General features: G+C 37.3%; 1 protein-coding gene across 1 annotated transcript; it reads right to left on the bottom strand.

The window, feature by feature from the left end:
- Window positions 1-15,558: 15,558 nt before the first annotated feature.
- LOC134056906 (MEF2 transcription factor homolog) lies at window positions 15,559-29,614 on the bottom strand. The gene is made up of 3 exons (XM_062513863.1): window positions 29,561-29,614; window positions 17,104-17,307; window positions 15,559-15,612 (listed from the first exon to the last, which is right to left on the bottom strand). The coding sequence occupies exons 1-3, from the start codon at window positions 29,612-29,614 to the stop codon at window positions 15,559-15,561; spliced, it is 312 nt and encodes a 103-aa protein (XP_062369847.1).
- Window positions 29,615-72,089: the final 42,475 nt, after the last annotated feature.

The following is a 72,089-nucleotide window of genomic DNA, read 5'->3' as shown; positions in this document are numbered from 1 at the left end:
AGACTTGAGGAAGACTCACTCTTCTCTCTTAAGAAAATTTTCCTGTTTCTTAATTTCCTGATTTTTTTTTCTATATAAGAGTTAGTGGTTAGAAACACGCTCTCTGGGAACACAAGTTCTTTTTCTTCTTTGATTTGAATGGGTTCAAACCAATTGCTCCCCATATTCCCAGAAGAGATAGGATTTACTCAGCTTCTTATGCTCTAGACAGTTCTATATAGTTATACATATGTATAACTTGCCATAATATTTTTCCTTTGAGCATTAACAAATGCAAAATTTGTTAAGTCAGAGAAACAGAACTTGACAGGAGACAGAGTTATTTGACTTGGAACTGCATTTTTCTTTGAGGAAAACCTTTTGAAATTTTTTGGGTCTTAAACTGGGACTAGGAAAGACAGTCAACTTGACCCACATTGGGTCAATACTTACTAAGCACAGTACAGGCCCCTAGTAATCTTCAAGGTCAAATAACAGATCATTCATAATGTTCATGCGGCTCTAGATGAGGTTTTTGGACAAATGATTGTTGGTATATTTTAAGGCAAGTTTAGACACTTCTGCAAAACAGTTTCAGATATAGGATGCAAAGTACTGAGCATAATTATGAGCTTTTTTATTCATGATTTAAACAATATCTGTGGGTCATGAAAATTTATGGTGGCAAGGGTGTATCTAGGGTGGCAAGCTTCTTTTCAGACAGGTAACAGAAATGTAGCTCAGATGCTAAGGCACATTCTGGTACTTGTTGGAAGGAATCCATAAAGCTTCCATTTTACTGATACATGATTAAACATGTTAGAAGCATGTAATAACCAATCCTTTGATTATAAAAATGAAAGGGAAATTCTTATGTTTTCCTGCTTTACATGTTACAGCCCTGGTTACATTGTATAAAGCTAAATATATTTTAAATGAGACATTCCATTAGGTACTTTTTCTTTGTCATGATTTTGATCCATTTTGAACTGGTCTCTAGCAGCTGTGTGTTGTTTGAAGCACTTTTATTGACTATTCCATAATTTGCTTTCTTTGAACAGCCTGTTTACTGTAACACTTGATAAAAACCCAAAACTTTTACTTGAACAACCCGAAGTGAAGTGCATGATAATTTATATAATTCTGCACTGTAATTGTCTATAGATTACACAGGGTTATATAAATAAATGAGTTTGAGACTTTTTAAAATTCAAGCATATCCAAAGTATCAGAGATTTTACTCTTTACATCCCACCAATCACACCAATAATAAACTAATTATTTAGAACATGCATGATATAACTCCTTTTAATAGTTTTTACTTCTCCATTAATGGTAACCATATATAGAAATATTCATGGCAAAACTAAGTAAGGAAAACACAACTACCTAATATTTTGGATTTAGAGATTGCTGTATAGAGAAAATGTTGATTGAAGCTGTTTTAATGGCACTTTTCCAACAGAATGAAAAATGGTTATTTAAGATTTAACAGAAACAACATTTAACAGCTCTGGATTATGGACATTGATTCAGAACTGAATATAGACTTGTGATTATTAAAAATGCAGAACAACAAAGCATACGTATCTGAGTTCTTATAGCACTTCAAATTTGGTAACTTACATTAATTTCATTTGTCTTATACAAAAAGACACATAGAGGCATACCTGAATTCAAGGCAAAGGGGGTCTAATCAGTATGAGGTACATAATACATAGAGGATGGATACCAATTTTATAGTACACAAATAAATAATTAATTAATGCCTTCATACTGTAACAAGGAAGAAGAGCCAGCATATTTTGAAATTTGACAGAACTTCTGCAAGAGCTATGAAAGCTGTGGTAAGGCATCTTACAAAGATAGTGTTATCTGTGTGCAGTCTAGGGAAGGACAGGTAAGAAGGTATTTTCCTTCATGGAAATCAAATGGGTATTCCAGCCTGAGCAGAACTTTTAAGATGTTGGCTCCCTAGCAGAAGAGTAAAGTAGGCAAAAAGCCAGGATTAGACTGACTTTTCATCCTCTTTGGTGATGAAGTTCCTCTTGCAGAGTGCCTTTGTTTCTCAGGGAATTCACAACTCTTTGGCAGGGAGTTTTACTTCTGAGTACAGATACATAATTGCTACTCATGGAATGATTTATTGAGGTCCCAGCTCTGTGACCCTTACTGACACTGGGACTGCTTCAGAAAAGAGCCATGATTCTGCAGAGATTTGCAGGAACATTCACTTTTCTTCCTGTGGGAAGTTTCCAGGGTCTGAAAGGAGACCTCTATAAATTTTCCATAAATAGGTCTCATTTTCAGAAATAAGACCTATTCTAGTATTGCTTAATACAAAAGGAGACAGAATCTGTAGGATGGTTCGTCTGTGTTAGAAACTGTAACAAGGCAGATGTGAATTTAATCAGAATGCTCCCACTGACATCTCTAGACTTTAATTAGGGACCTGATAAAACCTAAGTAGCGGGCTATGCATAGCAGAATTGTTTTGGCTTTTGATACCATTGAGTTGTTTTAACCTGATGAGTGGTAGCTTAGGGCCCCACATCTGGAAACATTTGTATATCAAAAAACCCCTTGCTCTTATGTAAGCATATGCATCATTGTCATAGAAATTCAGCATTGCATAATCTTCAATGCTGATTTAACAAAGAACAGTCCAGAGCTTATGGGAACCCTATGAAGCAAAAAATCTTGGTGGGGAAAGAGGGCAAGGTCAGTAATTTACATTAAAGATAGTTATGAGGTAAGAGAATACATAATATTTTTACACTTGCCATTATCATTAGTGCATATGAATCCGGGTGAATATTTCCTTTCCAGGTAAATAACATTTTGTATTTGCCTTACAAAGCAGGGATATTTTAATGATGAAAATTAAAAATGGGTTTGCTTACAAAAGCCTTTGTGTCTGAAACCCAGCTATAAGTAGCTAACTATCTAGGTTGAAAATGGTAATGCAAGGTAGTGTGTCCTATTTTTCTGTGCTTGAAGTGAAGATACAATAGTAGAATTCAGCCTTGGTAGTTACTAATACACCACACAGACACAGTAACAGCCTGTGTACTGCATAAAGGAATCACTTGTGGCCTGCCTCCACTACAAAGAGCAGAAGGGGCCAACATGCAAGAAGACAAAATGCTTTACAAGGGGGAAGGAGACCAGAAGAGTTGATGTCCCCAAATACAAGGACCTTGATTCTTTTTGGAGTGATTTTAGTGCCTTTCCATCAATTATCATCCTTTGTTTCCAGAATTTTATCACAAGCAGCATTACAGGAACTGAACAAAACAACACTCAGGCTCAAATAACCCTGTGAACTGCACTGACTATTCCACACCCTGTTGCTGTGTTTGAACAGGTTATTCAGGCTAAAAAAACAGCCAAAAACCAAAATGCAAAAAACTTTGTACAGAACAACACTCATTCTTGTTTTAAATAATATGCTCAACCCTTCCTGGTGTTTATTCTGCTCTGTAGTACTGATATTTCACTCAGCAACACTACAATGGATATGAAAAAGTGCAGTACAGAAGAAAATTTACTTTCTCTAATTTAACAGCTATTCAAATGAAAAGTTCCTGCTTTGCAGGGTTCTCAATGGGTTAATTTTTGAGTAAATTAGATCCTGCCCTTTTCTATTTCAATCTTCTTCACTCTCTTGGTAAAATTTCAGTTTCAGAACAATACAGATTAAAAAATTTATATATCTGCAGAAATGCTCTGCAGCTAAGATTTGATTTTTCAGTGAAATAAATAATGTCTACCAATTCATTTTTACTGCTCTAAATCAGAGTAATAAATTTTTCTTTCTTAACTGATACGTGAAGTTTTGAAGACACATGAAATCATTGAAAAGCATCTTTTTCTTTTTGTTTTGTTTTCATTCATTCACGCTAGATATATGACATTTCATGGTAATTCTTGACAGAACACTGCAGTCATTGCCTATCTTAAAATAAATTCAAAAACATGTGGAAAGTATAAAAAATGGACCTTAGGAAAGTCAGCTATTTGTGGCATTAAGTTAGTTTCTGTGAAACAAAGCCTTGTCTTTCAGAAAGTGTTTATGATCATGAGGAAAAAATAGTATATCCTTGGGCTAAAATGTTTATTGGAACCTAGGAGTCTGAAAAGAACAAGTCAGGGCTGTGGTTTTGAGGGCACTTTATCATTGCCTGCATTCTCAAAGGGACCAGTGAATGAATAGAGCTGGATTACTCAGCCTTCTGTTCCACGCTTATTCCTCTCCATTTTCCTTGGCAAGACTTAGTGCCAAGCTATTTTTAGTGAGACAGTGTTCTATTTTTAGGCAAATATTAGTTAAGAGACATTGCTAGGAAAACAATTTAAAAATAAAAACACAAAGAGGAAGGAACAAGGTTTCCCATCTCATATGGTGAAGTAAGCCCTTCAACTTTAGGCATTTCAGCTGTTTCCAATCTTGAAAAAATAAAGAAAATTCGGAGTTCAGGGACTTAAAAAAAAACCTACCCTCTGGCAAAAAGACCAAAGTACAACAAGCTGTTACTATGTGAAACAGTGATTACAAAGCAAAGAACGTTCCCCAGTGACTAGACTGAGATAAAACTTTGGAGCTGTTAAGGTCTGAGAATGTTACACTGCCATGCAAGATATTTCCAGCTCCTTAGCCAGATATATCATATTTTGGAGAAAAAAAAAAAAAAAAAGAGTGATCTGTGAAAGAGACCTTGCTCTAAGAAATCCAGCTTTAAGATTCCAGTTTGACAAAAAAAAAGGAAGAACAAAAAATTTGAAACATTTATATTCTGCACATGCTTTTCGCTTTCATAACTTCAGCATTTTTGCAAAAATATTTCAGAAAATCTACTAAGTTATTAAAATATTTTTCAAACTCTTACAAAACAATGAAACAAAAAATGAAAAAATAAAATTATTCTAAAAAAAAGATTAAAACAGGACGTCCAGATCACCCTACAAATACACTCCAAAGAGGCTTCTGATGTACCATATGCTTCAGAATAATTAACTTTGGATCAATTTTTCTTTTTTTCTGTCCCTTCTCTCTTCTTCCACATATGGAAAAGTAGCTTTTAGGTGACTGGCTTTACTTTCACTTGAGATACATTAGGATTACAAGCTATGTTTCATGTTAACCAAATCCTTGCCAAAATAAATCATCTTGGAAAACGTCTTTTTTTTTTGAGATGAAGCAAAATTAAAAAATTCATTGTGCAACTTTCCCCTTGCTGCAGTTTTCCTACTGAATTAATTTGAAATATAAGAAAACGTCTACTTTTCTTCTTCTGGATTGCATAGCAGCTAAAGTCTCTGACTTATTAAATGCAGCGTAGAGATGCAGAAGGAGATGCAGAATTATCAAGGAGAGCCAGAAAACAGCCTAGGAAGATAGAGTCAAAAATCTCATGACTATAAGTGGGAGGAAGGTAATAAATTACTACCTAACGAGTGCAGTAGAAGGATTACTTTGGACACTCTAACTGACTGGAACAGCAGGTCCACTGAGGGACTACTTTGGATGGAATAGAACTGCCATACACACTTTTTCCAGCTTTGAAATTTTCCTTGAGATCTTGTAATAGCTACTATTTACATGAATCCCAAACTGATTGAAGAATAAGATTAGGTAAGAATTTCAGCGTTTTTTTAGAAGAAATGTTTTTCTAAAGCAATTTTAAAAATGAAATCAAGAATGATAAAATGGACAGACTTGTAGAACTTTTGAAACCAAGAAATTTTTCCCTCTTGAGATTTTTTTAAACCAGTCATGGTTAGAAAAAAACTCACATGAGGACATTAATTTACAAACACCTTTTTCAAAGGCTGAGTAGCAAGTTGGCAAACCAAGACCAAAGGAAAAATGCTGAAGATCTTGAATTCAGTCCTATGGTTTGGCAATGATGATTTGGTTTGCATTTTCTAAAAATTAAAAAAGACAAAGGCATTTAAAAAGTGTAAATAAGTCATCCTGAGGAAATTTTTTGGCCAGTTGACTCTTTCCAAATAACTGTCCTGTGAAACTGGTAACACTAGCTGTTTTTTGAGCAACTGGTCTTCAACCAATTCACAAAGGAAATCAGTAACGGTATCCCCATTTCACAGATAGTGAAACCGAAGCACTAAGAGGAAATGTGACCTACCAAGGTCACAAAACAGTATTTGGCAAAGCTATTAATAAAACCCAAGTCTCATGAGTCCTATTCCAGGGTCATATCCAATACACTGTACTGTCTTTAGATCACCCTGAATAACCTTTCTTATATACAGGCTTACTCTCCCTACTGTCCCACATCTTCAGCCCATGGTAGCTGAAAGAAATCCCCCGATTTCAGCAGATCAAGGGCTGACTTGATGTGTAGTTCACACCTTGTTTATATGCAATATTATAAGGACAAGAGAAGAAAATACACTTATTGCATTAAACAAGATACCACAGTTGCCTTAGTTTTCCTGAAAAGAGAACGTACAGAAAGTTGTATGGGCTTACGTACTATAAATATACAGATAAGAGTCTTAATTGATATGAAGAGGCTTTCAGAATCTAATTAACCTCCTAGCTAGTCATTAGCTCTGTGACCTTTAGAAATAATTGACAGAAGATTTCTCTTAATCTCATTCAGAACTTCCACATCAAGTGACTAATCCTAATGTGCTATAAGGACCCACAGCACATCTGTAAGGATTGATGGGATAGTGTGCAGTAAGTCCATGAGCAAAACAGGACTGTGGCATTCCTCTCTGGCACAAATACTGCCCATGGCCACTTGAGTGCCATTCTCATCAACTCCAATCTTCTACTGTGCTAAAACTGTACTACGTTTTATCTCTCATGTCCCTCAACGAGATTTAAAGTATGCCAATAAACACATTGTGGTTGGCATTACTAAAAGCAACTGGATATTCAGTTCAAACAAGCTTTTCTACAAATCATGGAAGAATAAACTGCTATCACTAATTTCATGTTGTCATAGACACATTTTTTTCGGAGTAACAATGCTTTTTTAACCAGCAAAAAAGCACACAATAAAAAAAAAAAAAAACCTGAATTCCACCACTCTATAGGGCTTGGTATTACTTTGTTCCTTGCTATCTTAACGTTAAGGTCTGTGAAGGCTTCTCCATTGTTGTAGAACATAAGGTAAAAAGTTTACAACAGTGTTGTAAAACATAAAGGATGAGCTATCTGCAGGGAGATTTTCTCACGTTCAGAACCTCACTTCTTAGGGGAAAATGCAACTGCAAATGGAACACATTCATTTTCCTGCGTTCAGACCCTTGTCCCTCACCAAGTACACAAGTCCACTGGAAAAGGGAAAATACTCTATAAAAGGTCAACTCATCTGCGTTTGCTAGAGAATGAACATATGTGACCCTATGCAAAACAAATTAAAAGGACAATCCTAGATCTCATTTTCCATGAAAAAGAATCTATAATGTATACTATAATATATTTTAAAATGTGACATACTATTGCAAATTAGAACTACTTTTTGTTTGTTTTGTTTTGTTTTGTTTTGTTTTATTTTGTTTTGTTTTTCCCTGGGAAACCTGCTACCCCATCACAATATCCCTAAAATAATTCACTCTCTAGAATACTTCAGATTAATTCCCGTTGAAGTCTTCACCATCACTAAAAGCAAGAGTTCGCCCAATCCAAGTTTTCAAAACTTAACTAATTTCTATGAGATAGAGGAGGGAAAAGAGGATGGAGGACCACCAAGAGTAATGGAAAATCAGTCCCTAACAATGTACAGATGAAAAGCCAGATGAGGTTAAGGTTTTATTGAAGCAGAAAGATATGACAGTATATTGTAGGAGCTGATATCTTTCTATTTGTAAAAATCCATATTGAGGACCATGAAATCCTTCTAACACTTGATTTAAAAAAAAAAACAGGGGGGGAGGAGGAAGAGAGAGAGAGAGAAGTTGAAGACCTGTACCAGAAAAAGATAGATCAAAAAACAGGTAGTAAGAGAGAGATTTCAGAAAAGACACAGAGCTCACGGGATAATTTTTTGTAAGATATTGGAGACCTGCAAAGATCAGACAGATGTGTGTGTATGCATACAAATTAGAAGTTTTATACAGTGAACTTTGCAAAATTAAGGTATTTGGTGGATGATTAGTATTCATGACATAGAACCTCAGTTAGCAAAGAAAAAGATTAATTAAATCTGTGTTTTGCTCTTTTCTCTACCAGTGATTAGTGCTACAGTAAAGGAGTACTGAAGAGATGGATGAATGCCTGCCTGAAAATGGAAGATATGTTTAATGGGTTGAATTTGAAAGGGCTGACCTAGTAGGAGAGCATAAACCAAAGTTAGTGACAACTGAATCAGCAGATGAAGAGAAGTCAGCTGGAGAAAGAGGGACAATAACAGAAGCAGGGTCAAAGAAATTGATGGATTGGGGGTTTAAAAAGAGCTGAAAGATAAAGGCATGAGTGATTTGTGGAGGAATGGTTTATGTGCACACAGAGCAAGGCTCAGCATATTAAACTCAGTATACCAGAAACTGAATCAAAACCAAGAGTTAGTGAAAATTCACTAGAGGTCTTCTAAAGCTGAGATGGTAACGGATGCTTTGATATGAAAGAAATGAGAAGAAAAAGAGCCAGTGAGAGAGAAAACAGGCAGGAAGTTTCACCTTAAATCAGCAAAGTCTTGATGGCTTAGCTGAAGAATCAAAGCACATTTCTGTAAAATGGTCAGACTTTTAATTATATTTGCAGTAAAATATTTCCCCATATTCCTGCTCTGAAATCTGTCCCCTTCAGTCTGAGGCTGAGGTCCTTCCTGACCTCCTAAGTTGTGAGCTTACAGTGTTTCAGGACTGGATTCTTGTTAATCACAGCAGTGTGGCAGTGAGAACTCACTACAGTAAGTTGTGTTACATACACTTCTGTTTTAGAGAAACAAGGAAAGGATCTCTTCTAATAAATCCAAAAAATTCATAATGTATGTTCTCAACTGCTGTAAAATTCTGACATTTTTCCTTCCCCATTTCCTTATTGCCAAAAGTAAGTTATTGCCTAATCTTGTGCAATCATGCTGAATATATTTACTGGAATGTACATACACACTTGGAGGTTAGCACAAAGATGAAATGTTATATTTCTGTGTTGAATGAACTCACCAGAGTTTCTGCTGTTCCTCAGAAGAAATTATTAAATCCAGCAACTAATGCTCGCTTTTTAACTAAAGAAAAATTGAATGAATGACTGGGGTATTGGTGGGTGAGGACATAATGGCTTCAAATTTAAGAATTCAGTTAATACTAAACAGAAGTTTCCGAATGTAACTTTTTTGTTTGGTTGGTTTTGTTTTGTTAGCTTTTTTTTTGTTTGGTTTGTTTGTTTCCTAGAATTAATGCACATCTCCATGCAAATTTTGATAATACTCACAATAGTTGCCACTGTTGCTTGAAATGGATAAATATGAGTGTAGAATGCATAAATTTTCTCCTTCATGAATACATATTGACTTCTATTTCCTTATGTATGTTGTAAGTATATTTACTGGGTCTTAAGTGAAACACATTCACCTAGTAGACATTTTCGTGACTTGAAAAACTCAGATATATCAAATAGCATGTTAATCAACTCTGTTTTGATGAAGCAAGTGGAAACATCTCAGTTATATTTATTGCATGTAAACAAAATTTCTACATGTGTAAAGAGAGTAAGAGCTATTTGTTTAAATCATTAAACCAGAAAAGCTCAAAGAAGAGCAGTAACTGGCCTTTACAATTCCCTAACTATCAGCATTCATTTTTTATCAAGATAGATTTATTGATATCATATACCTGTAAGTTGGATGGAACCAATTTTCTATTAAAAATAGTGTGAAGATTGTTAGATATATGATCTTGTTTTCTTCTGATACTTTAAGTAAGAAGTTATGGCCTGAAGACTCACTTTTTCAGAAATGCTAAATATAATTAATACCAGTAATTACATTGAAAACATTTGCTTATTAAAATCAACAGCTTTAGCCAGATCTACATGAAAAGTTATGTATTTTTTCTATTTGAATAACAGTGGTTTAACTTAGAAGTAATTAACTGCATATTAGAGAGCTGCTCTTTTAATTTTGTTTGAATATAGTTAAAGAAGTGGCACCAAATTTTGATGTGATAACACAGAAGTGTGATAATACAGTTCTATGACAACTTAAAAATAACTAATAGTTAATATTATGCTGAATGTGAACATAAATTGGATTCTAGATCAAAGACCTTTACATAGTTATATTTCAAATTTTCATATTCTACTTTAAAAAATTTTCTTTCTAGAATACTGTGCAGAAATCTATGAACACAGCTATGCCCTTGTCTTCTGCTGAAATATAGCTACTTTATACACATTTAGTTAAAAATTCCCAGATTTAACAATACTGTTTTATTCTCAGCTGCTGTTGACTGCTCTGGAAAAACAAGATTAAAAAATTGTTAAGTATGAAATCTAGCTGTCTGAAAAGGAAAAAAAGAGGGTCTCCTTACAAGGAAAATATGTATAATGCAGTCAGTTTAACTGACCAATTAAAATATTTAAATGTGTGGCAGATTTATATCCTGTACCTAAAATTATACCCAAACTACACTAAGAGTCAAGCCATTTATCAGATTGTGTATTTTCATCATCTCTATCTTCTGCTGTACTTGTAACTGTGATGTTCATTATCCATTAAAGACATGATAATATGGAATTCTTGTTTGAAACCTACATGCTGGAAAAGGACTCCTTGGATTCTGAAACTGCACCAGTACTGATATGGTTTAAGTACTTTATGTTGCAGGCAGAGCATAGAACAAATGTAACAGAAAATCAAACTCAGAGCTGACAGAATATTCACTTCATTTGGAATTTTATGTCCATCATTCAATTTAAATAATATTTTTTTTAATTATCCGCTTTTATTTTGTTCCTTTTAGAAAAGGGGAAAGAGTTGCTCCTCAAACTTTGGGTATAGCCAGGAAATTACACATCTGCAAGCAAAACTGTTGATCAGTCTATCCAAATCGGCCCACCACTTATGCAGAAAGGTATTTTACTAGTGCAGTGAGTTCTCTTTCTGAAAATTTCAACATTATTTGAAATTTAGGTTTTCATTTAAGTTCCTTGGAAAATCATAGCCCTCATGATATAAAGCATTCATTTGTTGTAAAGCAAACAATAAATTACTAGCTGGATTTACATCTATTTCCACACAAAAGTGTGCAGGAAGGAGTAAAGATATTGCAGGAAACTCTTCTGCTAAAAATAGTCTGGCTTCTTTTTGCCTCTAAAAGAGGACAGGACTTTATTTTGCATAGAATTTGAATTCTTTTGGACAGGACATGGCTTCCCAAATCTAGGTGACAGGAAAGACTTCATGTCCATACAAAAGATTTGAAGTAAGAGAGGAAAAAAGATGATGGAGAGGAGGAAGAAATTATGCACTTTATTCCTTGTCTTAACTAATTCAAATATTTTGTTCTGCTGTCAGAACCTCACCCTCCTCTAATGGGAGGGAGAATATGGGAAAAATAAGGAGGGAAGCAAAACACTAACTTCCTAGATACTGACATGAGGATAGACAGAGAAGTGATATATATTCCTGTGTGCAGTCTTTACCAACTGTTGGGGATTGGTTCTTTCCCTTTTCCCCTCTGTGGAATTTTCCCCATTGTCATGCTAAGATACCTGTTGACTGGGCCCTGGTGACAAGGGGGAGGAAAGAGAGAAGAGGGAAACCCTTCAATATCCAAACATCCAGAAGAGCAGACGGAAGGCTCTGGCTCTCCCCATTTCCCCCGCGGAGTTGGGACGAGAAGGACGATCGCTGCCTCAGCCCCATCCCTGCCATCCCAGCACCAGGAGCCATCCTCACTGCTGTCAGACCCTGCCCTGCTGCCTTCTCACTGTAACCTGCCACCATCCAGCACTCTGCTGAGCACTGGGACCCACACCGTGAGTGGAGGGCTCTCTCTCCATCTCTCTCTCCCCCTGGGACAGCGCTGCCATCACCCCCAGCCCTCCTGCAGCTCTGCGGGACCTGCCCGCCCCCAGCACCGGGAACTGCAGCTCAGGGAAAAGGTGCCTGCAGCCAGAAAGGGACTGGGACTGAGTTACTGTTCTGTTTGTGGGTAATTTCATAGCTGTTGTTGTTCTTGTTTGTCTTGTTAGATATACTAGCAAAGAACTGTTATTGCTATCCCCATATCTTTGCCTGAGAGCTCCCTTAATTTCAAAATCATAATAATCTGTAGGAAGGAAGGATCACATTTTTCAGTTCAAAGGGAGGCTTCTGCTTTCGTTAACAAACATCTGTCTTTCAAACCAGAACATCTCCTTTCAGACAACATCCAGATCATTAAAAAACTCTTAAAGATCTGGAGTAAACTAAGTATGTATACCAACATACTCAGGAGTAAATTTTCACTGGCCCTTAAGACAGGTCTTCATCCTTCCATTATGTTTTTAATTGAAACCATTATATCAGTCATGTGCTTCAAAATCAGAAGTTCTATAGGTGACATAACCCACTTTTTAGATACATGTCTAAGATATGAGTGATTGGCTATGAACAACAGAATCATTGAAGGCTTTATATATTTTGCATGGCTTGAATCCAAATGTGATTACAAAGAAATCTGACTTACTTACAAATATTAGAATTTTAAATTTTAAAATCTTAAATTTAAGTTAATAATTTTCAGTAATTATAAATAAAAATTTCTCTTATAATTAAAAAAAAAAAATGTAGGAATTGAACTGGCTGACATCCCAAAGCCAGACCAGTGTTTTTGGTGAGGAGTTGCCCCTCGGCCCCAGACCTTGGAGGGCATTTGTTTAAGTTTACAACAGGTCCTAAGAAAGTTGTCAAAGGTTTTAAAACTGTTCATGGTAAAGCTTTATAACCCTCATTTCCTATTGGTTCCTCTATTCCCAGTTATGTCATCCCTTTTCTCCTCCCAGTTCTGGAAAGTTCTTGTATCCTTGTACCCCCACTGGTTTATGTTCACTGCATTGTTCCACCCATCCTACCTTATTGGCCCCTGCCCTATATTGCTCCTCCCTTGCACCACTTTTCCCTTTACCCATTGGATTCTCACCCTGGACCCACCTCTCATCATCCCTTATAAATACCCTGGAATTTCCCTCAGCCTCGTCTTCTACCCTTAACTCTTACAGTGTCTGCGCGTGTTTTGGGCCTCGTCCCACATTTTCTTTTATGGTTATTAAAGTATTTAGTTCCAGAGTTGTGGTGTGGACCCATTCCTCGTTTTGCCACCTTAACCCTGATATCAGGGGACCCTTAGAGGTTGGTCGGGGAGACTGCCCTCGAGTCTTGAGCATTAAGTATCAAAAACCCCCGACAGGTGGAGCCCGAACAGGGACCCTGATATTCAGGGCACCTCCTTGCAGAGGTAGGACTGTGTCCCCGGGAGTGTGGCCGCTCCGGGGCCCGGCAGAGTTGTCAGCGAAGAGGGACCTCGTCTGGACACCTGGGAAACCAGCGAGGGACGTCGACAGAAGCACCTGCAGAGTACAGGTGGGTTTGGGGACACCTGACATCATACAGCCCACTTCGCTGCTGTGTTTTAAAATACAGGTCCTAGTCTCGGCTAGGGGCGTCCCGGCAGCTAGATCCCCTAAGGAGGATTCAAAGGAAGATGGGTGGACAAATGTTGAGTGTAGAGAGCAACGCATATGGACGTTTTAAGTTAATCTTCTTAAATGCTACTAAGGACTTTCCCAAAATAAACCTAAAAAAATTTGTAAAGTGGGTTTGTAAAATCTTCCCCAACACCCCGAGTGAAGAAATGATGAATACTGCATTTTGGGACTCGGTGGGGACCAAAATTTATCACTTGTCTGTAAAAAGGGACCCCGAGGCACCCTGCATGCTCCCTATTTTTCACCTTATCCTGGAAACCCTGCACCAATCCCAGCGTCCATTACCCGGCTTGTCGGTTCCTCCTGACCCTGCACCTAACCCTGCTCCAAAGCAGCCTGTTCCTTCCCTGTCTCCTGTGACTGACCTTCCAGCTGAGATCCCCGATGGCAGTGTGCAGGCCATCGTGGATCTCCCCCCTTCCATCCCTCTGGTGTTCTCATGTGTTCGTCCTGCTCACCCTTCTAACAGCAGCTCTTGCCCCATCGGCTGTCCTGCCACACATGGGGGCCATTTTGGAATTATAACTCACACCTTTGGTCGAAGTCTGCGTTCCTCGAGTCCTCCCGCCTCTAGCTCTGCCTTCCAGCCCGCCCTCGCTCCCTCACACCCCGCCCTCCACCCTCAGGGGCCGCCCACTCCTGCCCCTGCCGGAACTGGCGCTAAGTGCTCCTCCTCCCGGAAGGAGACCGGAACTGCCCTTCAGGCACTTCCGGAAGAGGCCGCCTCCAAAATGGCTGCGCCCATATCCGAAGCTTGCAAACCTTACCGGCATCTTGACACTAATGTAAATGTTATTACTCCAGTTTGTTCATCTTCCTGTGGAGAGAACTCGAGGTCTAGTGACTCTGAGGAGTGTTCACCTTGCCCTCTAACCCCTAAAAACCCTTGGGAGAGGATCCAGAAAGCTGCTATAAAAGAAGGAAACTGGCACATAGCAGCTAAGTTCAGTGCATTCCCAGTGAGGTACCACAGGGGGAGGGGAGGTGCACCAAGATGGGAGCCTATGACGTATGGGAAAATAAAAGAACTGTGTCGGGCAGCCAAGGACCATGGGAGGGGATCTCCATATTTTAATAATCTTGTTCGGGTCACCTTCACAGCATATGTACTGACCCCCCATGACTTAAAATATATAATGACTAGGTTGTTGTCTCCCACTGAGTACACCCTGTGGGAAGGAGGATGAAAATGCATGCTCCAAGGATTCCTGGCTGACAGCGTGAATGATCCAGCCAGAGCAGCATTAACAATGGACTGCCTAGCCAGGGAAGGACAATTTACCCAACCTGAGGAGCGAGCTGCATCAGTCCAAAAAGCTGGATTGACTGTTCCAGAAGAAAAGGTGGAGCCAATGCAGTCTTGGAGATATTTGGGTTATAAAATCTCATCACGAACTATAAAGCCACAACCGCTCCAACTGGAAGAGAACCCACAAACACTACATGACATGCAGAGTTTACTTGGTGCTATCACTTGGGTGAGACCCTCATTGGGGATTACAAATCAAGACTTGCAGCTGTTATTTGACCTCCTGAAGGGAGATTCGGCCCCAAACTCCCAGATATTTGACAGAGGAAGCAAGACATGCCTTGAATAAAGTGTCTTTTGCAATACAAACCCGCCAAGCACACCGGACAGACCCTATGTTGTCCTTGTTTTGAAGAGGTTTTGGGGAGGGGTCCTCAACTTTATGCCTTAATTTTTCAGTGGCATCCTGAGTTACCTGATCCTTTGTTGATTTTAGAATGGATTTTCCTTTCCCATCGATCCAAAAGGACCAGAAGAAGAAAGAATAAGGGACTGATTAAGTGAAATTTTCAAAATAAGTCTGTCCATTAAGATAACTTGTTGTCACAAGTTCAGCTAAACTCACTAGTTTTATAATTGCTATTGTTGTGGTAGTAGTGTTCTACTGTTCTTTTTTAAGTCTCCAAGAATCCTTTTGTAACTTGTCATAATCTGTCTATAAGTTATCCAATAGGTATTGAATAACTCAAGATTTTCAAACTTTGGTGAAAAAAAAACCAACAAAAATTAATGATGAAAAAGACTGGTTTGATGGACTCTTCAAAAGTTGGGGAATCAAAGGGTGGGTGTTATCTATAATGAAAACTGTGTTACTTATCTTCATAATTGTTGTTGTACTGTTAATTGTTCCTTGTTTGTTAGGATGTTTTACAAAGTTCTACAAAAATCATTTAGCTCTATTTTTGTAGTTAAACAGAAAGGGGGAGATGTAGGAATCGAACTGGCTGACATCCCAAAGCCAGACCAGTGTTTTTGGTGAGGAGTTGCCCCTCGGCCCCAGACCTTGGAGGGTATTTGTTTAAGTTTACAACAGGTCCTAAGAAAGTTGTCAAAGGTTTTAAAACTGTTCCTGGTAAAGCTTTATAACCCTTATTTCCCATTGGTTCCTCTATTCCCCGTTATGGCATCCCTTTTCTCCTCCCAGTTCTGGAAAGTTCTTGTATCCTTGTACCCCCCCACTGGTTTATGTTCACTGCATTGTTCCACCCATCCTACCTTATTGGCCCCTGCCCTATATTGCTCCTCCCTTGCACCACTTTTCCCTTTACCCATTGGATTCTCACCCTGGACCCACCTCTCATCATCCCTTATAACTACCCTGGATTTTCCCTCAGCCTCGTCTTCTACCCTTAACTCTTACAGTGTCTGCGCGTGTTTTGGGCCTCGTCCCACATTTTCTTTTATGGTTATTAAAGTATTTAGTTCCAGAGCTGTGGTGTGGACCCGTTCCTCGTTTTGCCACCTTAACCCTGATATCAGGGGACCCTTAGAGGTTGGTCGGGGAGACTGCCCTCGAGTCTTGCACATTAAGTATTAACCTGTCAAAAATTAGACAGTGTTTCTTACATTCTGACACTACTGCTTTGATACTGTCACTTTTATATAATGGTGACAATATTCTGTGTGAGTAGCTGATATCTTTTTACTGTGCAGATTGTAAATCAACCTTTCTTGCATTTTATCAGATGCCCTCTGTAAACAATCAAAAAGCTAAATAAATCAATCAAATTCCACCAAAAAATGGTTCTAAATCTTCTTCCACACCTTTTACAATGCATTCTTAATTCCACCTGGACAAAAAATATTATTTTGGATTGTGAGGACAAAGTATGCAATATTTTCTGGAGAGCCTGTCCCTGTAAAAGACTAGGATACCAGCCGGAGATGCAGCTGGTGGGTAGTGGTCAAGGCATGGGACAAAGTGACAAAGCAACACAACAGGGAGCCAGAAATCCCTTTGCAGAAGTTTCTGCAAGACTCAGAAGGATAAAAATGCTCACAAAAGACATGGATTTCCTGCAGCTTTGGCTTCATGACCTCTGATGCCCATATACCACTGTGCTGTTCTGCTGTCCTGCTACTATGTCACTTGAAGGCATAATCTGCTTGGAGCATCTCCATCTCTGAGCAAAACACGAAGTCTTACCTCAACAATATCTGAATTTGTTCGGCTCTCATGTGGCTCATTATACTCGGTGTATTTCAGCAGCACTTTGTCCATATCAGTGCTGGCATACTGGAACAATTTGTTGGTGCTGTTGAAGATGATCAGAGCAATCTCACAGTCACACAGAACACTAAGCTCATAAGCCTTCTTCATTAACCCAAATTTCCTCTTCGTAAAAGTCACCTGGGAAAAAAGCCAAAAAGGTCCATCAGAAGTCCGTAAGTTGCTCTCTGTAGTCTTTCTTCTTTTTTTTTTTTTTTTTAATAATGTGTGACCACTTTGTCTTTGAATTGAACGTGCTCAGAAAGCAAATGAATAAACATAAATGCAGCTCCAAAATAGAATATATATGTGTGTGTAGTATGTATTACACAAGGGGGAGATACCTAATTATCACTGCATGAAACTTGAGCTACCAGTAAGGACCATGGGGTATTTTCATTTAGTGGTGATATGTTGATACTACAAATTTAACTTTTTAATTCAGATATCCTTTAGATGGCATACATCTTTCCCATCAGCATTTCCAAAATGCACCTCAGCTGTAGATACTTTGAACAAGTGAAATCAATTCTGTTTTTTTTTTTTATTCTGATAGCAGTTGACTTCGACTTCAAGCCCCCCAACTCCTGCTAGCTTTGAAGCAAAGAAACTATTTCATAAGCATTTAAGTAGTGCAAAAGAGATACATTTCTCAATGAACACATTCACAATACTTTTGAAGAAGTATCTGGTGTTAAAAATCACACTTGTGAGAAATGATGATTATAAAGCATGAAAGAAGAAAATAGCTGGGCAGCAGCCTTTGAACACAAGGTCTTTTCTGAGCAAACCCATATCATATTGTATTTCATTTCAAGTCATATGCTTAGGAATATGCACTGGCATTTTTAGTACAAATGGCTTTAGATCATACGATATAGAAAAGAAGTAGGGATGTGCTTGCAAGTTCTCACTAGGCCAGCTAATACCCCTACAGCATGGAAATCCAGGCAGCATGAAAATAATAATTATTCTCTACAAAACCATAATTTTTCCCCAGGGACTCTTTTGACAATGAAAGACCTGCACACCAAACAGTTTTTTTGTCTGCTTTTCTGCACTAGTTTACAAGTTCCAGTAAGACATGTGACTTGAAATAAGAAACTATTAAGAGCTGTCTAAGCTAATGGTATGGTTGAATTTTTTCTCCTCTGTTTCTTCCTATCCACAATTTCTGTTAAATAATTTTTGTGGACAGAAATTATTAAAGACACAAATGGTGTTGCTAAGCCTATAATTAATCAAATTTGACACATGGTCAAGGTACTTGGACAGGCACATAACCAAGTTTATTAGTCTATATTTGTTTCTACATTTGTTTCTGCCATCCCTTATATACCCATAAATAGTAGCAACCCTGCACATTTATGATGAGGCAAGAAGATATTTCTGTCTGCGATTCATATGGCTGCTGTTTTAACTTACCACACCTCTAATGCAAGTTAGTCCTAAGTGCAACCCCACACTACCTTAAAATCTCAACATGTCAGGTGAAGGAAAATGTGACTTTTTAAGTATTGCTAATCCCTATTTGTTAGACTCTCTCAGAAAGATGAGGCTTTACGTCCATACTGTGAACACTTATTCTCCCAAATGCATACCAAATGTCATTAATTTTATTTTAATTAAAACAATTTTAGCCTCTGTCAACATACTTCTAAGAAAATATGGACTGCCATTAAATATGATTATTCAAGCATTAAAATAATAAAAAAAAAAACTTTCTACAGCACTGGTCTCAAGTTCCATAATGGACAAAGTTATTTCTTTCCAAATTTGTTTATCATGGCTTTTGACATTTCAAATGAATCATAAGATAGGTAACAAAACTTCACTCAAATTCTAAATAATAGTAGTAATAATAATAATAATTAATAATAATAATAATAGTAAAAATAATAAAAATAAAATCCTAGTCTCCAAAATACTCTTTTAATTGTTTCTCTGGTTATAGAAAAATGCAATGAAATGGTTGAAAAATACACATATATATTTATGTATATTATATATATATATATATAAGCTTGTTTTAGAAATAATTAATTATATAGAAAATAAAATGTACTAATTCAACATATTTTTCTTAATCTAACATGTCTTTCAATCAACTTACTGACCACAGTGCTGTAGGTGGAGTATTTCTACATTTAACATGCATTTCACCATTCAAGTCCATCCAAGTATGTCCTTAAAGCCAATGTTTGTGTTTACTGCTGGGTAAAACTCCTTAAAATTTGAAAAAAAACGACCCAGCTGTGCTGCACAGAAGATACTTAATTCATAATACTTATCTGCTTCACTACTTCTGATTAGGAAATTTAATTTTTGAATATGTCATTCATAGTGGTTTATCTTTAACATAAATAATACATATACATAGATGTTAATTTATTTATAGCATTTATAACAGTTATTTATTTATAACAGTTACTTGATTTTGTAACAGTTTAAAATAGAGAACTTTTCAAATGTATAGTGAAATATCATGTCACATATGTGAAAATATGGTCAAATGTCATGTCAGTAACTTCAGAAAAAATTACAAATACTTTTCAAGCCATTTAAAAAAAAATTATATTTTTGCATACACTCTTCTATATGGCTACATAAGGAAGATGAATATGCCATATACTAAAATACTTTTGGAAGCAATATAAGTAAACAGAATGTTTTTTATTTAACTTTATTTGTTGACCATTTGCTATGTTAACCATTCTCACCCACACTTAAAAACAGTAAAATCAAAAACCATCTACTTAATATTCTCTAAAGTTGAAGATAATATCCTAATATTTAAAAAGTTTTGTTGAGTGTTAAAAATTGCAAAAATTATTTAAAACTTCTGTTCTTTTTTGTCTAGTTGGCGCTACAACCAACTTTTTTTTTCTAGAAGACACTGCGGAACCTACACTCAAAAACCTCTGATTACACTTGAACTGACAGTGCTGAGAACCCAGATTGGTGTGAAAATGCTACATACAGCTACAAAGTGTAGCCACGTCACCAAAAAAATTAATGTGTGCACATACTCTTATAACTTGTGGTCACATTGCTCCGTCTTGGTAGTGTCACGTAACAGCTGACAATGTCACTTTGTCATTTGACATAACCAACACTAGTGATTCTAAAGGAAAACATCTGCACAGTGAGAAAATTCATCATCACATTTCAAATGAGACACCCCCAAAAAATGCATACACTTAAATATCTCTGGAATATTAAATTTTTTTTCAGCAGCAAGAATCAAATCAGTACATGTTATTTCCTGACAATATTAGTCAACATATGCTTAATTATCTCTGCTGTCTAAATCACTGCTAATTTGCAGGTTTTTCAGTTAACAAATCTACTTCTCTTTAGTAGAAGGATAAGCAAAACAGGATGCCCTTTTGGGATAGAATATTTTATAATGACAGGGTGGAAATTATGAAAAACTAAAGTGGAGTGGAAACTGGAAAGAAAAGAGACCAATATTCAATGATCTTTAAAATCTTTTTAATCATGTGTATATAAACCGTGGAATTTTCAACAATGACACAATTTCTAAATACTCATATAATGAGATGCTTGAATGCATTGTTTTATATATATATTGCAAAAAGAGCAGGGTTTGGAGATCACCAAAATTATTTCTGAAGCCTACCAAAAAACAACCTAAATCTATCCCTTTGTATTAACTCAAAACCTACTAGTCTCTTATATTTGTCCTAGAACTGTAGCTATTCTACTTATTTAATTTTTATTTATTTATTTTAAATGTAACTGTCCTCTTAATAAAAATACTGGTATTGAGAAGGCAGCTTACCAAAGTCTGAAGCATTTTTGTATATGAATAATCATTAATGCTGATGACTTTGTATGGTGTGAGATAATCAAGACTTTACTTGATTATAAAATAACTTACAGTGGACTTTCAATTTCCTTGATAAAAATCAAGGTGAGCCTTTTATGTATTTTGGATGAAGGTCTATCTAAAGGTGGAACGTGTTAAAAAGAAATGCTTCGAAAAAAAGAGAAGTGTTAAAGGGTGATTTTCAACTTAGCCTCTGGCTCTTCAGTTCCATGGAAACAGCTTTCAAATGGCGTAGTCTATACATGCGAACGAAACTGTAAAGAGTCTGAATTTAAGTGTGCGTGTCACACACTGATATGCTCAACTGAGAGATCAGTTTGGTGCAGAGAAGACTTACTTGTTTAATCACTATTGAACTGAACTTTGTTAAGCTATATAAATTAGAAGTACTGTCACTTGGTTGCAATTATGAATTTTCTCATTTGCCAAAATTTTAATTTAACTGTGTGGGTTTGTAATTGGGGATGCTAGCCACTAGAAATAGTCTTTCTTTAAGCACATTTTAAACAACAATTTTGTACTTCTTACAGATTTTAATATATCAGTGAGGAAATAGAAGCATCCACAAACATTCTTATTTAATGAATACAGACTTCAGGATACACTAGCATTTTTGCCATGTGATCATTTTGTTTTTCTTTTGGTGGGAGATGGTTTGGGATTAGTTTAGTTCAGTTTAGTTTAGTTTTAGTTTTAATTCAGGTTCTCCTAGTAACTTGTTCTGAAATCTCACAAACTATGAGAGGCTGAACTGCAATTAACTGAATTTGTCGCTAACAGTCACAGCATATGTAGTAACACTTCGTGTGTTCCTATTGGCAGTCCCATGATGTTTCAAGTGATTCAGTCCAGTCAGTATCAGAGTACCAGTTCTTTTCCTTACTTCTTACTATCCTGATGATACAGGTACTGCTGGTATAGGAAAGTGAGAGAAATGGGATTTTCACTAGATGCTTTCCAAATACATTTCTGTCTTCAAACAGGGGAAGAAGATGAATAACTGATGCACAGAAATATCTGATAATGGCATCATGTTGTCAAAAAGAAATGTTTTCTCATTGTCTTTGTTTCATCTGGAATGTCTAAATTTCTGACACAGGGACTAGAGCAAGCACAAGTAGATAAGATGTATGTGATGAACAGGAGGTACTACATGAGCAGTCTACCTAACTTCAAACATAAGGTCAAGTTGGCCATATATATTCAGACGGGCTCTTCACTAAAATGTCACTGCCAGGCACTTAAGCCTATCCTGTTGAAACACCAAATAACTACTGGAGATGCAAAAACTGCTGCAAAATTCTCTCTTCCCTTTCTCAGCTTATTTTGCTCTGATTTTTGTTTAGAACTGTTTGTCATATGAAGAGGTCTGGCTGAAACCATCTTTACAATAACTCTCAAATGGGTGTGGCAAACAGCACCGGTGTAGAATTTGATCCAGACAAACCTTCCTTTATGCAATAGTTGGGCATACCACATTAAATGAAAGACTTTCAGCAGATTGCTTCCATGTTCTTATAAACCCCCAGCATAACTTACAGGAATGAGAGCATTGATTTATGCTGGAAAATGAGCTACTGTCCCAGGAAGCCCCAAGTATATTGTGCTATAACTTGCTGAATAGTCCAGATAAAGAGGAGTTCTAAGAGGATGCTCTGAAATGATAACCATAACAAGCAAATTGTTCATTGTTAGCCCATATAAAAAAGAAGGTTTTGTATGTTACACCACATTTTTAGAATCCTTGTGCACAAATAACAGATCAAATACTTGAAGAAATGATACTATTCAATCTCTCCAAATCCAAGTCATGTCCAATCTTGTAAGTTTTTTGCATGTAAAAAAAGAAAGGAGGAATAAAATTGAAAGATATATTAATTAAAGATGACACAGCAACCTCAGAAATTAGGAGGTCAGCCAGTATCAATATGCTTCTCATTTTAACTTTTTAATTAAGATCTAACACAAACAGGAATGAAAGAAGAATAAAGGCTAATATCTGATGCTTCTCTTCCTTTTGTTGAATCAGTGGTTCATAATATGATTAAGTCCTTTACAGACAGATCTACAGATATGTACACAATGTAGGCAAAAAAACCCAAAAAAACCAAAAAAACCAAATCTCAAAAACACAGTAGCCAATACAAGACACACAAAAGCTGGTTGTTGTGGTTTTTTGTTTGTTTGCTTGTTTTTCTTTTTTTATTCTATCACGGTTCTGGAAGGTAAAAACATAAGTTTATAATAAAAAACATGTTTATAAGTTCTGTGTTGTTAAAATGTTCATAAGGTAAAGGTCAAAGAATATTTCATTCCCTGCTGAGCAAACGGTCAGGAAGCACATTTGTCTGCATTTCCTGTCATAACAGGAAGAGTGTAACTTCTTCCTCTCCACAATGGCTCCAGTTCTGCTTCCCACCTCCAGCTCTTTCTCCCCCAGGGCTTTCTAAACCATTCCTTGCAAGACAGCAAGACTGTGCCTGTCTCTGTACTATCTTTCAGCTCTGCTATGTTGGCAGATGTCTCATTCACTACTGCACTATCTTTGGCTTCTTGATCACACTTCAAATTATAAGTAATTTGACCTAAATATTTACCTTATGTTAATTCACAGACAATGGTCTCATGTCTTGGATAAAATGAGGATGCTCCATGAAGGAGTAATGAAAATATAAACAAATAGGTGCGTTTTTTTCCTTAATCTATCTTGCGCTCATGTTAGCAGTAATGTTCAATTATGCTCAGAACATCAATCTGTAATACAAGCTCATTTGACGTTAAAATATTGCATTCTAGAAACTCGTGGTTCATTTCAGTAGCTCTGTTAATGTTTTACTTCTCAGGTAGCCAAAATAATATGAGAAGTATTGCCAGAATTGTACAGCTCACCACAATTTTTTAGTCTTGAAAACTTGGAGTGCAACTCTTTTCTTCTAACTTTACCTCTGGAAAACCGAGGCCATTGTCTAATTTTAATGGTATATTTCAAGTATATATGTGTATGCAATTTAATATAAGCAGTTAATAGAAATATGTAAAAGATAAAATGTGTGATGTTTAAGACTAAGATTAATTGAGCAAAAAAAAAAAAAAAATGCTTAGGTGCATGGTCAAGCAGTTATGCTTTTATGTGAAAATACTTCCCTGGTGGCAAGTGGGAAATCTCATGTCTTGGATAAAATGAGGATGCTCCATGAAGGAATAATGAGAATATAAACAAATAGGTGCGTTTTTTTCCTTAATCTATCTTGTGCTCATGTTAGCAGTAATATTCAAGGTTCTTCACTGTTTCAGTAGGGAAGCATCTAATTCAGACAATAGTCTCTTACCCTTTCCTTTTAAATAGAGCTGAAACACAGATAAAAATAGATATATGCGGCTGAAATTAATTTTGAAACTAGCAGAATTAGTATCAAAATCAGTAGAACAAATCTAGGCCTTCCTGCAAATGGTAATTTCCTTCCAGGATATTTTCCCCCTGCCCCATAACCTCACTTTAATATCTGCTTTAATTTGTTCTCTATGGAGCTGATAACTTAGTAATTCTCATCTTATAGCTTTACAGAAATTAGAGAATGGTAAAAGTCTGGGCATGAAAAAGTTAAACAGCAAGTATTTGTTACTGTTATACCCTACAGATTTACACAGATAAGATACTTTAAAAAGGGTTAAAAAACCTTAATACTGAACTCTACACTTAGTATGGTATTTAATAATAGTTAATACCCTGGCAGCTCATTACAAATTGAAAGAAATGAACACAGTGCAGAATCGTTAGATATGATAAACTCAGTTGTAACTATGACTCTTCAGAGGTAGGAAACAATTGCAAAACTAATGAGCAAGAAAATCATAGGGACAAAAAATGGCGGATAACCCTGCAAGGCTTCATATTTCCTAATAGCAATTTAAAAAAAAATAAAACAGAAGTGGGGGGATTAAATGCAACAGTATTCCAGATCTGAAAATCATTGGGTCAATATGCCCTCATGCCCTCATTCCTGGATCAATGTAGCTCTGGATTTAGCTCTCAGAATATGGATTTAATGACATATTTTGTGAGAGACTTTGTATAAAAATAAGACATTATAATTTATGTCATTAAACCTATTTATTTTAGGCCTGGACAGTCCTGTCTAGATGGCCGCAAAAAGTTTCAGATGGTCCCCATCTAAAGCAGACCACAAAAGGCTATCATTAATACTAACAAAATATTTCACACCTATAAAAACCCAAAAAACATACAAGGACTTTTCTGAGACAGAATGATATCATTTTTCCTTCATGCGTTGACCATAGCAAAGGTAGCTGAATAATTTCTTTCAGTTAAGAAAACACAGCAAAATAAAGTTCACATATTTTTTTCCAAGTGATCTCCCTCTTTTTCTTTTTTTAAACCAACCTAGAATTGTTACCAGGTATCTTCTACAATCTGCTCAATTGAAATTTTTCAGAAAGAACTTGCAGCAGTCAGGAACTTCAAGCGTCAGATGTCAATGCTAAAATTCTGGCTATTGATTCTGCTGATGGTGCACCTAATATCATGTAAGCAGTCACAGTCTATTTGAATGGTCTGTTGACAAGGCTAGCACCATCTCACAATCCTGTTGAGCCAGGGATTCATTCCACATTTATGAAAACTGTAATATCCAGTAATTATCACTAGAATAAAAAGAAAATATTTGGTCACATTGGCTACTTACAACAGGATTCACTTGGAAGTTTTCATTTCCGTTTAATAATATGGTGGCAACCAAACTGCACAAAATAAATAAACATTTAATCTAGGCCTGGCAGTTAGTCATCCTCCTTCTACAAGTGTCAAAAAACAGTGAAAGGGAATTTTTCAGATTTACTTTTGCATCCAAAGGAAATTCATGATCATTCACATAATCAAACATCCTTGCCATCTTTGTCACCACAAGGTATCAACGAGGTCTAGAAAATGGAGCTAACTTGCAGCCCACAAGAAACATCATTAAATTAATGGCTCCTTCCAGTTAAAATCCTGAATTCTGCACTCACTAAAATCAATGTGAGAATTAATAACTGAGTTGCAGTAGTTTTCCATTAATTTGCCCCCCAAAAGCCAAAGCTTAAAATAGTTTTTGGAAAAGTGTAGATTGTATCCTCAAACAGCACATTTCTGTAATATTTGCAGTCATAAACATGACTCTGGATAGTTTGAATTTATGTTTATTACCAGTATGGTCACTGAAGTACACAAAACCAACCAACCAAACTTGCTCAGAACAAATTCTCCTGAGGGGAGATCAACACTATTTTTGTCCTTCCCAATTTGCTCATACAAGCACTTTGAAGAGTAGGGGAGTCTCCTACTATAGCAGATAGCAGTGTGGAAGAAGACGGCTGTTTCACAGAGAGAACAAGTACACCATTCAGTGGCTGACAGAGACGAGGCTGGGAAAGTAATCAGAAAAACAAGGACAAGAATTTTGCTCCCCAGGCCTTATAATAACTTGAACCCTTTGGCAAATATTCTGCTTTCCAAATAGATGCAACTTTGCACTGGGAGAGGAGGCAGAATAATAAAACTAATGGTATAGCTACTCGTTTGATATGTTCCATGTATTTTTTACCAGCATGTGCCATTCTGCAGAGGATTTATGTGCTTGAGGACAGCTGAGGATGTGCCACCCAGGTATATCTTATCTAACATGCCTCGTATTGTGAAACCCCACTGCGTTTGAATGTAAGCAGCAATAAGGCAGCTTCTAGCCAAATGAGTTGCTGCGGTTCTTGCAAATGTTTTTTGGTGTGGTAGAAAGAAAATATCTCCATCTATAAACAGAGCTACGAGTAGGCTTTTTGGAACTCTGCTCAAGCTAGTATCTTAGTTTCACTAATCAAAAACTTTTAACCATTTTTTTTCTGGTGAATCTTTTAACACTTTTTTTGTATATTTATACAATTAAATAAGAAGACAAGACAGGAATATAAACAAGAGAGTATTTTAAGATTACTGGAAGTGTGCAAGTTAAGAAACAAATAAACTGATGCTGCCAAAGTAGAAATACCTCATTATATTTTAAGAACCAGTGAGGTTTGTGCAAGAGTACATCTGATATAAATGGTTAAAACAACAATCAACAATAGTAAAAATTCCAGTTGTATTTAATCACATATATATTACTACAATTTAAAAGCGTAGTCACGCAGTACAATGAAAATCTTTTCATTTACTTCACTGAGCTTTAAATCAGGGGACTAAATGCAAGATGAAGTCAGTAGAAACACTTTAAAAAAGTCATTACTATATAAGTAGAAATAAGAAGCAGAATCAAACCAGTTTACAACATGGAAAGTAAAATAATGTAAATCTGAACCTCCAGCCTCACAGTGGCAAATTATATTACTACTTTAAAGCTACATTAGCTAATACTGAATTGGGATTGTTCAGCCTGGAAAAGAGAAGGCTGGGGCTTAACTACAGCCTTCCACTACCTGAAGGGTGTCTACAAGAAAGATGGAGGGGGACTTTTTACAAGGGCATGGAGTGACAGGACAGAGGGGAATGTATTCAAGCTGACAGAGAGTAGGTTTGGATTAGACATTAATAAAAAATTCTTTACTGTGGGGATGGTGAAACACAGGTACAGGCTGACTGGAGAAGCTGCAGCTGCCCTGTTCCTTAGAAGTGTTTGAGGTCAGGCTTGGAGCAACCTGGTCTTTTGGAAGGAGTCAGCTCGTGGCAGTAGAGCTGGAACTAGGTTTCTTCCAACCCAAACCATTCTGTGATTCTATGAGTCTGAGAAATGCTAGTGAGACAGACACTTTCTGCACTAACATTACAGTTGTTACTATTCCAGTGTTGCAGTTTTATTCATAATTATTAGTTCTGAAATTGTTGAAACTCTATTGGAACGATTTGAAGACTAGCTGTATTATTTTTAAATGTGTATTTGACCCCTTTAAAGATATTTTTTTGAAAAAGTGGGGCTAAAATCTCTGTAAGTACTATATTTGGGCAAGCAAATAATGAGAATGAAGCTGTTGTATGAACTAATGTTATGAACAGCAAAATTCTGTGGTTTCATTTACAAAATAATTTGGGTTCCCCTTCAAAAAGAAACCATTTATAGCATATGGGGAAGTTTCAAAAAACTACTGACTTAATATTTATAATGCATTCAATTCAATATTTCAAATCCAATTTCAACTCTGAGCTATAAGACAATTAAAGTGAATATGATGATATTTCTGTAACGTTAGAATTATTGCTTTTTACCTTGTCTCACAAGAACAGAAAACATTTAGGGAAAACACAAACTTCATCCATCATAAGGAACATTTTGCTGTTACATGTGATTTTCTGCCATAGAGATCACAAGTTACTAATAACACTACAAAATTTACAAATTCTTAGAAAGCATATGTAAGGACTATAATTTGTTGTTTTGCTTGGGCTGAGTTTTTTTAATGGCTTTATAAAATCCTCCATGACTAACAGCTTCTTAAAAAAATCCCTGAATATATGAAGTCATTTATAGATCAAACGAGTAGTACTACTCTATTTATAGTAACTCAGTATCAAGTTCTTAAAAATCAGCTACAGAAGATTATTCCTAAATTGCAACCAGGTGTATGAAGAACATTAATCATAGTATTAAATAATTATGTGGAGAGGCTCTCACAACTGTGGATCTTCAGTTTCAACAAAGCACCCACATCCATTCATTTACATCGAATGTAAACACAGCAATTTTCACAAATATTATTTGAAGATATCAGTTACTGAATTTTATTTTTGTGAAAACACGGAAGCAGATTCCCTAATTCATGACCATATTTTAACTTGCAGAGATAGCGTTGATAATATGTGACAGCTCACTAGCCATTTTATTTAAAGCAGAGTTAAAAATTAGTTATCTGTCCTGTTGGACCTATTTAGCCTTAGCTAAATAGCGATGGTCACTTGGTTTTATAACTACAACATACTAATATTATTGTATGTGTATTTTAGAATGTGTTAGCCTATTCTAATTCTTATTACAATCCAGATGGGAAAATTTTATGAACCAGTGTCTGTTTTATATGAAAGAGGTAAAAATAAAGACACAGCAAAGGCAAAGGAGCACAAATAATTGGGCTGTCTGAATTTAATGAAAAGTGCTCAGATTATAATTACTCAAAATTATGACAGTTCACAAAATATAGTTCTAAAAGCCTGTGTCCTGTAGCAACTCACAGGTATGCTTAACTATGTATATTCCAGACTGAAGTCAAAGCAAATGTGGGGTAGAACACACACAGCAGCCTTTGTAGGATCATGTCCTCAATTAACAACTCCCTAGCTGTACGTATTACTGAACCTGAAAACACTGTGCATGAGGCTTCAGGTTGTTCAGAGAAGTGTCTTTTCTTTGATAGTCTAACATACATTGTGCATATGTATACGTATATATGTATATATTGGTACATGCGTAGGCACACAAACTTACCAACTTCTTAATCACTTTTAATAATAAGTCACTTTACAAATATAATATGATGCTCAGGTCAGGTATTTTTGTAACTCACCTGTCTGTTACGTTCATCCATAATCCTTGTAATCTGAATCTTTTTTCTCCCCATAGTCCCCGTTTTTTTTCTCTCTCCTTCTTCCTTAAAATTACGTATCTTTCCCTTCTCTTTTATTCCTCTTTACTGTTTCCTCAAAACAAACTTCCTTCTTCAGCACTTGCAATAGTCAGTTCACAGTCCCATGCATCCTTTCCTGCTAAACACAGAAAGGAAATCAGATGTTATTGTGAAATTGATAACCAGATGAAAGTTATTATATGGAGCAGGCCAAGCATCCTCATTATAATTTAGTGTACAAGTAAATTATAATGAAAATTTACTGCACCTATTAAGCAAGCAATGCATGAAGAAAAAATAAATTCAAAGGCTTATTTTTACAAAAGAAAACACCAAGCAAATACGTCAAGAAATAAAAAAAAAGAAAACAGAAGTACACTTTGTGAAAATTTTAATGGAATTGTCTCTAATTTTAAATATCACTCACAGCTCTAATATGAAAAATTACCTAAATCACAGAGTTAATTAACTCTTCTGTATCTATGTATACTAAGCAGGCCATCTAATTTATTTCTAAAGGGAAAACAATTTTGCGTTTTGACAGCAGAGGTGATAATTTCCCTAACTGTGCAAATACAGTGGACATTTATAAAAGTGTTACATGATATATGAGTTGTCAGCTACTTTAAATCCAAAGTTCTTGACCTTATTGTTTAAGAATATAAATGAGTGAAAATATTACTGAAGATACTTAAAGAAAACACTAGTGCATTTTTCCCTCATTTCATTTTAGTGTTAATTCTAAAAGATTCTGTGAAGGATTTATAACCTGCAAACATTTCTTATATAAAAACAGACTAATAGAAGCAGATGACAAATTTAAGAATGTTTTTTAAAATATTTTCACTCTTTTAGTAATGCAAAAGCTTTACAACAGAGCTCTGTCACAGAGCTAAGGAGCGAAATGTACATAAAAAAGTAACAAGAAAAGTATATAAAAGTACACAGTGCAGGAAACATATTTCACAAAATTTTATAGAACACATAATTAATTTGTATCATATCCAAAGTATTTTTAACAATTAAAGAGAAAAAATGCAAAAGTTATTTAGTCTAGTGTGAAGTGAAATACACAAGATTTTCCCCTTTATAATCATAGTTTATAATATTTGTGTATTTCTATATATTTTAATAGAACAGCACAAACACAGAATAGGAAAAGGAGATCTGAAAAAAAATATTAATTTAAATGTTGTTTTGACGTTTTTATGTTAGCTACCTAGCATAGTAAAAATATTGCCTTGGAAATAAAAAAAAAAAATCTGGCCTTAAAAGAGAGGCTGGTACTTCTGCATTTATTCTAAACATAAGGTATCTCGGCCAACCTGATACATTCTCACAATATATTACATAACACCAAACTGATATCCTGGTTATTTAATCCAGTATTTGACTCTGATTCAAACCTACTGCAGTAGAAGAACTATATCTCACTTCTTCTGAATTTCAATTCTCTTTTGATTTTCTTATTGTACATCAAACTTTAAGCTGCTCAAGTGTTTTATCACTCTAAGGAAAAAAAAAAAAATGAATAAGCAGTCAGTCTGAGTTTTTTTAGCTAGCCACTGTGTTGTAATTAATCTGTTGGGCAACACAAATCTTCAAGTTGAGTACTTACTCTGTTTCTGTATATGAATGTCTTTTATATTATTTTCTGGGCATATTTGTATACAATTACCATAATGCAGAGCACAGAACATAGAGCAATTAATATTGCAAATATAGCAAAGTACAGACTGCACAAATTCTTTGCTGCTTTTTATATTTGAAAACAATAGCTTCTCACTGCTTAAAAAGATACAAAGTTATTGATCACATTTGCAAGAGCAAAAAATATAAATTAAAAGAAGGCCAAAATTTTGAAATAAATTTATTTTGTAAATGTATTTCTAAAAGCTTTTTTCCAAACAAAGTTAGGAGACAGTCTTATCTGATTTTCAGTGTTGACAAATAAACACAGTCTATTTTTAGAAGCAGTTTTACATTTCCTCGATTGGGTTTCTTTCCTGTTTTTCCTATAGCCTTACCTCCAAAACAGAGCACAAATTAGAATGGTGTTTCCCATGCACATACAGGACTCAAAAGATTCTAACTGGTTTTCTCTGTGAGAGAAAACCCATACTCTAATCCACAGGAAATGCATATGGAACGACTTCCTTTCCCTTCATTCAGCTGAGACCAGTGGTGCTGTTGGTGTACAGCACTCTGTCTGCCTCAGCTTCTGTTCACTGCAGTGTGGAAGGTCAGGGTGGGCACATTGCAGCCGCTGTGGCTGCTTAGTGAAGACCAACTGGTCTGCAGATCAAGGTGCTGAGTGAATTCAGAAAAAAATTACTTAATACTGAGAAAACTCTTGTCAAGAAGGATAAAAAAAATCACAGCGGAGGAGCAGTATGTCGAGTTCCTCCCACACACTTACCAGCCCCATGGTGTAAGAGCAATCTACAAACAACAGCTTTTACAGACAGTTTAAAGTCAGAACCTTAAAATTTCTGTGATCTGCACAAAAATTGTCTTAAAGTAATCCATGCAAGACTTGATAATCAGAATTTTGTATAAAACATATAATTAGGTCATCAGTATGAAATGTGTAATTTGCAAAGAAACATAAATTTGCTTCAATCGTCAGTGAGGTAAGTTTTCTTCTATGGATTAAAAAAAATAGCATCTTTTTTCCGATATGTCCTAGTTTGCATTTTGCTTATTAGTCCAATCTCAAATAAAATGTGTTCAATTTTTGTAGCAAATATATTTCCTTTTTTTAAAAAAGCCCTGATTTCTGTTATTCTTACTACTACTCAAAACAAATTGAGAAGCCTGTGGTATTGCCCTATATATTTCTTACACTTTTATACAGACATACACACTCACAGACACACACCTATCAACACTTAGTCCTTCAAGTGCTATTCTTACTGTATGTTAGCTCATAGTTCTATATATTTAATTAGTACATACATAAAATGATTCCCAATCAATGAAATTCAGATAATTAATAATAATAAATAAAGTCATCTAATGCAAGGGCTATAACCTTCAAAGCCTGGTAATTTCCAAGTCAAACAGAATGTCAAAAAGAGCTCTGGAGACCAAATCCCCATGGCTGCTTAGGACTTCACCACAGCTCTGAATACCTTTTGAAAGTTCTTGCAGAACCAAGGATTGCAGAAGTAAGCATTTAAATTTCCTGTTAACTGGTAAATTGTTATTTCACTAACATTAATAAAGCACATTGACTAGAAAAGGTGAATGTACTACAAAAGTCAAATAGTACTGCAGGCTCCAATTATCCAAGAGAATCTAAAAAGGAGCTTTGTTGAAGTAGCTCCACATAAAAGAAAACTTCCAACCTAATAAAATAGTAATATGCAAACAAATTGTCTTTAGAGAAACATGGGGTTAAATGCTATTTTGTTATAGTTTTCTGCATTTTTTTTTACAAAGCCAAATAGTTAAAAAAACCCAAAAAAAGCAAAACCAAAGCAAACCAGACTGCTTAAAAGAAAAGAGGAACTTAATTTTTCGTGGTCTTCTGGTCATTATGTGATTTGGCAGAGACAGTGGTAGCTGACAGAAGATTGATCTAAGCCTCGAGAAGGGAAAAGAGCTAAAGGAAAAATGCAGCAAATCACTTGACCTTTCCTGTCTCTCTGTTGAACACTGACACACAGACATATGCAGACACATACACACACATGCACACCCTCTATCCCCTCTCTGCAGCACAGAAGAATCTTGACAGAATGGCAGGAAGCACGCACAGAGCAGTCAGGGAAGGATATTATGTCAGCAAGCACGAATAAAAGGGGTATAGGTGCTTCCTTCCCTAAACTGTTCCAGAAGTGCAAAATGGGACCCAAAACTGTCTACTTCCTTCTCTGAGCAGAACTGTCTGAATCTGCTCTGCTGCAACACCCCAGACAGAGAATCCTTTGAGCAGTTACACCTGGAGAAATAAGGAGTATCAAAACAAGCCAGTAAAAATATTTAATACATAAACAAGAATGCAGCCAGAGAAAAAAACAAGTTAAAATGTGCTAGAGTTAATAGCATTTTCATGGTTACTTTACAAAAGGAACAAACTTGTCATAAAGATGTCCTTGTTCCATTAAGCAGCTTACCTTCTGAGTGGATTAATTAAGTTAAAACTGAAGAACAAAACTATTTTTATTTCATTATGTTGGTATAAGGAAGTAAAGAAAAAAGTGCTGTTCCCTTTCTCCTACCATTTTTAATACATAAAAGTAACTTTAAAGGTCTGTGAAATCTTTTTGCGCGAACCTGTTTTCTCACACAACTTTTGAATCTATGTCTAGGAATGTGGATGTAGTAAGTAAGAACACATCATCTACTTTTCTCATGAAAAATCAGCTGCAAAAATGTGACCATGAATATTGACAGTGAGGGACAATATTAAGATAAAATGGTCACTCAAAAGTAAAACGTTTTCTGTAAAATCCCGACTGACTATGTTGCACACACAGACAAAGACAGCTACACAGTGAAGAAACAGCTGGGCGTTGTGCATCAATGGAAGACATCACTCATTTTGGGTCTCTCACCTCCAGCTGGATATAGTTTAAAGAAACGCAGAGAACGGTGAAAATAATTATCTATCATGTTACGTGACTGAGATCAGCTGACATTAAAGATGGAAGTGGTTCCTTATATTTGCATGGTAGTTTGGTTGTACGGTCACAGCAAAAGTTTGGGCCATTAACAGAAGGTTATGATAAAATTATCTATGTCATCACCATGACAATATTCCAGTAAAGCAGCAATGGCATGATCTACAGTATGCTTCTCAGGAAGAAAGCCATGCAAAAATGAATCTGAATAATTTTAAGCTTTCAAACATCTGTCCACAACACTCTGATGTAGAAATTAAACATAACCTACACTTATGTGTTTTCATCTTATGGGCAGGCTGCCATATGAAAAGATTGGAAGAGAGTTAATTTTAATCTACTAAATGTAACTCTCATGAGATCATGGATTTGGCTACAGGAAATATATAACAAACATTTAAGATATAATGGATATATGATAATAGATTAAGTACTAGAGACTTCTAGAGAGACAGTACATAAAACCAAAAATCTGTGCGCAAAGAATATATGTGCAATCTGTAACTATCAAGGCTTATTATCTTTGCAGTTATTTACCCTGATTTCTGACTTATGTCATAAGCTTGTTTAACAATGGAGAATAATTCCAGGGCAATGAAGTTCTGAACCAAGGCAGGAGTAAAATGTTTCATAAAGTTGCAAACTACAAAATAATTTCCAGTATGTAAATTTTTACGTAGAATTTTAAGAGAAAAAAAATATTTTATTTAAATTCATATTTCATTCATTTTTCTACTGATTTTGAAAGTATCTGTTGGACTCATAAGATTATTTCAACTGATGCTCCATTTATTTGTTTACTTGTTTATTTATAAAAGATGTGTTTATTTTAAATCTGAACTTCCAGAACTGTACTTTATTTGCTTGCTTACATTTCAATATATTCCTAGTATAATGAAAACGTAGCAATGAATTGCAGAAAAATTCCTTTTGCAGCTAAGATACTGGCTTGATCAATAGTGTTATTTTTTTATGCCTTGGAACAGCCATTAGAATATTTTGCAATGTGATTTTTTTTTTTTTTAACTTGGAATGAAATACCTCTGAAGAATCATTGTAAGAATGCTTCAGACTACTGTGATCTACGTAGCTTATAACTCAAATACAGTACCAAGTTATCTTAACATAGCAAGGACTTCTGCATCATGGGTGGAAGTTTCTTGTTTTGCAAAGTTCCCCTGAAAATTTTTTTGGGGCAAACTAAACATCATTGCCAAAATAGCAGAGAAGATGATACTTTCCAACCAGTTTCCTCATTTCACTGTTCCACAGAGACTGCTTTTCAAGAGACTGAGGTATCCAGACACAGAATATCTCATCTGTAGCCACCTCTTTATTTGAGCCAATCCTTGCCTGTATGAAAGGAAAATAGTGACTTTAGCTTGTCTTTCACAATATGTGCTGACAGACATACACCCAGCGCAGTGGTTGATTTTTATGAATATTGCATGGACGCTATACTAAACCTAGTCATGTTGGTAAAGAACCATGACAGGAGATAAAAATACTTCTATGTGATCGTGGAATTTGTCAGAGATGGTGAGTCATTCCTTGCAGTACACCATTGCAACCACCAGATGAAAAATGTGCTTGCTACACTTGAGGAAGGAAGGAAGACCTGGCTAATTTACAACATTTTTGAAGATGGGTTAAATGAAAAGCACTATTGGATTTGTAAAGCAAGTAATGAAGACACTAACACATTTCAAGGAAAACGATTAAGTGAAATGTTGGTATAAAATATATACCTGTGAAGAGTCAATTTTAAAATGGCAATAATTATTGGTTGGTATTTCCATATGTCCCCATCATCCAAAAGAAAAAGCTTTAGAGTAAACAGTTTGAAGAAAAAGTTTGCATGTTTATGATTAGGTACATGATATACCCTTAGCACCTAGAAGGACATAATGGAAGTCTGACCAATACATATGGAATAAGTTCCACAAGGTGCTTCTGACTGGGTGAAGCATAACAGTTTATTCAACTGGACATAAAAATAATAAAGGGGAAAAATAAAAGGACTGAAAACTGAATCACCTTATTAGTCTGAAGTGGCTAGGAAGAGGAACCCGAGTGAAAATGGAGTAGGGAAATTGGACCACTGCAAATTCACATAGGAGTCTTGACAGTTTAGAGCTAATAATTTTATTGGATTGCATTATATTCACTAGATGCATAAAGAATATTGTGAAAGGTGTTTTACAAATTCAGTTTGTCATTTATTGAGCCAAAGAAGAGGAAGCACTTGGTCACAAGGTTAACATCTTGTGAGAATTGAAAAGGTCTTGGAGCTACTCTGATATGGGTCTGCTTATATTCAGAGACTTATTACACACCAGGTAAAATACTAATGCTACAGTTTGGGAGCAGTCTTAAGCATAAAGGACTTTGGAGAGTGTTGGCATATTACAGGAAAATGTTAAGATCTGTAGTGTTATTTCATCACCTGAAAGCAGTCTCTAATTGTGGTTAGATCTAGATGTACAGATTTGTTACTATTGTTTGCATGTGAGGAAGTCTGTGGAACTTAAAACCCCAAAATAGCTTTTACGAATCAGGGGATTATTCCAGGTAATATTGGAAAAAACTATATAATACAATATCAAATTGTAGTCTGAACTTGGGTACAAGTACTTAGTAATGCCAATATCAGTTTTAGATTTCCTCTATTGAAGAAACTATGGATTAATTCTAAAAAGGATTATTTCCTAGCAGATTTTTGACTACTTTCTGCTTATAATTTCTTGAATGCTAGGAAGCTTGGTGCATGCACTTAGACAGTGTCTGTCTAAGTTAAGGTCAATGTTGAGTCTAGAAGCAATAGGAGGTATGGATGTAGAAGACAATTAAATTTTGGATAAAATGGATGGACTTGTCAAGAACTGTACAGTTCTCCTTTGTCATCTTCCAACAAGCTCCAGAGAAATTTTATACATCCTGACAGATGATCCTCTTCTTACTCAAAGAATCCTCTGGAATCCTCCAAAAGAATCATTCTTTTTCTCACTGTAATCATGTGAATTTGTAGTTTAGCAACATAGCTAAATTCTGCTATTCCAGATTTGTGTTGCACTACCACTTCATCTCTGTGAGGAAGAACTACGTCTTCAATTGCAGACACCTCAATCATATTTTGAAAAGGAACGTCTTACACGTTTGCAAATTAATAATTTCAGGAAGTTTTAGAGAAAGGAGAAGGCTTTTAGAAACAGTATTTTTGTGGCATAAATAAATGGAACAAACCATAATAAGAACCCAAAGTGTCTTTAAATTAGCAAGCAAATAAATGACTGAACACTGTAGTTGGTTCAAAGACTAAGCTGAAAATTAGGAAGGCTCATCTGAGGAGGTAGAATAGGGGGGAAAAAACTGTGGATGAAAATATCATAAAACTGGGATCGTGAGTGTAGAAATTAAGAGAGAAAGCCCTATAATAAGTTCCTCATAAGAAAAACCTCTGCCATAGAACAGGCTCTATAGAAACATTGTCAAGGGGTTAATGAAAGAAATCCTTTCTAACATAATTAATGTAAGTGACAAAAATTGCCAAGGTAAAGCTTGAATGAAAGGAAAACTGTTTCAGGTTGTGATGGGAAATATCTTGACAGGAAAACTGTATAAATATGTTGGGGCAGCATAACATTCTTTTCTGGATTGGAAGTGTGGCTTATGGTGTTGCCATTTTAAGAGTAATTTGAGGGGTGTCCAGAAGATGAAAGAGATAGGCGTTACAGGATTTTGCTGGTAAGCATAACTTCTGTGATCTTATAATCTTGACCTGAAAGCTAAAAAAAAAAAAAAAAAAAAAAAAAAGCATAGGAAAGACCTCTATTAGGTATTATTTTGTAAAAGATTGTAATTAGTGATGATAAGAAGAAGCTGAATATATAGAGACATTGGGAAAGAGCTCAGCTGATGGGATAGGGAACTCAAATATTAGTACCTGATAATGGACATCAATTCCCAAGGCTTGCTGCATTTAGAGATATAATAAATCTTTTTAAACAAAGAGTATTAAGGAAATGTTTGAGTTACTCATCAGTTTCCCTGTCCTAATTGCAACAACCTATATAATACCTTGAATTTGGCTAGCTACTCAAGCCAAAAATGGATAATGACTCTCAAACATATCCCTTAACAAGGTTCAGCTTCCTACCAGAGAAATGAGGCAATTAAACATGAAAGGGTTTTACAGATGTCCTGAGCCACTGAAATTCCACAAATGCACAAATGTTTGGAGTGCCATGGAATATCTGTATGCCAGACTCTCAAGCTATTTGATAGTATTTTGCTGCATGATAGTATCTACTCAGGCTTGACAATTTTGATTATAATACCTTTGATACTTTAAAATCTAACCTAACCGTAACCCAACCAGCCACCCAAGTCCATCACCGACTCTCCAAAGGTGGAAGAAGTTTCAGACTATCTGCTTTTAAATTTAGAGAATTTTACTGATTTCTGTATTACTGGTTTCTATTTCTACTCCTTTTAGCTCATACCAACATGGTAACAGATCCACCGCTAGTACTAAAAAAAGAAGTCAGATAAATTTTGTGAGCAGAGTTAGTACCTGATATAGACTTCCGAGTTTGAAAAAATGGAATACCTTTATGTTGTATAATTTTGGCTCCTCAGTGTAACCCAAACTGGTTGTTTATTTCCAGCTAGAGAAGCTGGAAAATGAGATATATTATTTCTGTCTAGAAATAATTAGTCAGCGGCGTTAGACCATTTCAGCTACAACTACACTACTACAGAAACAAAAAGTTGGTTTTCTTATAGCATAAACCTAAACACATAACTTATGTTTATTAGTTTATTAGTTTATAGTTTATTACTTATGTTTATTATGTCTATTAGAACCTTTATTAGTTCTTTAATGAAACTTGAGATCAGTGTGCCCTTCATCTGGTAATTTCTTTCTTAAAGAGGAATGATTAGACAGAGAGATGTTCTGCTTTTCTTTTGTGCATATTCAGTTCTAGAACCACATTTTTTCTGCTTTAATTCCTTACCTTTCCAGAAATGTGAAGAATTAAATATAGTTCTTCTGAAATGTAGACTGCGTAACATTGTGGAGAGCTGCTAAGCTGGTAACAGTTCCTTCTTTTTGTATGAATGGTAAAATGATAAATATCAGTATAAAAACTATGACACTCCCTGAACACAACTGCTTGCCCAGAGACAGCTGCAGGCTTAAAAGGAGGAGAAAAAAGAAGGAAGGAAAAAAAAAATTTAAAAAAACCCAAAAATTTAAAAAAAAAAAAAAAAAACAAAAAAAAAACAACCCAAGGAAAATATATCAATCTTCCCAATGGCTGTGACAACTCAAAAATCTTCCAATCCCGCTCAGATAATTTTTTTTTTCCCCAAGGACAAAAGGAGATGAAATTTATGTCAGGAACATAATAGGGCTAATAATAAAGAAGCCCCACACTATATTTCAGTGCAGAGAAATGAGGAACTACCTCTGTGAAATATGTGTCCTTTACAATGGCAAAGCTCATTAATTAGGACAGGTTGCTGCTCTTAAACAACAAAATACAGACAATTTATGTAGAAACACATGAATTCAGAATGGATTTGCTCTGAAAGAAGGGAAGAAAAGTACAGTGGCAGTGTAGCAACAAAACACTCGGAATTACAAAGAATTTACATGCCACTTGATAGGAAATAAACTTTGCACATATATTGCCTTGTGCCTCGTGCCTGCAATTCTGCATGTCCAGGATGAAGCACCTGTTGGAGAAACAGAAGATTCTGACTACTGAGAAATAAAGTATGTGGCCATATCTGTTAGCATTAGCCCACCATACATAACTGGCTGAATCTATTTGCTTTCTACCTCCGGGCTACATCTTGACAAGAGAGATCTTTCTTTGCTGGAAGATACAAACTGAATTCCCACTGTTTTGGAACTAGGAAAACGTATAAGCAGATAAAGCTTCTTATAAGAAAGGAAAGATAACACGGAATTTGCTGTGTAAAATAGGTAAAAAAATTGCATCATGGGGAAAAAAATTGTCTGAAATAACTGGCTGAAGAATAACTGGAAGAAGTTTTCCATTGTTCTAGCTTAATGGGATATTCTAAAAATTTTATTTTGTCTTTAGTGGTTAAAAAGCAGATAAACAATAGATATAATTCTGTTAAAAATATTCGCATGTAAATAGAGAAATAGAGAAATCTAAGATATGCAACACACAGAGAAATTATGCTGTGATATGATAAAGAGCTGAAAGAGCTGCAGCTTTGTATCTACATTAGCTGCAAAGACATAGCCTCATCTAATAATAAAAGACAAAGACATAAATAGCCTTGTCTAATAAAGTGTGCTGCTCAACTACATCACAGCTCATATTTAGTTTCTGAAAACTGTGCTAAGTAACTAATTCATACTTTCCACATGAGGATTTGATCCTCTAATTTTTCACAGGATTGGAGTCTGACAGCTCTCACCTCAAGAGTTGTAAAAGCAGAATTTCTACCAAAAGGGATGGTGTTTACCACAGAGGTACACCTGCTGCTCTTTGTAACTACAAAATCCACAAGTGAGCATCACACTCCACTTATGGAACCTCAGCTGCAATCACTCCTCTGGCACTTGCAGCTGGATTTATTTATTTATTTATTACTCGTATACAATGCACTGCATTTGGCAATAGCCAATGCAAAAAGTCAACATCATTGACAAAGAAAACAGACATAAAATGCTCCTAATTTGAAGAAGGAAAATACAGTGGAATTTGCTTGATAGTCTCCATTGTATCTTCATGAGCATTTTGCTTGTCAGATAGGATCATTGCCAGCATTGCTCATCTTACAATTATCCTAAAAGCATGCTGAGAAAGCAAATACATAATCAATACAAAGAAACATTACCTAAATCTTATTGTGGCTGTGAATGTACATTATGTTTTCTCAGAAACAGCACTTTTTGAGCTGTGTTGATATGCAAGATGATTTCTGATAACATATATCCTTACAAGGATAAAATATATCCTCACAAACAAGCAGCTGTGGCAAAAGTAGCAGGCAGTGTAACTCAAAGAATTGGATTCAAGGTTGGGATGTAAACATGTCTGAGATCTGCTTCCTTTTCTGTCAAAAGTATTTCATGTCTCATTCATTTTTTACTCAGTTTCTCTGTTGGAAATGCGGGGATAAGGAACCTGTGGATTTGCTCATGCAAATGTTCTGAGAGCTAAGTACAGTGAATGTTTACTATGCAATAGAGAAATTCTGAGGGCTATATTTCTCATCTGGCATAACCAGTGAGTATGTAAACAAATAAAGTAGATAATTTATAATATTTAAAAATGTACAAAAGCAATGTTAAGGGCCAAGATTATGATCAGAAAAATATTGATACCTATATTTAAAACCACTCATTTCAGAAAGGTATAGTTACCTTTCTTGTATACCTAATTCATTTATACATGCATGTTGCTGTAACTTTATCATCCTTTATGCTAATGTATATCTTCTTGAAATAAAGATATTTGACGGTACTGTCATGTAAGGTCCATCATGGCACACCACAGATACATCAATTTCCTGTTTCCTTCCCTCTCTTAAAGCATCCCAATCAACCTAATTAAAGCTTAGTTCATTTGAAATCTCAGATGACAATTTGTTTAACTCTATCCCACTGTGGTCCTTTTATAAGGACAATTAAATTTGATCTTCTGACAGCAATTATTAAATGATCCCAACTGGCCCAAATTAAGACACATAGCTCACAGGCCTCAAAATTCAATAAAGCATCAATCCCTGCCTTTCACATGGATATTGCCCTTTACCTTGTTTTATTTTCTTAGAGCCAACTAAGCTGATGTTAGCAAGTAGAACTCAATGTCTTTTGTTGGTTGTTTCAAGATACAATGAATCACTTTACTTTCACCAACATTCTGAAGTAGGGACAACACATTCAAAATCATCATTTTGATATCTCTTTCTAATTCAATTCACCTGTCTTTAATGATCTTCGCTGTGCTGCATATGACCTACATATGCTCACTTGTAAAATACTGCTGAAAATAAGTGGTGATTAGAGAAACTTATTAAATATCCATGGTCAGAGTTTTACACCGCTTACTCTCCTTATAGTAATACATCTCTTCTGTAACCATTTCCACTTGGTTGTCACCTCTCCATTGCAGAAATTCAAAGAAATATGATATTCATGTAAATTCTGATGTTAACCTTTTTTACCTTTAATTTCTGATCTAATTTTTCCACACATGTTCAGTGATAAACTGTGAAGAAATAGTCCCATGATTTCACAAAAAGGCAGGTAGCTCCAGGATTTGGAACTCCTCGACTGTGTGGAACTCCAAGGAAACAGCTGAATTAAAACCACCCTCATGAGACTGAAGTAGCTTCTGGACTACACATCTGGATCTTGTTCTAAACTCCAACACCTGCTTGGAAATTTAACCCCCATCTTTTCTCTGAAGAACAAATGGGACAGATTTATCTAATGCCATTTGGTTTAGGTGAAAGCTGAGCTGTGCAGTGTTCTGCTAAATTAATTGCAATGTAATTGATATTGTTTGATGCAGTTTTAGGACCAGGCTTTCACTATTAAGATATATAAGATTTCATATTCTTGCTCATTCACCCTAAGTACAGCTTTGAGTAAAACATTAAAATACAGCACACATTTTTGTCTCAGTATTTTCAATGAATCACTTTATAAAATATGATAAGGTGTCCAAGTATCATCAAAAGATTAAGTACCAAATGAAAAATGTAGCAACTTCCATCGAGATTTTTTTTCCCTGAAATTCTTTAATTTACATACTGAACATATGTAAGCATGATTTTCCTTAATATAAAAAGATAGATAGACAATTGCGTTGAGTGCAATATTTTCTTCACTAACAGGAAGATGTGCAAGTTTATGTAAAGCATTACTGGACACATCTCCTCTTGAACATTTTTTTTTTTTTTGGTAAGAATTAACAAAATTAAAGTGAAGCTAACCACTTCTCAAGTAATATTTTTTTTTTAACTTGCAAATATTACATTTAAGAATTAAAAAACTTTGGCGTCAAAACAGGCAGCATTTTTATTTCTGGAAATGCTATATGACACCGTTAAACTTGAATGCAATAAAGCTGAGAGAGAATTTCTAATAAGGCACTGAAATTTCTGAATATTAAATAATACTTCAGTATATTGTTAATTATTTCACATTGTAGTCTAATAATCCCATACAATATATTAATTTTAGCCCTTTTGCAAAAAAACAGCAAACCCTGAAACTGATTTAGTGCAAAGAGCTGAAAATATCCTGCGGAAAAAACCTCAGTGCAGAGATCAGATCAACCCAAATCCTGCCATTACTCAGCACCACAGTGATGTGTAGATGTTAGTAGTGGTTTAAGGAGCCAGTCTCTACATACTCAACTCCAACATGATTGCAATTGAACCTCATCAAAGTAAGAGCTCATAATTTGTCACAGAAAACAGCCAATTAACATATGTTAGGAAAAAAGCTCCCATAAAGATAATATATGATTAATGATCCGATGCAGCTGTCATAATTCAAGTCTGCATTTTAAAAAGAAGTATTAGCCTGGGTTTCTGAATGTTTACATTGATAATGGAGACTGTTTTTAAAAAAAGCTACAGAGAAATATAATAAATTGTGTGTCCTTCAGGTTTGGAGTTAGAATTTTGAGAGATGCAGCACTATTTGCAGTTCTGGCTGTTCTGCTATAAATAGTTAAGATCCTTGCCAGAAAGCAATTACTATTTTGTTTTAGTGCTGTTTTTTAAAATGCAGACCTTCACTGTGAGTGAGGTGGCCTTCATTGATGCATTTTGTTGTCATCACAATCCTCTGAAAACACAGCATCCCATTGCTACTAAAAATGGATTGTAAAGAGGTGCACTGTAGCCCCAGGGCCAGCACTGTGACACTGGCTATTCAAATGCATGGCCCCGAGCCAGTTCTGTTATTTCGTATTTACACTGCTGAAAATTAAATCTGAATGCTGCCTGCGACTGCAATTTTTATAAAGAGAAAGACTTAAAACAGTTTACATGCACATATTTACCAAAAGTTAAACCTATTGCTTTACTAGCACAGAACACTGACTGTGATGGCTAATCTGAACTACTATCTTTACTCCTCATATTTTGCACAGCAATATTTTAATTCTTGAAACACTGCATAAATCAGCTGCTGATCTTTTACAAAATATTGTTCATTATTCTTCCTGTTTTTGTTTAGGATTCCATGTAACAACCAGTAAAATCTAAAGTGACTTGAACATTACCTTTTCTGTATGTTTGTGCATATATGAGAGTGTATATTTTTGTTTGACATGGTGTTGCAAAAGGAAGTACTTCCTCTTTTCTATTTGACAGGGATACAAAAAAACCCAATCTTCTGAAACTCATTAATCTGACAGGACATTAGTCAATGCATTTTTAAAAATGCTGAACTCTATTCAGTCATATATGGTTAAAAGTGGAAAAATTTTAGTTGGTGCCAACAGAGAATAATATAATAGCAATAGTAGAAGTGAAGTGAAATGCGACAGGTTTTAAGGCCCTTTTCTCACCTTTAAAGACCTTCAAAGATTCAGAAATGCTGTTTCCATTAATCTTACAGGCTGGAGTTTTTGTCATCAGTGCAAAGTTAATTCTCTTCAACCAGAATTTATTATACCGTTACTGAAGTGTCTGGTGACTACAAAGCTATGGATTCACAACCCCTGAATTGGCAAAGACTTTGGAATATGTTAAGATTTAACATATGAGAGGTCAAGAGGAAAATCTAAGTGCTAAAAGCTGCTCATGCGAGCAAAAGTGTCTCAAAAAGTCTCAAAAGCACTGATATTTCTGAACCATTCATGTAGAGCAAAAATGGATAATATTGGAATTCCTCACTATGTCACATCATGATAAAAAATAATCATTATGAATTACTGTCCCTTTTAACAAAACATTGTGAATAATATTAGGGCTGTGATGCCTTCGTTTTTTCTCAGGAGTATGTTCATTGATTCCCAAGCAATCAGTAATATTTTTGATTAAGATCTCAGAAACAGCTGGAAATCCCAAGGCTTCTCTATTACTGAAAATTCATGACTTTTACTGTCCCCAACTAATGACATATAATAGTAAACATATAGTAAACTATGCAGTCTCAAGCAAAATAAATCAATTTCAATTTTGCAATGAACAGAAAAAAAGCCTGGACAAAATGCATTTCATATCTACTAAATTGTTATGTCTGTAAGAGAAAATTCACTTTTGGTCCTAGAGACAGTTCAAGGTGAGTAATAATATTCAAAGTGCAAAACAAGCAGTACTTTACAAATGATACAATAAACAGGAGTGAGATGAGAACTGCATATTTCTTCTTACACTTTTTTAGAATAATACCACATTTTGGATAAGACTCAAGGTTAGCATGTCTTCCTGATAATAAATCTGCTTTAAAATATTCTAAGAGTAGGAGCAGAATAATTGATACAAGTTCTTAATTGCATGGAAACATTGTGCCAGAGGGATTTCCTAGGTTGTAAACTTAAATTTCCTCTCTTTGTAGGTAACAGAAAGATAGTTTTACAACTAGGTTATGCATAAATAGCCAGTAAGTAGCAGTGCAGTGCTATTAAACAGCATATTTCCCAAGAAAATTGTGGTTTATTTACCACAATATCTCCAGGTAAGAAATCTCCAGCGTTCTCTTTTTTGCAATAGATATACCAAATCATGCATGATGAAATGCTCTAAGTGCATTTCTCCTGCTATCTACCATGTTGTGTTGCAAAAGTGAACACTATACGAGTCAGTAACAGCTTCTACTAAATGGAAATATCCACAATATGCCATAACCTATTTCAAGATGTTTTTACAATTACTTCAAAATTCAGAATGCTTGCTAACAGAGTTCATGAAAATAATATCCCACTTCCTGATTGCTTCTGCGCACAGAAAATTCTTTTTGGAATCTTTCTGATTTTTTTACAAGATGAGACTTCAGGAAAAAAGTTGAGAAGTACTGTATTAAATGCCCAAGACTACTTTAATATCAAAGCTTCAGACTCTAAATAACACTAACACACACATTGCTAAGGTATTATCCCATTTAAGTGAAAGAAAAATATGCTGAAAAATATCCAGTTGTCTACTGGTTGGCTCTGGAGAGGAGCATTGAATTGCTGTGATATGGAAGGCTCTAAATCCTCACAGATTATAGCAGTTTTATACAGTAGCAAAGCATCACAAAAATTAAGCACAGAACATTAAAATAAAAATGTTCATCATCATCTTCTTACTCTCCACGTGATATGCTAATGAATATAATAATGCCATGAAAGGAAACAATGGACTAAACCTAAAGGAATGACTATACTTCATTCTCAAGCATTGTCTGAATAAAACTATAATTGTCTTTCCAAGGCTGTCTCTGTCCATTTTTGTCAAATATCAACACTGACATTGAGTAGATTGTTTAATATTTTATACTGACTGTACTTCTTATTCCTGAAATTTATAGCCTGTAATTAATCAAATTAGTCTTCCATTTTCCAAGGTACAGGTGTCAGAATTCACTCGTACAAACTAATTCATCGTTATATTTTGGATTCTGGTTTGCTGTCAAATCTGTATGAGAATGTAGTGATATATTTGCTTATATTTTTATGTAGTTTTCTCCCCAAACTTTGAGCATCTTTCAAATGAAAGATGTGAAATCTTCTACTTGATAGGGTAAAACTAATTTTGGGATATAGTAAGAAATCACATGAAAAGAGGGTATGTTTTGAGCCTGGTCTCATTGAAAGAAAAGTAAGTTGTGAAAAATATGCTACAAAATAGTACATTAAGATAGTAATGAATTACATGTATTTTAGTCAATATCTGTCATGAGATTGATTTTTAAAATAAATATTATAATCTTGAACCCTTTGTCAAACTCACAAAGAATATTAACATCAAACGTCACATTGGTTTTGACTACTGCTAGACTTTTTACTGCAGAAAGCAGGCCCAGTGTTACAGCTGTGGGTATGAAAAGAAATTTGTTCTTTCTGTCTCCAGTAAGTCTAAGAATTTTAAAGATTAGGACCCCCTTAGAAAATACGTTCTACAACTGGAGTTCATTTTTAATCTCTTGCTGCTTCTCAGTGATTTGATCTGAGATTATAAAGCAGGTTGATATCTTGACTGTGTTACAGCTTAAAGTCTCTGCACTTTTTGACTCCATGCACATATACCTTATTTCCCTTTTGCGGTACTTAAAAGATAAATACATTAGCTACAGGGAAAACACTTTGAAAATGTGTACTCATGTTCCAACTTTTGCATATATTTCAAGTAAAACAAGAGTTTGAATGAATGTCATATGCAATGTCCTGAAGAGATGAAGCTTCCATTAGAATCAAACACATAGAACTTCAGGAAATCAAAAATTTAGGAAATCTGACTTATACAATCACCTGATTTTCTGGTGTCTTCCATTTTAGTATCTGATATCATGTCAATGCTCATGCTTCTTTTATCCTACCTTCTCTGTTTGTAGTGGCACATTTCTTTTGATAAAGACGAACAGTTCATCATTGTAGTTCATCTTAAATAGACTAGAAATGTGTCCCTAATGCCATGTTGTTAATTCTAACGTGTAGGAATCGAACTGGCTGACATCCCAAAGCCAGACCAGTGTTTTTGGTGAGGAGTTGCCCCTCGGCCCCAGACCTTGGAGGGCATTTGTTTGAGTTTATAACAGTTCCTAAGAAAGTTGTCAAAGGTTTTAAAACTGTTCCTGGTAAAGCTTTCTAACCCTCATTTCCCATTGGTTCCTCTATTCCCAGTTATGTCATCCCTTTTCTCCTCCCAGTTCTGGAAAGTTCTTGTATCCTTGTACCCCCCCACTGGTTTATGTTCACTGCATTGTTCCACCCATCCTACCTTATTGGCCCCTGCCCTATATTGCTCCTCCCTTGCACCACTTTTCCCTTTACCCATTGGATTCTCACCCTGGACCCACCTCTCATCATCCCTTATAACTACCCTGGATTTTCCCTCAGCCTCGTCTTCTACCCTTAACTCTTACAGTGTCTGCGCGTGTTTTGGGCCTCGTCCCACATTTTCTTTTATGGTTATTAAAGTATTTAGTTCCAGAGTTGTGGTGTGGACCCGTTCCTCGTTTTGCCACCTTAGCCCTGATATCAGGGGACCCTTAGAGGTTGGTCGGGGAGACTGCCCTCGAGTCTTGCACATTAAGTATTAAAAAAACCCCCCGACACTAACGCAATATCCTACTTTCAGATCAGTAAGCAACACCATCCACACACGTCAAAATTAATGACAGAAAAAAAATTTCAGAAGTAAACTTCACTTATGAACTTCATCAAGTCCCAGCATACCACAACGAGGACTACGATCAAATGAGAAACAGAGAATTTTAAGTCCTGAGCAGATTCTAGTCCAAATATATTTCTTCAAGATATGAAGAAAAAAGAAAATATGTATTTGTTTGTTAAAGGTTTGGTTTTTTTGTGTCTAATATATTAGAGGAATTCTTAAAATTATTCTTTCATAAAAATTATTTGTGCAATATTGCCAAGGTCAGGGTCAGCCAGGGTTATCAGCCACAGACTGTTAAATCCCAGACAAGCAAGATAAACTGTTTCTCCTTTCTGTACAGCCTAAGAGCCAGTTTCTAAATGCATGGTGAAAAACAAGTAATCAAGCAACAGTTTCCCTCAAGTCTGAGATTAATTTTACATTCTGACACACTTATTTCTTAGTTGCATAAATTCATACATATATAGGGCATAAATCCCAGAAAAGTTACCTAAGTATCCAAACAAGAGGAAAAAATAATATAAAATATTGCAGTTCTTTAAGGATTATTTTATGACACCTCAGACTGAGTCATCTTCTAGAACAAAAGTTGAAACAATCACTGAAAGACATTATCTGTTACTGAATGTAGTAGTTCTACACTTTGGATTTTCAGCCGTGTTTTATTGAACACTGAAACTGAAGATGCAATATGTAGCAATGATCTGTAAAATGTGCTGTATGTCTTTCCCAGTAATTGATGAATATTCTCACTGTAAGTGTCAGATAGAGATAATAAGAACAAATAATATGTTAACACTGGTTATTCAGTACCTGAAATGTAACAGAGCTATTTCTGTACTTTGAATGAAAATAGATTAACACACCTCTTTTACCATTTTTGTATCTAGGGAGAATAAATCATAAGCAAACAATGCATGGTATTCCACAATAAAATTTGCTCATAGGAACCAGTGCTGTTAAAGACACCACATTCTGCTGAGATTGTGGTTGTAAGATTAGTGATTAAGACTAAGTTACCCTGAAAACTATCCAGTAATGAGGATTTTTAAATTCCCAGCCTAATACGCAATACTTTTAGATTATTTCAAGAATTATTTGGGCAAAAAGTCACCTTGGCATTGAGATTGACCATTGGAAGATTTCTAAAAATAACAAGAAAAAAAGAGTTCAAAAAGTCATCAATTTGCTAATCTTACAGAGAGAAAGGAGTTTGCAGTTAAATAAAATTTAGGAAGATCCAAATGTAGCAAAGTTAACTTCAAATAATACATGTCAACTTCCTCCACTTCAGAGTTTTGGTTTTTTTTTTCTGAAAATAACTAATTTGTAAAATTTGATGTAAGGAGAACAAACTACCCACCAACAACTGTTTTTTTCCCACTTCATACTAGCTTTCATTTTGTAGAAAATAGTGTAAATAACATTCTGAATTGTGATTGTTTAGATCAGATTGTTTAAGTAACTTGCAGCCATAAGATAGTGGAAAATTCAAAGGATTTAAAACTGTTTAAGAAGACACCATCACATCAAACTTCTAAGTGAAGTCTTAATGGAGCAGCATTTAATACTTGATGAAAATAACTGTGACATTGGTACATGCAACATCCAAAAATAGTAAACTTGAACAAATGCTTAAGTCTTTGCAGTGCTATGGCCCGTACAACCAAGTCTACAAGCATGAATGTGTCCGCCTAATTTAAAGCACTTGAATAGTTTGCTGAGGTCTGCAGAATTCTTCTTGTATCTAAAATTAGGAATAAAATTACAGATGTTACTGTATCCCAGTGAGTCAGGCAAGCAAATGAGAATCAGAAATCAATGAGTATGCAAGAGAAGAAAAATCCTTCACGCAGTTAAGAAACTTTTGATGGATTCAAGTTTCATGCATCTAAATACTGTATTCAGGTGAAAGATGGTACTATCAGTGCATGGAAAAGTATTTAGAGCAGCTTGGTAAAAATTGTCCCAGCAAATTCCACAACTCAATTCGGGTTATAAATTATTAGACTGAAATTTCAGACATGGAACAGAAGAAGATACATTATGTTTTGAATTAAGTACTTAATTAATGCCCACAAAACCAGAATCCATTTGGTCTCATTGAAGCCATTAACATTTGGCATCTACTCTAAGATGCTTCAAACACAGCCTTTTTACTTTATCATCAATGAGGAAAATTAAGCACCATACTAACATAGCCGTAAACATCTCACCATAATTACAAGAACAATGATAGAAGTAACAAATGGAAAGCAAGACAAGCAGACAAGAGGATTCCTTTCCATCTACAGCTTCGTACAGGTAAAACCTTTTGACTTACAATGTGTAATAGAAAGAAGAAAAGGACAATTCCTTGTAAAGAAGAGGAATAAAATTTCAAATACAAGATTTAGAAATACATGAAATGTAAAAACAGCCTGGGCATTAATTAAGAAGCAATTATGTTAACAAACTGTTTATGTTAACACAAAAAAGTTCATGCTCTTGACACAAAACATGAACTGCCATTAAGAAGTCACTATCCATTACTACACCAGTAGTATGCTTAGGGAAAACAAAACTTGAAGGGAAATAAGGAATAGAGAAAATTTGACAGAACAACTCCAGGAATTACTGAGAGAAACTGGAATAAATATAGTCCTAATAGAAATTAGACTGAGCAATAAGAAACAGATTAAAAACATAGCTAAGAATGTATACTTAATTTTAATGTTTTCTGATAAGGACATATGATCCAAGACAGGTTTCCTGGGGGATTTCATTACCTGAAGGCTTATCACAGAAAAGGACATAACTTGCCAGCCTAAGATGTGATGCTAAGATTCCTAAAATGTGCTGTGGGGGTGGCGATATATGTCAAAATGTTATTTGTGGAGGAGTTTTTGAAAATTGCCAGGATCTGAACCATGAAGGATTTCAAAACTATGGCAGTAAACTTTTAAATCAAACATCTACTTCATAGCAGATAAAAAAAATAAATAATGAAGGTGCAAGGCAGAGGATTGTATTTACTCAAGACAGGATGGGAGTGAGTCACTGCATTCTGAACAGGCTGCAAGTGGCAGAGCTGAGCTGCTGGAAGCCTTTCTAGGAGGGAATTACAATAATCCTCTCCATCAAAAGGGCATGTAGTGCTGCTGCTATTAGGTCATCACAGGCTAAATAAGGGCACTGTCTGCATCAAGAGCACCACTGAACAGACATTTTTCAATCTCATTCACTGCAGAAATCTCCACAGAGGAGAGGGGGATGAACTGGATAAGAAATGTTTACAATTTCCTACTGCTCTCCAATCCCCAAGTCAGACTGTCATGATGTGCAAAAAGAGACAGAAATCTCCTAAATAAAACAAATACATGTTAGTAAGATTTGTGCTTTTGCTGTGGCCAAAGCAGAGATAACTGACAATACTATACTATGTGAAAAGAAGAGCGACATTTTTGGAGTCCCTTGTGTGCGACTCACCCTGCTCCTTATTGCTCAAACTGGAACAAAGTCTTTGATACTTAACATTCCTGCAATACACACCACGAGCAGTCACTTCATGACATGAGTTTACTGTCTACCAAAATAACCTTGAATGTCAGCATTTTATCATTACTCTGACAGCCTGCACCGCAAAACTGTTGGCTTCTTCCAGAATCCCAGAATACTTATGGTTGGAAAGGGCCTTTGGAGATCATCTACTTCAACTTCCTCATGTGAGCAAGAAAATTAGCATTTGGAGTATGAAGTCCTTGATTTCCTCATGCTTGGGCAAACTAAGATTTTCTTGTATTTACACATGTTGGTTTGGCATATGAACTGAAAAATATGTTGTAAGTAACAGCACACAAAACCTACTTGTGTTCGTAAATCATGAAAAACTTAAATATGCATATAAATTAAAATGCCAGGGGGGGTTGCTTCATCAAACTGAATTAAGGTAAAAAAAAATCATGCATTTTAAAAATATTTTTGTAGAATGTACATTTTGAAAGCCTGTCAGATTATTCACATTTTCTGTGAATTATAAGTATTAAAAGTATTAAAAAATTAAGCATCCGTCAGCCCCCAATGAACAGTAAGTAACTTAATTAAAAGAGAAAGCTTATGTGATAAATACAGTTTATGAAACTTCTGGTAGCATACTTCTTAAAAGTAACAGCTTGTAATTCTGTAGCCTGACTGCATTTGAAAGAAAGTTCATAATGGAGTGGGGGAATTAGCTGATGAACTTCTGTCAACTACAGCAATAGGCTTCATGAATAATTCATTATCTGCCCCATCGCTTCTATATCTCAACAGACTAACAGCTGCAGTTCTCAAATGACAAGTGTTATTTTTTTTTTTAAATTTCTGAAAATAGTACGCCGATTATAAAATAATGTATGTAATAAAATTTTCCTCCCTTTCACTTATGACCTATAGACACTGGTGAAGTTTTATAGCAAAAGTAAAAATTTTCAATAGGAGTTTTTGGAATTATACAGCAGGTCTACAGAAAAAGATGGGAAAAGAATTCAGGTCTTCTGCTGAAAATTTGGTCCTTTATCTTAATACAGCCACACAATATACTCAGATTACTGTGTCTCTGAAACCTCATTTAGATCAGCTTTCTGCATGTGCAAGCTACAAAACTGCACTTTCATAATAGGTACATTTGTCATAGCTTCATGCAGATTGGAAGTAACTCCCTGGTCTGAGGTTTTACAATCTTAAATTTTCTGTAATCTGCTGTGTGAAAATCTCACACTTAAAGATGCCAGAAAATAGAATCTGTTTGTTGAATATTCTGATATGGAAAAGAGTTTCACTTGTGCTAGCAAAACTTCAGTAAACAGAAGAAAAATTTTAAGGAGACAGTAACACAAGTTTCCTTGTGCAACGAAGCCTGGATGACTAGTTCAGTTTTAGGAAGAGAAATGGCTTTCATAGAAGACTCTTCTCATTTCATTCATAGTCTTCTCATACTTAAATTCAGAATAGAAACCGCGCTAATCTACTTATATATATTTTTAATAATCAAGATAGACAATGAAACCAAAACCAGAGAAACTCTACTCACTCAGGAAAAGACACTCCATAGTCACCAGGCCTTACTGCTTAAAGGAGAAGAACTCAGAGAAGTTTGTATAAACAAGTTGACTATTTTTCAGTGCTATTATGTAACAGTGGGTACTTAAGGACAGAAAATATTAGTTTAATATAATGCTGGAATAGCTACAGTTCTCTGGTTTCTGAGAAGCTACAGTGTGATGATGAAAACTTGGTGCTTTTCTTTCTTTTTTTTTTTTCCTATTATTTTAAAATATAGAATATTTCCATCCATAACCTAGCTTCTGCTGATAGGAAGTGTTCTCTGTGCACAAGAGAACAAAAACTCTGCCTTGCATGCCCTATCTGGATAAGCATGATGAAAATTAATGAAATACTGAAGATTTGAAAGTGATCCTGTTGACAAGAGATTGCATGCTCCTTAAACATCTGCTTTACCTTCTTGTAATGAACTATTGCTCTTCTTAGCTCCAGAAGTGACCCCAGTCAACAAAATGTCAGGATCTTTCAGTATTTGAATTGTCCAGTAGGTCTGGTGTAGGCCTGACTTTAACAAGGATGGTAATTATTTAACTGAGTGTTTGAATAAGAGCTTTCTTGGCTTGAGTTTTTTTCAGAATCAGAGTTCTGGGTCTTACTGCTCACTTGTCATAGAAACATAAATTAGAGTTATACAATGGATTGCAATTTAAATGGCTGTTTCTAACAACATACTAAAGAGAGAGGTTTCATTCTACATATACATAAAATGTATATTTTCTACACCATAGAATCTACACAATCAGAAAGATATAATATATGTTATACTTTCGCCCACTTACGTTTCGTATTTTCACACAAGTTTTGAAACAAAGTGGAATTACAAGACCTTCAAAAAAACGAAGTTATCCACCCATTCTTATTTTTATATTCTTTGTATAACAGAAATTAAAAACTGGAACAGTTATAGAAATAGTGCATTTGAAAGCTAAACGACACTGACAATTAAATAAATTAAAATGGTATTAACAGCTTTGTCAATGAAGCTCAATATAAGATAATTTAGAAGTGCTACCACCAAAGAGCAGCTTTGTCCTCAGACACATTAACACTGTCAATATGCTTAAATTTTCAGAATAATGCAAAAAAGTACACTCAAAATTGCAGTATTTTTCTTGAAAATAATAAATTTATAATTAAGGCACTGCCTATACTTTTTTCCAACAAAAAACCCTAACAGAAACAGAGGCCATAATAAAATTGAACAAATAAGTGATTTTTTTTTGTACATAGATTCTTTTACGTTGAATACTGTGATGGGATTCAAAACTAATAATTGTTGAAGCATCTCTTGCACTGCATAGATGCACACAACTTCTGAGATTTAGGCAGGTGTAGCATGTCTTTACACCACAGCAATTCTGTGTGCGGTGTTAAGAGTCAGTGGTCAGCTCTGTCTCCATCCAGACAGTCCCCTTCTCTCTTGGACTGTGGATAAGTATAATTTTTAATTGAGTAACGTGTTTCTCCTGCATCTGGAGGCAAACGGATTTTAAAAAGGATATGTGTATTTTTATAAACAAAAGAAATAAGTCCCCATACAAACAGTGCTTTCACCAGGGGCAGTGCTAGCTCAAGCTGTCATTACTGGTGTAGAACCATGCTCTATGAATAATACATTTTTGAGGCCAGCTCACATCACAAAAATAGGTTGTTTCTGCTCATGAAAAGTCCACATGAAGCCTGACACAGGGAGAAAGCCTGCTTCAGCCAGCTAGAGAGGGTGATTCTCCCATTAGAAGCATGCTACTGGCAAGGCACTGAAAAGTATTTTCACATGAAAAAGCCTCAACTGCTCTACCTCCTTAAGAGCAAGAAAATGTAATATTATAATCTCAATTATTTCTTAATTTTCCAGTGTATAATCATACATAAAATAACCTTTAACAACCATTAATGATATTCAAGTTATTTTTTATTACTGTTGAAGTGTAAGATGGCAGTATATACAGGATTTACTAACCTGTTCTATATATTGACTTATCTGAAGACACACAGACGTGCACACTGTCCCTTAAGTATCAATGTTTCATCCTGAAACACTCATGGGAGATTGAAAATACTAGTCTCTATTCAGTAGTGATGAAAATAAATGGAATACAAAACTAAGTGCTCTATTTAATGTAAATTAAAGTCTGCAGCACCTGTGAACAGCTCTCAGCCTATTGCTTTTCTGCTAATCATTTGACCAAATCTCTCATGATTTTTGCTTATTTCTTTTTTTCTTTGATTTTTCATGGAGAGTTATCAGCTATGTAAAATAAAAAAAACACCCTGAAACGCCTTCTTTACTTCATGTCTTCTTACTTGTTAAGTACCTACAGATATCAGCACGAATATCTGAAACAGAATCTGAAACTGTTTAATGTTCAGAATAGAGCGCTATGTAGTAGGTCTTCAGGTTTCAAATTTATCATCTAATTTGTCCGGTCTAGATGTCCATAAATTTATTTTTTTTTAACCATATCAGATTCCAAGTATGATCATGAAATACCAGGATGATGTTTTTGAGATTCTGGTGTTTAGCATTTATATCTAAAAGCAATATATTATTATGCTAAGCTGCAGTTCATTTTATAGGTTTGGCTTCGTTCGGGGTTTTTTTTGGGTTTGGGGTTTTTTTAGGTTTTTTTTGGGTGAGGAGTTTATATTTTCATTTTCATTTTTGTTTTTAACAAAGGAAGCATAATGAACATGATTTAATTTAAAACAGAGTGCTTTTAAACAAATCAAGGTTGACAGGGGACATAATGAGAAAATGTTACATTCTATAGTCTTTCATTTTGGTCTTTGCTATCTTCCCTGACACTTAGGAGAAGTATCAATAAGAGGATATAAATGCTAGTCTTTTCAAAATATATTAAATTATCCCTTTAGCTGGTCGCTGCCCGAACAACTAATAGATGTGTTTTAACCTTGGTCTTAAAAGGGTAATAGGTAAGTCATAACAATATTTCTGGAGTTAAACTGAGCCTAGCAACCAAGGCATAAAGTTAGTAAAATAAATCATCTGAGGACCCTATTTTCTCTGTCTGCTTTTTAAGTGATAACTGATAACACTGATGCTTTTGTCTCCACAGTAACAAATCCCTTCCTAAAACAATTTTAGGACTAATTAAAAAGTTGAAATTATTTCCAGAAACCTTGAAGGTCTAGCTTGTAATAGACCTCCCCAAAATACAAAAATACTCCCCTCAAAAAACATACAAACTAATTAAAAATATTGTAATGAAAAACAGGGATTACAGTAATCTTTTAATTCAACCTTTGTATAAAATCAAGAGAACTTACGTTTGACATTCTTAAATTTATTTTTTTGATACTGGAATATGCCAACATATGTAAAAGCACATAGAAAGAGCCCACTTAAAAATACTGCATTTCTAACCCATAACACAGGGGATTTTAAGTCTAGAACAATGGAAGAAAAACTTTCATTTTATATATAGTAACTGTATAGATATATGGAGAAAGAACACCACATGTTTATGGACTGATTATTTTTATGAGGTCTAACTGTGAAGAGACATTTTGACAGTTTTATTTACAATTTCAGGCATGCCCAGCAGCACACAATCATAGTTCTAAAACCATATATATTTGCGGAAAAAGCGCACACACACAAACATACATAGACGTGATATATGTACATATATATATACATATATATACATATACACACACGTGATATGTGTACATGATCATAAGAAACAATTTCACAGAAAAACCACGAGCCCAGTTAACATGTCCATCTACCACTGTCGCGTATTTCCAGATAGCCTTTTTAAGATAATAATGTATCAATGATACAAAATCTGCAACTATGTGAGGGACAACAGTGTGAATTCAGAGTTGTAAGTATGTAAAGGCATTTCCCAAAATGAAATGGTGTTTAAAAATATGTCCTAAAAATACAGATAAAATTTATTTACATATATTTAATTTATGTTAAAGTATATATGCAGATATTTCAAAGCAAGCCAAGACATAAGGTCACTAAAGTAGTTTTCAGTCTGGGGAATTAATGGAGATTTGGCTGTTGAAGATTTTTTTCTTTTAGCTGTAGAATAAAAAAAAATAAAGAAATAGCAAGGTCTGTCAACCCATCTGAACAAAGTGCAATTCAAAGAGAAAATTTAGATCAAAATAGAAGGATTACAGGCAATGTCAGCTTATAAAATAAATTGTGTTTTTTAATAAACTTATAGCGTTCCCATAAATATTTAATATTAGTGGTTTTTTTAATGGCTTTGGCTATACCCTTAGTAGGCCAGTGTGGGAATTGCTGTTGTCAGCCCTTGACTGGGATTCAGGTAGAAAGCAGCAAAAATGGAACACAAAATTTGAGCTGTTGATTAATTTTTTTCTTGGCAAAGACAATGAGAACACCCCATCACCTAATAAACAGTATTTTTCTGGTTAAATACCTTCCAAAATGTTTAATTACTTCCACCAAGTTTTCCTATTGAACACTGAGAAGAAATGGAAGACATTCATAATGGTAAAAAAAAAAAAATCTACATTTCTTTCCATCTACCTTATTTTTTATTATCCTTTTTTTCATGCCGTTGAGGCCAAAGGTAGAGCTGTTCATCAATGCGTGTTTGCACAGCATCATGCACAACAGGCCCTAATCTATGTTAGGACCTGTTACCACAATATCACAATAACTTATAACATTAAGGTTTAGAGCTTTCATTCTGTAGGCAATGAAGTAAAAGTTTCAGTTTTGGATTGTTTTCTACTCAGCCTCTTACTGACTATAACTTCACATGAGAAGGAACTCACTCTTATACAAAATTCTTTTGTATGATTCTCATAATCAGGATACATAAGAGTGCCAGTCTTTGGATGATCAGAATTATTTACAAATTGGAAAATTTATATTTTAAAATTTAAAAGAAATATTACAATATTAGAATATTATCCAGAATGGTCCGAATTACTGCCTCCACTTGAAACTGAGGTCTGTCAACATTCTGTGGTGATTTCTATACAATTGGCAAATTTTAATTTTACAAAGTAGGAATTTAAAAAGAAAGCTAAGATATTAAACACACACCCTGTTTAACCCAATGCAAAGTAGCCTGGATAAAACCCTATAACTGAGCAATACATTAAAAAAAAAAATCTTCTCAGTTATTTAGAAAAGAGAATCCTGTATAAGTGACTACAGCAGCATGTTCTGCCACATTTTTTTCATAAACTGAGTCCTGTCATTGACAGCAAAACAGATTGTGTGCATCTGCTGGGAATGAGCCAGATGACAGTGGAAGAAACACACATGGATACCTTGGCACAACTACTAGAGAAGTAGAAGAAAGACGGACAGAAAGAAGCAGAAAGTTCTAAACTTTAATTAGCACGCATTTCTAGCAAAAGTGAAGTTATCTAAGAATCTGCTGCTTTGCTTTAGACTGTAACTCTGTAAAAGTCACTACACATTTATAGTCTACATTGCCGTGTTTACTTCCTATGGTACTCATATGGACATGGTTACCACAATGCCTGGGTCACACAGAATTTGCCTCAGAGAAATATCGTCTCATTCTACAGACAGGGAATTGATGCATGAGCAAAGAGAATTCCTCATAGTCATTTAAAGAGGTTCTGGAAGAGTTAATTTCACACTGCCCAAATCTAAACTGCCATCAGAGATGCTAGAATATCCTTCCTCTGCTTAGCTATGTTCTCAGAGAAAAGTAGCATTATACCTAAAATCCACACTAAACAAATAACCTGATACTACTCTAGCATTACGGGACTAGGGCATCTGACAAGTTGGATTAGCATAAATGGTGATAGAATCAGCTTTGCTATTGCTGCTTGCGTCTTCTCAAATTTCACTTGAATATATGGATTGAGAACCCAAGATGGCTCTAAAAAGAATCAGTGAGTTACAGTTGTCAGTACAGAATTGCCACCCCAAGTAGTGGTAACTATGTATTCTCATGTAAAAGGAGAGCCTGATCTTCAGAAATAGTAAAAAGCATTCTCCAGCTAAAGATTCATCATGGCACCAGAACTGCATGCTTATTCTCAGGAAAGAATTCCAAAATTCTGATGAATTTGTAAAATATTTTACTTCAGCTGTAAAGTAATTTACATTTCTTCCCTTTTGGTTAATTGAAGATAGACCAAATACTTGAAAGTAGACCAAAAAAATCTTCAAATCTTCCTTCCTTCCTTCCTTCCTTCCTTCCTTCCTGGAATCCTTCCTTCCTGGAATCCTTCCTTCCTTACTTCCTGGAATCCTTCCTGGAATCCTTCCTTCCTGGAATCCTTCCTGGAATCCTTCCTGGAATCCTTCCTTCCTGGAATCCTTCCTTCCTGGAATCCTTCCTTTCTTACTTCCTGGAATCCTTCCTTCCTTCCTTCCTTCCTGGAATCCTTCCTGGAATCCTTCCTTCCTGGAATCCTTCCTTGCTTCCCACTCATCAGGAATAAAATTGGACTTCCAGCTGAAGTCCAGCTCAGTAAAGATTCATACAACATCTAATGGTCTGAGCATCTCATGTAATCTGGAGCACCTGGAAGTCCCATGAGGCCAGCAGTCTCAGTCTGCATGTATTCCATCTATGGTGATTATTTGGTACTGGAAGTTCTTCGGAATCACATTAGGAAAATAGAATTATTTGGACTCCATAAAACCCATACTGATTGTTATATAATACAATTAGCATCTTGCAAGAAGAAGCTGAGATATAGTCTCCTAGTCTGAGAACAGCTCTAGAAAAGCATAAAATGTACCTTCACATTCCATCTCATTTCAGGATGTGTGAATGGCAAGTACACATGTACACCCTTTAATCCCCAAGAGGGACTGCTTAAGTCTGCTTATAATGCCCTTGATCAAAGAAGTGGTTGATCTTTTACATTCTTCCCAGGTGGTCCACAAGAGAAGATAAGAAGATCTTGTTTTGAAATGTTCTATTCAAATGATACCTTTGTTTCTAATGAGTCTGGAAAAAGAGTCAGAGTGGAACTGAGAAAAAGAGGTGGATGTTAATTAACAGCATGAATTCTGTATATGAAGAAGTTTTAAGTAGGTCATCAAGTAAGTGAAGTTACGCTATAATACATGAGCCAATGACATAGTGTCATATATTTACTTACATCTTAAATACTCTTAAATAAATACATTATTATATTTGGATGTAAGTTCTCTTCATGTTTCTGAGATCTGAACTTCCAAATTATAGTAAAAGAAAAGGAAAAGCACCACGTCATTACTACTTAAGAGCAGCTTCGAGCCCTTGGATAAATACTAGCCAACAGAGAATACCAGCACAACTTTTTAACTGCAATTGTTACTCTTCATTAATTCAAGCATAATAATGTGGTCAGGAAATCAGCTTTCAACTCACACCCACATATTCAACAGGCACATTAACTATACAAGAAACTGGCTGAAAAATCATGCATGTTAGGCCACAAGGTCTTTCTTAAAGGACTGCACAAACTCTGGGTGTGGAGATGAGAGAGGACATGCAAAAACAGGTTATTTTTGAAATATTTTTACCTTATATAGATTTATTAAACACTTTTAGGTAGACTGAGAAATTTATCACACCCTGGAGCTGTACATCCTGTCTCAGCCAGCCCATAATCAATTCATTACTCACTTACAGCATGCTCACTGTCCTCATATTCAAACATGTCTTCATGTTTCTAATCCCTATCCTAGATTTCAGAGTGTCATTAGGTATGGTATGGATCTGTTCGAAAGAAAACTCAAATGAAAGAATGAGGTCACTAAAAATTATGAAAAATGTGGTAGAACAGAGTGCTACCATTTTACAGTGGTGACTTTTAGAGACTTGTAACAGAAAGCAACTCAAGAAAATTGCCATTTGTCCAGACAAAGTACTGCTCTTAAAAACAGAGCAGAATGTCTTTCTTTTTTTTTTTTTTGTCATGCCTCTTTGTTGCATGAGATATTGCTTCTTACTGTTATTTATTGACAAAACAAAGGTAAATAAAAACCACACCTGTGTCCGCTGAGAAATCCTTGCACCTTCAGTTATGTGTATTACTACATGATTAGAAACATGGGGAAATAATCCTAATTGCATAAAAAATGTGATGCAAAAATAGCAATTTTTCTATTGCTTGCCTTTTATGTTTAGCATTATGCCTATCACCACTCTATCACCTATTAAGCAATTTTTAAAAACCATAAATTCCAGAAAAGATAACACCCACTGAGGATGCTCTCTAGTCAACTATTTTGCAGGTTACCACTGAGTGTAATGCAAAGCCTGTGACACTGTCCATTGGAAACATAATTGAGCTATATGCAAGATTCTTCCTTTAAGTACTGGAGCATGTATTGAAAACAGATTCTCATTTTGCTTTGTCAATAACAATTTCTAGAAAACCCACAAAAATATTAGTCCGACTTGTATGCCAATATTACAGGAAATGTAACATTCTTCTCTTTCTGTCTTACGTATAATCTTCTTTTACAGCAGCATCAACAATAAAATAGAAACAACAGACACTATTGTTTTCCCTGTGAAGATATGCAGATTTCCACCTACCAAAGATGTGGCTATAATTATGGGAAGTTCACTTCAATTAGGTGGCTTGGCAATCATTTAATTATTTTAAGAAATTATTTTCCACTTGATAACGTTCTGAACATAAATTTGTATTATTTCTAATTGTTAACTACACATCATATAACTAAGAGCACCAGCCTGGGAGATAGTTTTTTAAATGTGTATACTCAAGAATGTGAATGAAAGTTGGTTTAGTTTTAAATGGTCATGCCAGTTCAGAGGCTTTTACCAACATTTATGTCATATTTACAATTTCTAAAATTTGTCCATGTGTGTTTTGGAAAATACACACATTATACATATTATACATTTTGTACACCACTACACGGATGCATTTTCTGTCTCAGTATTCTGAAATAAAAAATGTGTCATGAGAAGTTCAGTAAGTATGCAAATTCACACATTTCATAGATCGCATTGGGGTCGTAAAATGGCTTTTTCCCTCATTATTCTGCTATATCAATTCCTCGTCTCCATCTTTTACACATAAACAAGATGAAGGGAAAAATGATGATTTCTCCAAGATTCTGTTGGGAAAAACAGGTTCTCATCAAATACTGTTCCAAAGATCATTCCTTACAGCAATACAGCATATTTCAATCAACAGTCATTAAGACCACTGCCCTATGTCTGCAACAATAAAGATTATTCACAGCAAGATTAATTATATACACCTCAATAGGAATTTTTAATGAAAAAATTCTGCAAGATTAAGGTTTTGAGTTTGGCTGACATGCATTGTCCACTCTCCTCCATTGTATCCCATCTTACCAAATAGACCATGTCCACATTCTTCTTAACTTCCCTTAAAGCCTTCCTTCTCTATTGCTGTTCTTCCACTTATACTTACTATAAGCAGGAACACATTCAGGACACAGATGGACTGAAATAAAACAGCCCTGAGGCTAAGTCTAGAGAACATACTGTCTCCTGCTGGTTTCACAGAATATTGCCAGGCCATTAACACTTTTTTATGGTACTTGCCTGGGCATTCCCATGAGATGCAGCCATAAAAAGGGAGTTCTTGGAAGTAAAATTCTGAGGCTAAAATGCCAGGCTGAAGGGGACACATGGGTCAGCATTATAGGATGGTCACAGAACCTCAGTGTTTTCTTTGTCTACACTGCCCTCCCTTCCTAACCCCCACATTTAGGGACATCTTTTCCACCAAACTCTGATTAAACTAATTAAAACAGTATTCACTGAGAAGTCCATATGGAATTTTTAACTGAAAAGTGCTGCAGTCAAACTTCTTACAGGGTGAATATGTTCTGAAACATTATAATTTCTCTGGTAATCCAACAATATCTAAACTATCTGGTTAAAAAAATGTACTAATATTTTAAATGGAATAGAATAGAATAGAATAGAATAGAATAGAATAGAATAGAATAGAATAGAATTTCAAATATAATATCATAAGGAATTTTTTTTCACTAGGGGGAACATGGTATTTGGTTAATTATTATTAAGATAAACTTCATTTAATAAGTTATACAGTTGAAGAAATAAGAGTAAGAGAAGACTTGTTAGATTTGAACCTAAGTTTCATATCAGCTTTATAACCTGGGAAAAGGAGGCAGAGGAGCTTTATGCCACCGTCAATTCTGTCCTTAATCTGTGGGCTGCCTTATGGTTATCTTAAATGAAGGAAGCAGATACTGACTGACTTCCAGGACCAGCTATACTGGCCAAGATCTCAGGAGCACTCTTCACTCAGACTCTAGCAGGCTTCCAATATTGTGGAAGGTGACAGAAGGCAGAAATAAATACATCAACCCTGCAAGATCAGGTGACTACTAAAATACCTGTTCAGGGGATTACAAATGGAGCATAGTCTATCAGACCTCACTGGTGTGATTATTGAACCCATATTGTGATAGTGTATTCCATACAGTACTAAAATAATTTGGGGCTTCCTTCCTTGTGGAGTACCTGTTTATAAGAGGCCTCTGGGGAGCAGGGTGAACAGGAGCAGGCAAAAAGGGGTGGGCAATGTCTGGGGGCACGGCACGGCATGGCACGGCACGGCATGGCAGTTTGCACAGGGAGGGCAAGCAGGAAGGGTTGCAAGTTTTTCTCCTATCAAGATTTGCTGTGTGTTGTCTGCAGTGTCTCTGTTGGCTGGTTGGTTTGGGGGCTCCTGTTAGTAATGGTTTTTACAGGATCAAAAACTGTGGTTAGTACAAGAGTACGTAACCAAGTGGAACCCTCAAAAAAGGATGTGTCTGTACAGACCCATTCCTGCCCGGAGTGTTTGAGCTTGTCAGTGGTTTCAGGGGGCATTGTGGAGGGAACCTACCTGTGGTGTGAACAATCTCCTTTCACTGGTGGCTGAGCTTAGGGAGGAAGTTGAAATACTATAGAGTATCAGGGAAAGTGAAAGGGAAATAGACTAGTGGAGTTCCTCCCTTCCATCTTTGAGGGAGGTCTAACAAGAGCCAGAGGACTCCTATGCCTCCCACTGTCAGGTAACAGGAGGATGCCTGAGGGATGAAGGGTAGTGGAAATGGGTCCCTGCTCAGGGAGGTAATAGTAAAAATTCCTCCCAGTCCACCCCCCCCACCCCCCCCAGCCAGGTGCCACTTCAGACTAGGTATGAGGCCCTGGATCTAGAGAGTGTAAATCATCAAGCCAGATGATTTAGATAATTTAGAAGAAAATTACCTGCCCAGTGAGCTTGCCCATAATGATTTATCTCATGGATCACCACCTCTTACATAAAGAAGAAAAGAAGGGTAGCTGTAGTAGGTGACTCCCTTTTGAGGGGAACAGAGGGCCCCATATGTTGACAGGACCCCTCCCATAGGGAGATATGCTGCCTTCCTGGGCCTGAGCATGGGATATCCCTGAGAGACTCCCCGGACTGATCCAGCCCTCGGATTATTACCCACTGCTGATACTCTAGGCTGGCAGTGATGAGATTGAAAAGAAGAGTGTCAGGCAATTAAAGGGACTTTAGGGCACTGGATCAAGTACTCAATAGGACAGGGGCACAGGTAGTCTTTTCCTCAGTCCCCTTGGTGGCTGAGATAAACTGTGAAAGGAATAGGAGAACTCACATCATTATCAAGTGGCTCAAGGGTTGGTGTCATCAGCAAAATTTCAGTTTTTATCATGGGGGAACATTTATGCCACCTGCCCTGCTGGAACCAGATGAGATCCATCTCTCAGTTAAGGGCAAAAGGTTTTTTGCTCATGAACTTGGAAGACCTTGTTGAGAGGGCTTTAAACTAGGTTTGAAGGGGGAAGGGAATGTAGCTGGGCTGTCTGGAAGCAGACCCAAAGGTGGTATGCCTGAGTTAGGGGTGAAATCAGTAGCCCAGCTGAGGTGCCTGTACACCAATGCATGCAGCATGGGTAATAAACAACAGGAGCTGGAGGCCATGGTGCAACAGCAGAGCTATGATGTAGTCACCATTACAGAAAGGTGGTGGGATGTCTCACACAGCTGGAGAGCTGCACTAGATGGCTACAAGCTCTTCAGAAGAGACAGGAAAGGGAGAAGAGGTTGAGGGGTGACCCTCTATATCAGGGATGTTTTTGATGCCAAAGGCATTGAAACTAATGATGATGGAGTTGTATGCCTGTGGGTAAGAATTAAGGACAAGGCTAACACGGCTGACATCCTACTGGGAGTCTGTTATTGTCCACCCAACCATGAAGAAGAGGTGGACAACTTATTCTATAAGCAGCTGGAGAATGTTTCAGGATCATCAGTCCTTGTTGTTCTAGGTGACTTCAACTTGCCAGACATCTGCTGGAAACTTAATACAGCTGAAAAAAGGCAGTCCAGGAAATTTTTAGTGTGTGTGGAGGACAACTTTCTGACCCAGCTGATGGGTGAGCCCACCAGGGGAAGGACTATGTTAGATCTATTGTTCGCAAATAGAGATGGGCTGGTGGGAGATGTGATAGTTGGAGATTACTGGGGCACAGTGATCATGAAAGCATAGACCTGTTGGTATTTGGTGAAATCAGGAGGAACATCAATAAGAATTTTACATTGGACTTCCAGAGGGCAGACTTTGGCATATTTAGGTGACTTATTCAGAGAATTCCTTGGGTAGCAGCCCTAAAAACAAAGGAGTTCAGGAAAGGTGGGCGTGCTTCAAAACAGAGGTCTTGAGGACACAGGAACAGATTGTCCCTGTGTGCCAAAAGGCGAGTCGATGAGGCAACATCCAGCCTGGAAGGGCAAGGAAGTTTTGGAGGAACTTAGGAATAAAAAGAGAATGTATCATCTTTGGAAGGAGGGTCAGGTCTCTCAAGAAGTATTTAAGGGAGCTGCTTGGGCATGTAGGAAAAAGATTAGGGAGGCCAAAGTTCTGTTTGAACTAAAAATGGCAACTTCTGTAAAAGATAATAAAAAATGCTTTTATAAATATATTAATGGTAAAAGGAAGAGTAAATCCAGCCTTTTTTTCTCTATTGGATGAGGGAGGGAACTTAGTAACTGCAGAGGAGGAGAAGGTGGGAGTGCTTAAAATCTACTTTGCCTCAGTGTTTAGTGGGAAGATGGTTTGTCCTCAGGACAACTGTCCTCCTGGATTGGCAGATGGTGTCAGGGAGCAGAATGGTCTCCCTGTTACCCAGGAGGAAGCAGTCAGAGAACTGCTGAGTGCCTTGGATGTTCATAAATCCATGGGACCAGATGGGATCCACCCCAGGCTGATGAGGGAGCTGTCAGATGAGTTTATAAAGCCTCTTTCCATTGTTTACCAACAGTCCTGACTCACTGCTGAGGTTCCAGACGACCGGGAGCTGTCCACTTGTGACACCCATTTATAAAAAGGGTGGGAAGGAGGATCCTGGTAACTATAGGCCAGTTAGTCTGACCTCAGTACCAGGTAATGTAATGGAACAGTTTATACTGAGTGTCATCACACAGCACTTCGAGGATGACCAGGGTATCAGACCCAGCCAGCATGGGTTTAGGAGGGGTAGGTCATGTTTGACCAACCTGGTCTCTTTGTACAACCAGGTGACCCACCTGGTGGATGCAGGGAAGACTGTGGATGTTGTGTACCTGGACTTCAGCAAGGCCTTTGACACTGTCTCCCACAGCAAACTCCTGGAAAAGGTGGCAGCTCGTGACTTGGGCAGGAGCACTCTTTGCTGGGTTAAGAACAGGCTGGATGGCTGGGCACAGAGAGTGGTGGTGAATGGTACTGCATCCAGCTCGTGACCAGTCACTACTGGTGCTCCTCAGAGGTGTGTGCTGGGGCCAGTTCTGTTCAATATTTTCACTGACAACATGGATGAAGGCATTGAGGCTTTCATTAGTAAATTTGCAGATGACACTAAGCTAGGAGCATGTGTTGAAGCATTGGAAGGGAGGAGGACTCTGCAGAGAGACCTGGAATGGTTTGGTGGATGGGCGGAGTCCAGTAAAATCCGGTTTAATAAGTACAAGTGCGGAGTCCTGCATTTTGGCCACAATAACCCCCTGAAGTGTTATAGGCTGGGGACAGTGTGGCTGGACAGTGCCCAGGCAGAAAGGCGCACTTGTCAACAGCAACTGAACACAAGCCAGCAGTGTGCCCTGGTGGACAAGAAGGCCAATGGCATCCTGGCCTGGATCAGGAACAGTGTGGCCAGCAGGAGCAGGAAGGTCATTCCCTGTACTCGTCACTGATGAGGCCACACCTTGAGTGCGGTGTCCAATTCTGGGCCCCCCAGTTTAGGAAGGATGCTGAGACACTTGAGAACATCCAGAGGAGGCAATGAGGCTGGGGAGGGGCTTGGAACACAAATCCTGTGAGGAATGGCTGATGGAGCTGGGGGTGTTCAGCCTGGAGAAAAGGAGATTCAGGGGTGACCTCATCACTCTCTACAACTCCCTGAAAGGTGGTTGTGGTCGGGTGGGGGTTGGTCTCTTTCACCAGGCAGCAGCCGACAGAACAAAAGGACACAGTCTCAAACTGTGTCAAGGGAAAATTAGGTTGGATATTAGGAAAAAGGCTTTCATGGAAAGGGTGATAAAGTACTGCAGTGGTATACCCAGGGAGGTGGTGGAGTCACCATCCCTGGATGTGTTTAAAAAAAGACTGGATGTGGCACTTGGTGCCATGGTCTAGTTGAGGTGTTAGGGCATGGGCTGGACTTCATGATCATGAAGGTCTCTTCCAAGCAGGGCATTCTGCAATCCTGTGATTTTCATACAATTTGTCCAGAACAGGTTATAAATCAGATAACAAAAGTGTAAACATTCCTATGACACACCTCTACAATCAAAATGTATTTAGATACGAAAAGGTAAGGGAAGTTCCAGAAAGGGAAGGGAAAAGGAAGGGAAGTTCCAGGAAGGGAAGGGAAGGGAAGTTCCGGGAAGGGAAGGGAAGTTCCGGGAAGGGAAGGGAAGGGAAGTTCCGGGAAGGGAAGGGAAGTTCCGGGAAGGGAAGTTCCGGGAAGGGAAGGGAAGTTCCGGGAAGGGAAGGGAAGTTCCGGGAAGTTCCGGGAAGGGAAGTTCCGGGAAGGGAAGTTCCGGGAAGAGAAGTTCCGGGAAGGGAAGTTCCGGGAAGTCCCGGGAAGTTCCGTGAAGGGAAGTTCCGGGAAGGGAAGGGAAGTTGCGGGAAGGGAAGTTCCGGGAAGGGAAGGGACATTCCGGGAAGGGAGGGGAAGGGAAGGGAAGTTCCGGGAAGGGAAGTTCCGGGAAGGGAAGGGAAGTTCCGGGAAGGGAAGTTCCGGGAAGGGAAGTTCCGGGAAGGGAAGTTCCGGGAAGGGAAGGGAAGTTCCGGGAAGGGAAGTTCCGGGAAGGGAAGTTCCGGGAAGGGAAGTTCCGGGAAGTTCTGGGAAGTTCCGGGAAGGGAAGTTCCGGGAAGGGAAGTTCCGGGAAGGGAAGGGAAGTTCCGGGAAGGGAAGGGAAGGGAAGGGAAGGGAAGGGAAGGGAAGGGAAGGGAAGGGAAGGGAAGGGAAGGGAAGGGAAGGGAAGGGAAGGGAAGGGAAGGGAAGGGAAGGGAAGGGAAGGGAAGGGAAGGGAAGGGAAGGGAAGGGAAGGGAAGGGAAGGGAAGGGAAGGGAAGGGAAGGGAAGTTCCGGGAAGGGAAGGGAAGGGAAGGGAAGGGAAGGGAAGGGAAGGGAAGGGAAGGGAAGGGAAGGGAAGGGAAGGGAAGGGAAGGGAAGGGAAGGGAAGGGAAGGGAAGTTCCGGGAAGTTCCGGGAAGGGAAGGGAAGGGAAGGGAAGGGAAGGGAAGGGAAGGGAAGGGAAGGGAAGGGAAGGGAAGGGAAGGGAAGGGAAGGGAAGGGAAGGGAAGGGAAGGGAAGGGAAGTTCCGGGAAGGGAAGGGAAGGGAAGGGAAGGGAAGGGAAGGGAAGGGAAGGGAAGGGAAGGGAAGGGAAGGGAAGGGAAGGGAAGGGAAGGGAAGGGAAGGGAAGGGAAGGGAAGGGAAGGGAAGGGAAGGGAAGGGAAGGGAAGGGAAGGGAAGGAAGGGAAGGGAAGGGAAGTTCCGGGATGGGAAGGGAAGGGAAGGGAAGGGAAGGGAAGGGAAGGGAAGGGAAGGGAAGGGAAGGGAAGGGAAGGGAAGGGAAGGGAAGGGAAGGGAAGGGAAGGGAAGGGAAGGGAAGGGAAGGGAAGGGAAGGGAAGGGAAGGGAAGGGAAGGGAAGGGAAGGGAAGGGAAGGGAAGGGAAGGGAAGGGAAGTTCCGGGAAGGGAAGGGAAGTTCCGGGAAGGGACGTTCCGGGAAGGGATGTTCCGGGAAGGGAAGTTCCGGGAAGGGAAGGGAAGTTCCGGGAAGGGAAGGGAAGGGAAGTTCCGGGAAGGGAAGGGAAGTTCCGGGAAGGGAAGGGAAGTTCCGGGAAGGGAAGTTCCGGGAAGGGAAGGGAAGATCCGGGAAGTTCCGGGAAGGGAAGTTCCGGGAAGTTCCGGGAAGGGAAGTTCCGGGAAGGGAAGGGAAGTTCCGGGAAGGGAAGGGAAGTTCCGGGAAGGGAAGTTCCGGGAAGGGAAGTTCCGGGAAGAGAAGTTCCGGGAAGGGACGTTCCGGGAAGGGAAGTTCTGGGAAGGGAAGGGAAGGGAAGTTCCGGGAAGGGAAGTTCCGGGAAGGGAAGTTCCGGGAAGGGAAGGGAAGTTCCGGGAAGGGACGTTCCGGGAAGGGATGTTCCGGGAAGGGAAGTTCCGGGAAGGGAAGGGAAGTTCCGGGAAGGGAAGGGAAGGGAAGTTCCGGGAAGGGAAGGGAAGGGAAGTTCCGGGAAGGGAAGGGAAGTTCCGGGAAGGGAAGTTCCGGGAAGGGAAGGGAAGATCCGGGAAGTTCCGGGAAGGGAAGTTCCGGGAAGTTCCGGGAAGGGAAGTTCCGGGAAGGGAAGGGAAGTTCCGGGAAGGGAAGGGAAGTTCCGGGAAGGGAAGGGAAGTTCCGGGAAGGGAAGTTCCGGGAAGGGAAGTTCCGGGAAGAGAAGTTCCGGGAAGGGACGTTCCGGGAAGGGAAGTTCTGGGAAGGGAAGGGAAGGGAAGGGAAGTTCCGGGAAGGGAAGGGAAGTTCCGGGAAGGGAAGTTCCGGGAAGGGAAGGGAAGGGAAGGGAAGGGAAGGGAAGGGAAGGGAAGGGAAGGGAAGGGAAGGGAAGGGAAGGGAAGGGAAGGGAAGGGAAGGGAAGGGAAGGGAAGGGAAGGGAAGGGAAGGGAAGGGAAGGGAAGGGAAGGGAAGGGAAGGGACGGGACGTTCCGGGAAGGGACGTTCCGGGAAGGGAAGTTCCGGGAAGGGAAGTTCTGGGAAGGGAAGGGAAGGGAAGTTCCGGGAAGGGAAGGGAAGTTCCGGGAAGGGAAGGGAAGTTCCGGGAAGGGAAGTTCCGGAAAGGGAAGGGAAGGGAAGGGAAGGGAAGGGAAGGGAAGGGAAGGGAAGGGAAGGGAAGGGAAGGGAAGTTCCGGGAAGGGAAGGGAAGTTCCGGGAAGGGAAGTTCCGGAAAGGGAAGGGAAGGGAAGGGAAGGGAAGGGAAGGGAAGGGAAGGGAAGGGAAGGGAAGGGAAGGGAAGGGAAGGGAAGGGAAGGGAAGGGAAGGGAAGGGAAGGGAAGGGAAGTTCCGGGAAGGGAAGTTCCGGGAAGGGAAGGGAAGTTCCGGGAAGGGAAGGGAAGGGAAGGGAAGGGAAGGGAAGGGAAGTTCCGGGAAGGGAAGTTCCGGGAAGGGAAGGGAAGTTCCGGGAAGGGAAGGGAAGTTCCGGGAAGGGAAGGGAAGGGAAGGGAAGGGAAGGGAAGGGAAGGGAAGGGAAGGGAAGGGAAGGGAAGGGAAGGGAAGGGAAGGGAAGGGAAGGGAAGGGAAGGGAAGGGAAGGGAAGGGAAGGGAAGGGAAGTTCTGGGAAGGGAAGGGAAGGGAAGGGAAGTTCCGGGAAGGGAAGGGAAGGGAAGGGAAGGGAAGGGAAGGGAAGGGAAGGGAAGGGAAGGGAAGGGAAGGGAAGGGAAGGGAAGGGAAGGGAAGGGAAGGGAAGGGAAGGGAAATGAAGGGAAGGGAAGGGAAGTTCCGGGAAGGGAAGGGAAGGGAAGGGAAGGGAAGGGAAGGGAAGGGAAGGGAAGGGAAGGGAAGGGAAGGGAAGGGAAGGGAAGGGAAGGGAAGGGAAGGGAAGGGAAGGGAAGGGAAGGGAAGGGAAGGGAAGGGAAGGGAAGGGAAGGGAAGGGAAGGGAAGGGAAGGGAAGGGAAGGGAAGGGAAGGGAAGGGAAGGGAAGGGAAGGGAAGTTCCGGGAAGGGAAGTTCCGGGAAGGGAAGTTCCGGGAAGGGAAGGGAAGGGAAGGGAAGTTCCGGGAAGGGAAGTTCCGGGAAGGGAAGTTCCGGGAAGGGAAGGGAAGTTCCGGGAAGGGAAGGGAAGTTCCGGGAAGGGAAGTTCCGGGAAGGGAAGTTCCGGGAAGAGAAGTTCCGGGAAGGGACGTTCCGGGAAGGGAAGTTCTGG

The sequence above is a fragment of the Cinclus cinclus genome, chromosome Z, assembly GCF_963662255.1.
Source record: "Cinclus cinclus chromosome Z, bCinCin1.1, whole genome shotgun sequence".
In the NCBI taxonomy this organism is placed as follows: Eukaryota; Metazoa; Chordata; class Aves; order Passeriformes; family Cinclidae; genus Cinclus; species Cinclus cinclus.
Note: the sequence above shows the minus strand (reverse complement) of the source record. Positions and strands in the feature narration are given on the sequence as shown.

What these genes read in the sequence shown, in the direction of transcription:
- LOC134056906 (XM_062513863.1), bottom strand. Translation starts at nt 29,614, where the DNA reads ATGGGGAGAAAAAAGATTCAGATTACAAGGATTATGGATGAACGTAAC. An exon ending in TGGATGAACGTAACAGACAG is followed by an intron (nt 17,308 to 29,560) that starts GTGAGTTACAAA and finishes CTTTTTTCCCAG; the next exon opens with GTGACTTTTACGAAGAGGAA. An exon ending in CAAATTCAGATATTGTTGAG is followed by an intron (nt 15,613 to 17,103) that starts GTAAGACTTCGT and finishes GATAACTTATAG; the next exon opens with ACAGATTATGACAAGTTACA.